This window comes from Chlorocebus sabaeus, chromosome 6 (genome assembly GCF_047675955.1).
Source record: "Chlorocebus sabaeus isolate Y175 chromosome 6, mChlSab1.0.hap1, whole genome shotgun sequence".
Lineage (NCBI taxonomy): Eukaryota > Metazoa > Chordata > Mammalia > Primates > Cercopithecidae > Chlorocebus > Chlorocebus sabaeus.
The window spans coordinates 2531797-2603885 of record NC_132909.1 but is presented as its reverse complement, the minus strand read 5'-3'; the positions used below and the strand labels follow the sequence as shown (position 1 = coordinate 2603885).

Below are 72089 nucleotides of genomic sequence, written 5' to 3'. Positions count from 1 at the left end.
TCTCCTACCTGGTCCCTGCCCCAACACTGAGGATACAATTCAACATGAGATTTGGGTGGGGACACAGAGCCAAACCATATCACTTGATATGATCCCACAGAATACTATTAATTTTCATTCAGTCTTTTATTTCTTAACAAATGGTGGTAAAGTACATATAATTTACCATCTTAACCATTTTTAAGTGTAAAATGCAACGGTATTTATTATATCCATATTGTTTTGCCACCATCACTGCCATTCATCTCCAGAAATCTTTTCATCTTACAAAATCGAAACTGTATACCCATCCTAGCCCATTTTTAAATTGACCTATTTGTTTTCTTGCGTGAGTGCCTTATGTATTCTGGATATTAACCCCTTATCAGATGTATGGTTTGCAAATATTTTCTCCTGCTGTGTTGATTGTCTCTTCACTTTATTGTTTCCTTTGTTGTGCAGCAGCTTTTCAATGTGGTGCAATTTATGTTTGCTTTTGTTGCCTGTGATTTAGGGGTTATATCAAAAAAAATGTTTGCCCAGACAAATTTCTTAGATCTTTCCCCATGTGTTTTGATCTGATAGCTTTACCATTTCAGGTCTTTAATTTAACTCTTTACTCCATTTAGAGTTGATTCTTGCAGGCAGTTTGATGTAAAGATACAATTTTATTCTTCTATATGTGGATGAGTTCGTTGAGTACAATTTATTGAAGGGGCTATACTTTCCCCATTTTGTATTATGGATCCTTTGTCAAAAATCAATTTACCACATGTTCATGGGTTTATATGGGAGCTTTCTATCCTGTTTCATTGGTAGACATGGCTGTTTTTATTCTAGTACCATGTTGTTTTGATTACAATAGTTTTTATATATATATATATATATATATATATATATATATATATTTTTTTTTTTTTTTTTTTTTTTTTTTTGAGACGGAGTCTTGACGGAGTCTTGCTCTGTCGCCCAGGCTGGAGTGCAGTGGCCGGATCTCAGCTCACTGCAAGCTCCGCCTCCCGGGTTCACGCCATTCTCCTGCCTCAGCCTCCCGAGTAGCTGGGACTACAGGCGCCTGCCACCTCGCCCGGCTAGTTTTTTGTATTTTTTAGTAGAGACGAGGTTTCATCGTGTTAGCCAGGATGGTCTCGATCTCCTGACCTCGTGATCTGCCCGTCTCAGCCTCCCAAAGTGCTGGGATTACAGGCTTGAGCCACTGCGCCCAGCCCAATAGTTTTATATTTTGAAACCAAGTAGTGTGATGTCTATAGCTGTGAGACTTTTTTTTGCATGTGATTGTTTTAACTATTTGGGGTCTTTTGTGGCTTCACACAAATTTTAGGACTTTTTTCTCGTTTTCTGTGAAAAATGACAATTGTGATTGGGATTGTGCTGAATCTGTGGATCCTTTTGAGTGTATAGACATTTTAACAATATTAATTCTAATCCATGAACATGAGATATCTTTTTATTTATTTGTGTTTTTGTCAGTTTCTTTCATTGGTATTTTATACTTTTTATTGTACAGGTCTTTCTCCTTCTTCATTGAATTTACTCTTATGTTCTATTTTCTTATTGTTATTTTAATTGGAATTATTATTATTATATTTTGAGAGAGAGTCTCTCACTGTTTTCCTGACTGGAGTGCAGTGGCATGATCTCAGCTCACTGCAAACTCCTGCCTCAGCCCCCCAAGTAGCTGAGATTACAGGCATCAGTCACCATGCCCAGCTAATTTTTGTATTTATGGTAGAGATACAGTTTCACCATTTTGACCAGGCTGGTCTCGAATTCCTGACCACAAGTGATCTGCCCACTTTAAGCCTCCCAATATGCTGGGATTTTTAATTTCTTCAGGACTCAGTCTTGGTTGTTTGTATGTCTCTGGATATTTTTCCATTTCCTCTAGATTACCCAATTTATTTGCATATAATTGTTCATATTCATGTCTTATGATTATTTGTATTTCTCTGATATCACTTGTAAACGGGTGCATCTTAAGGAGGTTATGCTAAGTGAAATAAGCCAGTACAAAGAGACAAAATGACATTTGATTTCACTGACATGAGGTGCCTGTGAGAGTCAAATGCATAGATAGAAAGTGGGATAGTGGTTGTAAGGATGGGGGAATTGGGAAATAGGGAGTTTTTGTTTAATGGGTGTATGTTTCAGTTTTGCAAGGTGAAAATGTTTCTGGAGATGAATGGTGGTGCTGGTTGCAAAGCAGTAAGGATGTAATTTATGCCATTGAATTGCGTACTCAAAAATGATTAAGATGGTCACTTATAGGTATTTTACCACAATTTAAAAAAAAACTGCAAAGACTGCAATTAAGAGTAGTCTGTGGGTATGTATTATCAAGTATAACTTACACGTAATTGGAGTCTAGGAAGGAATCAAGAAATCTAGGAAGGAATCTAGGAAGAATCTAGGAAGAAAGAAAAGGGGGCAGAAAAAGTAAAGAAACGGGGCTGAAAATGTCCCAATTAAAAAAAAATTAACCAACTGTTTTTGGAGCTAAAAAATGCTAAATGGAATAAATGCTAAGAAAATGATATGTGGACATTACTTGGCTAAACTATTAAAGGCCACAATTAAAGAATCTTGAAAGTAGCAAAAGAAAATTATACATCATGCATCAGGTCAGGTCTCTCAGGCTTAGCTCTACTGACATTTTCAGCTGGAAGTTATGGTTGTTGAGGACTGTCCTGTACAGCTGTTCGACATCTGTTAACATCCTTTAACCCACAGACTCTGAGGTGATGGTCTTTATTTCATTCCTAATACTTCAGGTAATTGTGTCTTTTCTTGCTCTTTTCTCTCTACCCATCATTCTCTTTATCTGTTTACCTCTCTGGCTTTCTCCCTGGCTGCTTCTCTACTTCCCTCTTTTCATTTCATTTTCCTTTAACCTCTCCTCACTCTCTTTCAGTATAACTAAAGATTTGAAAACAAAAATGTATACCTTTGATTTTATATATGGTCATTTTTCTATTATATTGATTGCCACTACAGTCCGTATTGTTTCTTTCCATTTACTATTCAGTTGAATTGCTCTTAAGTAACTTAAAGTGGAAGTTAAGATCACTAATTATGGCATTTTCTTCCTATTTGAGTTTTTATTAGTACAAATTTCTCATTAAGCTTCAACTGCATCTACAAATTTTGTGCTTTTATTTTCTTTTAGCTCAGGATGGTCGTAATTTCCATCATCATTCCATATTTGATCTCGATTTTATTTATAAGTGGTTACTTAATTTTCATGGATGTGGAGGATTTGTGAATTTCTTCCTGTTATTGATTTCTTATTTAGCTCTGCTGCCATTAGAAACAGGGTGTATGTTATTTCAATTTTAAAATTAATGAGTTTTCTCTATGACCACATACGTCTACTCTGACAGATACTCAATGTACATTTGAATGTGTGTGTATGGCTGTTGGGTTAAACTGAATACACAGACATATAAATTTTAAAATATTTAAACTTTTAAAATATACCTTTGATTTCATATCCTATATAGCCATTTCCTGTTTTATCGATTGCCGCTATAGTCTTCATTGTTTCTTTCCATCTACTTTGCAGCTGAATAGATCTTAAGTAACAAAGTGGAAATTAAGATCACTGATTATGGTATTTTCTTTCTAATTGATTAAAGCTTTTATTAGTATAAGTTTCTCACTCAGCTTCAACTGCACCTACAAATTTTGTGAATTTCACTTTAATTCAGCTCAGGATAGTTGTAATTGCCATTGAAATTTAATATTTGATCACAATTTTATTTAAAAGGGTTAATTTCCATGGATTTGGAGGATTTATGGATTTTTTTCCCATTACTGATTTCTAACAACTCTGTAGCCATTAGAGAAGGGGGTGTATATTATTTCAATTTTAATCTTAATGAGTTTTGTCTGTGATCCCACATATCTAACTCTGGCAAATACTCAGTGTGCACTTGAATGTGAGTGTTCAGTTGTTGGGTTAAACCGAATACATAGACATATATATATATAATTTTACTGTAGTCAAATAAGTCCTTATCATTTGAAAATCAGTTACTCTGTTGGTTCACATTCAAATTATTATTTAGTTCATAACTTCCATAACACATAGTGCATTGACCTTGCAGAAAATAGAGAACATTGGCAAATGAATCTGAAATTTCAAAACATTTATTGAACTGAAATATAAACATAAGCCCCAAAGAAAACAACATGACAAACTTTAAGTAAAATGTAATTTTCCCCTAATTAATATAACTGCTTTCTGTTCATGGTTTACAGAATGATGGATCTTTCCTTTCTATCCCTTTGTATCCCTATGTGTATCTAGCAGAAAGGTTCTTAGTTCTGGCTATGGGCGCACAGAAACTTCCTACATATGATTATGTTCCTACAGATGATTATGTGATTATATTATTTACTTTCCCCAGAATAAACTGGGGCACTGGCACTGTCTGGGGGGATCACAGGACAGATACTCAGGAAGCTCTGATCATCTTGAGTTTCAAGTTTATGAGAAAAAAATGGACGCAGTGGCTCGCTAACAGGAATTTTGTTGAATGTGTAGATATGGCACCCATCACTAATATTGTAAAAGGAAATGGACCTCATACCTACATCCAGGAAAATCCCCACTCTGCGCAACTGGGGACTCACCCAGAGAGGAGTCAAAGGCATAGTGCTGGCGGCAAAGACCTTTCCTTTTCTGCAACCCACAGTCCAGAAGCCGAGTTCTGAAGAAAGTATAATGTTCCCCTGTCGATTCACAGATTCCTTGCACACGCCCACATCCCATATTTTGCTGGTGCCCACGTCCAACTCCCAGTAATGGCGGCCGGAAGTGAAGCGAGGGACGCCCAGGACACACACTGCGGAGTCAAACCTCTCAGCTTGCGCCTTCCTGTTCTGTCTGGAATTCCCACATCGGACACTCCTCAGGTCTTCAGAAATGATGAGATAGTTGTTGGCTGTGTCCACATCCAAGGTCATATCCACTGTGGAAATAAGAACCAGCAGTTCAGCAAAGACACAGTACAGACTCCCTCTGCCCTTTTACTGCAAACACTTGAATACATTATTCACTTTTACTTTTATTCTACTTTCTTTCCCAAATCAAAATTTCCTGGGGTAACTTGTTTAGCCGCCTGATGAGGTTAAATTTTCTCTATAGATTGCATGAATATAGTAATTGTAACAAGTCCACCTTATTCATAGTAGAAATTCCTTTCGAATTAAGTTAGTGGATAATTTGATAAGCATTTTTTTCATTTAGCACATAAGATACATGAAGAAAGACAGTAGCTTGCTCTCCGAAGTATTGTACAAATTTGCACAGATTCCACAAAAACCTATACACAAAGGCGAGAACTGCTGTTTGTGCAGCATAGATTTAGATGCCAGATTTCTGCTAATGCCCATATTTTAAAAAAATGGTTGAAAGCTGTTTTTCCAGATCCTTTTATGGGCTGTAGCAGGTCATATAGATTCCTTACCTTGAAACTTCCTCATCCTTGGGTTCATTGTTAGAATAGATTTCAGCTTGGGCTCTAGTTCCTTGATGATGGAAACCAGTGCCCTCAGCTTGTACTTGGGTTTGATGTCATTCTTCTGAGAGACCACAGAGCAGAGGCAGCACAGTAAACCTTCCCCATCGGGCTCCTTCTGCAGTGAATTGAGGCATTGGAGGCAGCAGACATATCCGCATTTCAGTTGCACGGGTTCTTCAAGATCTTTTAGACAGAGAGGACATCTAATGATTTGTTTGAAGTGTTCAGCCATGGCAAATGTCTATAGAAAAAAAAAAAGGCATGGTGTTAGAATTTCTGTGAGCCAATAGTGAATAGCCAGTAGTACTTGGGACCTTTTTTTATCTTTACATGCATAGAGATATCTTTGCATGATATTTACAATCACTACTACTAGTGACGAAGACATAACATAAATACAAATATAAATGATTTGGGGTGCTGAACTTCTAATATTTGTAATACCCATTGGAATAAAGGGCATGATTCACTGAAAGACTTTGAGTTGACGTAGTGAAGGGGTCTACACCTGAGCTGTTTGATATGGTGGCCACCAGCCACATGTGATTAGTGAGGACCTGATTTTGTGGCTTATGTGAATGGAGTTGTGGTGTGAGTAAAATACTCTTATTTTTGAGACACAGTAAGAATAAGAGAATATAAACTATCTCCCTGAGAACATTGAAAATTGATTACATGTTGAAAGGATTATATTTATGAGACAAAATTTGTTAGGCTTGTTTCATTATACTTTATTTGACTATTAGAAAATAAATTTATAATTACCTGTGTGGGTTATCATTCTGTTGGACAGCTCTAGACCACATTTGAAAATTCTCTACTTTCCCAGCTGTCCAACCTGGACGTCACTTTAAGAAAACACTATAGTATGACATCACATCCAGAGCACAAGACACAAGCATTAATAAATAAGTTTTACTAGGTAAGAGTGAAAATATTCTGCATAGCAAAAAACAAAGCAATGAAAGCAGCAAAACGTCAAGGCCACCTGCAGAATGGGAGAAATTATCTGCTACATATGGATAAAAATAAATTAATATTTATTTTTCCTAAATATTAAATAAGTTCCTAAAACACATAAGGAACATATGTTCCTAAAATACATAAATAAGTTCCTAAAATACATAAGGAACTTATTTAAGGTAATAGCCAAAAAATGCCAATATTTAAATGGGCCAAAGACCTGAATTGACATTTCTCTGAAGAACAGATACAGATTGCTAACAGGTCCTTAGAGCATGCTGAACTTCAGTAATCATCAGATACAAGAAAACTAAAACTGAGACAGGAATTCTGGGCAGTCACAGGAGAAAAAGGTATCAGTTACTAATTTCACATAACAACAAGAAAGGAGCTGCTAAATTAGCTGTAAGGACAAGGAGGAGCTTTGGCTTTAACAAACAGAATGGAGCTAAGCGGGCTGAGACGGGCTGGGTCCAACATGGTGTTTGATTTGACCCAAGTCCTACCCCAGACCTAATTATCTGCTCATTACCACACTAAATCACTCACCCACCAGCTCCAGCATAGGTCTGAGCACACTGACATTTAGTATGAAAATGGGTGGCACCCCAATTCTAAGAAATCTCTGCCTTTTCCCCAGAAAGTCTCCTGATTATTCCATCCCTTACTTAGAAGACCTCATAAAAATAGAAAACCCAAACGCTGTTGGGCTCGACTCATTCTCAGGAGCACGCCCTCCTGCACTTCTCTCCTAACTGTGTACTTCTGATCTGGAATAGAAGCTTCTTGCCTTTCACTTCATCCTGACTAGTCCCTGAATTTGTTCTACTGACAGCATTAAGAATCTGGAAACGGGCTGGCATCTCTGTGGCATCCAGAGATCCTCCTGAGCCCTCCGGTAACAAAAGCATGATGAGATATGACCTCCCCTTGCTAGGATGGCTATGATCAAAAAGACAAAACATAAGTGTTGGTGAGGAAGTGGAGAAAGGGGAACCCTTGTACACTGTTGGTGGGAGAGAAAATTGGTACAACCACTACAGAAAATAGTAGGGAGGTTTCTGAAAACATTAAGAATAGAACTATGTTCCAGCAACCCTACATCTGTGTTTATACATGAAAGAAATGAGGTCAGCATGTCAAAGAGATATCTGCACTCTTAGGTTCTCTGCAGCGTTATTCACAATAGCCATGGAAATAACCCCAGAGTCTGTGGGAGAAAAAAGGATAAGGAAATAGTGATATATACAATGAATTATTCCACCATAAAAAAGAAGGAAATCCTGGTATTTGCAACATTGTGGATGAAGGCTGAGGGCATTATGGGAAGTGAAATAAGTGAGGCTGAGGGATGTATATACTGTATGATCTCCGTTACATGGAATTGGAATTGACTGATCTCATAGAATCAGAAAATAAGAGAAGAATGGTGGTTGCCAGGGATTGTGGGAAGGGGAGAATAGGAAAACAATACCAAACCCATAGGAACATTGAATAAGCCAGTGACTCCACCTCCATTCACCATTTCATAAAATCTGTCAAATTCTGATGAAATTCAAAGAAATGAAGATTATCATTTCTCTAGTCTTGGTATCGAAAATCTAAGTCTTATCTACTGCTGCCAGGGAAGGGGTCCTAGTGTCCCCAAAACATACCATGTGTATGTTACGTAGTTAGCATCACACCACACTTGTGGAATCAAGAGATGACTGCATTCCCTCAGACTCTCATATCTGCGCTTTGGAAAAATGAATTCTATAAGATTGAACTCACCTCTTCTTCCCAAGCTTCTCCCTCTGCTTCCAGTGGCTTCTGCAGACAGCTCAGATGCAGAGTGAGAGCTCACAGCTATGGGCTTTTATAGGAGAGGGTCTTTCCACCCACCTTAGTCACACCCTCCCCCTCCAGCGTAATCCAATCAGATTTTGATTTAATTCTGGCATCAGTGAAATTGTTACTATTGGTATAGAGTTTTTACCAGAAAGGAAGAAGATTGTATTTTAGAGAGTTTTTTTTTAACTAATAAGGAAAAATATTGCCATATAATCATTTTAGTTCAGATCTTGAATATTATGCCTATTGATGGTAAGACTTGGAATTAAGATTAATTGAAATTTTAAAAATTGGAGTGATATTTAAAAATCTTTTTAAATAAATGGTGCTACTTTCAGTTTTTCATTATACATGTAAAATCTTTTCACGTTTCTGCTGAAAGAGTGAGTAAACCTATTCAGAAGCTGTTACTAATAGCACATTCCAGAGATCACACTCATTTCTCAAAAGTTTTTCTCCATAATGTGAAGATTCTAATTAAGACAGTTAATGAAGAAAGCCCGAGACTGTTTCCCGTCAGCCAGTGAAAGCCCCGTTTTTCTTTTTTAGTTATAGCATCTAAAATAAAAGGTAAAAGATATTGTTATCTTACTGTTTTCCATACATCACAATATGTGTAAAACGAGATTCATTTCTTTTTAAAAAAGTATTCAAAAATGGATTCCTTAAGTATTAAATGTAGCATGGGTGATCAGAGTTGATGGATAAGAATGCAAAACTGGGAGACTGGAGATAGGGTGGAAAAGGATCTGTTTACATCAAGATAATTACATTAAATGGTCTTTAATGTAATCATCTCCGCAACAAGCATTCGATGGTGATTGGTGGACACTCTGCTCATTTCACATTCAAGGCCAAGGCAGCTCTCAATTGCTTTTGTCTCATGAAGGCAAATTGAGAAACAGAAAACTATAAGTTGTGATGAATATCTTATTTCAAATTCTTGCTCATGGCATTTCTTCGTTGATTGCGAGCTGCAATGATCTGCCACGTGTATGTCTAGATATACACACACATATCAGATTGTGGCAGGAGAACAGGGAACTGGGGTGGCGGGGGGGAGGGGTTCAGCAGGTGCAGCCAGCTTGTATAAGTAAAAGAAACAGCAGGTGCCGCCAGTTCTTACAAGCAGGAGGGCAGCAGGTGCCGCACACGGGCTACCTTCTCCGTCCCACGATAACACGCCATGTCAGCCTCTGACTGACTTCAGGCTGAGTCTCCACTTCAGCCCCTGATTGCTCGCGGACCAATCCTTCACAGCCAACTGGAGGCCTGTAAAGGGCACTGAGGGGTGTTGGCGGGTTCCTTTCGCTTGATAGAAACCCTGATGAGGGTGGTTCCTGAGCTGCTTGCTCAAACCCACAAACTTCACAATTTAGTGAATTGTCTTCAATAAATCTGTGCCCACCCCGTGGCATTTTGTTCGATTCCTTGTCCAATACGCCAGGAACCTGGACAACTCACATGTAGGGCCTTCTATTGGGTAGCGGTATCTATACATATACATGCATATAGGAGGTCATTATTTCTGATTGCATAATTCTAATAATCTTTCTTTTACAAATCCTTTCAAAATATACTCACAACTTGGGGGCTAGCAGTTCTCTGGCTTGTAATTTGATTGACTCTTGCTCACGCACCACTCTTCTCTAACATTTTTTCCTTTTATTTACTTTGAGCAAATCATGAGAAAAACGTATATTGTCTTTGGGAACACCAGATGGACTCAGTTGGGGAAAACAGCCAGCCCAGTGGTGGATCAATTTACCTCTGGAATATTCTGCCAAAATATCCTTCAGTCTGGAATTACATTTATGCTCATGTCTTGGGTGAGGAATTCTTCCATTAAGAATTAGAGACTAGTGGCCGGGCGTGGTGGCTCACTCCTGTAATCCCAGCACTTTGGGAGGCTGAGGCCGGTGGATCACCTGAGGTCGGGAGTTCAAGACCAGCCTGACCAACATGGAGAAACCGCGTCCCTACTAAAAATACAAAAAATTAGCCGTGTGTGGTGGCTCATGTCTGTAATCCCAGCTACTCGGGAGGCTGAGGTAGAAGAACTGCTTGAACCCGGGAGGCGGAGATTGCAGTGAGCCGAGATCGCGCCACTGCACTCCAGCCTGGGCAACAAGAGTGAAACTCTGTCTCCAAAAAAAAAAAAAAAAAAAAAAGGAATTAGAGAATAGTATATTGGAATTCCCAGCACATTCATGGGGTTGAGCCCTGGAGGTCAAGGTTGTAGTGAGCTACAGTCAGGCCAGTGCACTCCAGCCTGCGTAACAGAGCAAGACTCTGTCTCAAAAAACAAAACAAAACAAAACAAAAACCACAACAAAACGTTGCCCGATTTTTAAAATTTCATTCATTCCCAATTCCAAATGTTATCACCAACAGGCACAATATTTAAGATCCAATCTAGATGTTAATATGGCAAGATGTTATCCATAATAATTAAAACAACACAATCTCAGGATACAACCATCTCTTTTCTTTGTGGCAAAACCCCTATACCAACAGTAAAAATCTCACTTGTGCTGGAATTAACTCGAAATCTGACCTAATTAAAGAGGAGAGACAGGGTGTGAATAAGATGCTCGGGGAGACCCTCTCCAATAAATGCCTTTGGAGGTAGATCTCGCTCCAAGTATGAGCTGTCTGTGAAAGCCAGAAGAGAACCTACTGGAGAAGAGGTGTGGAATTTACTTTTACTTTTCAGATTTCTACAGAAGGGCAGAAATGAGAGAGTACGTTCTGGGAGTAATGTATTAATTCGACATGTGTTGTCTAAGATCAACTCTATGCACACTGTACGTACTTGTGGACATGGGGTCTCTGCCCCAGCAGCAGTAAGTAAAACTTAAAATGTCAATACACAGGATACAGAAATGACAATCTTTGTTTTCCTGAATAGAACAAGAATGCTGCTGACTTTATGGTGAATAGCGTTTCAGGCACTGGCTCACCCAACATCTCAGGTGCTGCTGTGGGTTTCCTTTTCCCATATGCTGTGGGTTTTGTTTTCCCATTTTTCCCCTTTTTCCACCATTGACAACCACCATTTGAATTCTACTCTATTTCCATGTGTTCAGTCTTTACAGATCCATCATTGTTGGGGACCAGTCTCAACATCACCCATAGGGTATCTGAAGTCCGGTGGCGATAAAGGAATGAGAAGAGACTGGCTAAGATTTCATAAAGGTGGGAGTCAGAGGGCCAGTTGCAACATGGAGGCTGCAAAAGGCCCCCAGCTGTGATCTCCACACTATTTATTGAGTGCAATCACTTAGATCTAAGAAGCAGATGTTCAGGGCGAAACAGTGAAAGGGAGGCGGTGGGTCATAGGCGTAATCCATAACAATGGAGGTTTAAATAAATCTCGTTTGTGCTCAAACAGCATATCTTTAACTTATCAGAGAGTAGCTAGTGGGAGCGGGCTTAACTAGGAGACTGCATGTCTGTCCACATTCCAATGCTTCAAAGGAGTGTCTTTCTCCTTGAACACAGTGTTTATAGATAAGAGAGCAGGTCTCGCTCTGAGCATGGGAACATAACGGCAATTAGGGAAATAATGGCTTTCCTCGTCAGAACCCTGTTGTGGCTTTCCACAACTTACTGTCCCATGTTTTTATGGCCAGTTTACACAGGTACCCCACAAGCCCTTTTCCCACCCCCATGTGAGCAAGATCAAACAGTATTTATCTTGCTCTGTCTGACTTATTTCATTTAGCATGATACCCTCAAGGTTCATCCATGTTGCAAATGACAGGATTTCCATGTTTATATGCCTCAATTTCTTTATTCCTCTGCCAACAGACATTCAGGTTGTTTCCATGTATTGGTTATTGTGAATACTGTTGCCATCAATATGAGAGTGCAGATGTCTCTTTGACAAAATGATTTCATTTCCTTGGTATTTATACCCAGAGGTGGGGTTCCTGGGTCCTATGGTGATTCTATTTTTAATTTTTTGAGACTTCTACTCTTTTCTGTACTGGTTGTACCAACTTATATTCCCAGCAACAGTCTCTGAGAATTGCCCTTTCTACACACCCTCACTAACTCTTCTTATTCTGTCTTTTTCATCATGGCCATCCTAACAGATGTGAAGTGATATCTCACGGTGGATTTAATTTGCATTTTCCTGGTGATCAGTGAAGTTAAGCACTATTCTGAGTACCTGTTGGCCATTTGTGTTGTTCAGAGCAATTTTGACTCAGGTTCTTTGCCCATTTTAAAGTTTAAATTTGCCCAATTTAAAGAATGTTAGTTGTTTTTGTTTTGTTTTCTTTTTGCTATTGAGTTATATGAGTTCCTCATGTATTTGGCTATTAACATAATATCAGATATAGGTTTGCAAATATTTTCTTTCATTCTCTAGGTGCTCTTTCCATGCTGTTGCTTGTCTCCTTAGCTGTGCAGAAGCATCTCAGTTTGAAACAGTCTAACTTGTTTTTGCTTTCAGTGTGGTATCATGCTACAGGTTTCGTGCCACATCTTGTTGGACAGTTGCGGGAGTGGAGAGTCTACAAACCCAGGCCAGAGATGTCCACCTGAAACACAACACGAACGACATATGTAATTACAAATGTCTTTTCTAGTAGCCACGTAAGAAAAATGAAACAGGTCTAGTTAATTTTACTCACACAATGTCACCATTTCAACACGCAATCAAGTTTTAAAGGTTCTCAAAAAGATAGGTCAAAATTGCTCTAACAACACAAATGGCCAACAGGTACTCAGAATAGTGCTTAACTTCACTGATCTTCACATAATTGCCAGGAACAGTTATTCCTCACCAGAAGTGGCCGGGGTGTTTTGCACTAGGGATACAATTTTTTCCTCATTGCAGAAGCCCCAGACTGTCCATGTAGACAATTGCACTGATACTACAGATGCCGTAATACTGCCATCTCAGGTCCGGGAACCCTGTCCCTGTAACTATCAACTTGGCTTTTCCTGACTGACACTTCTCTACACAGAGTTTGTTGCCATGACCAGCCAGGTGAGTTCTTCCTTATGGTTAGGGCAAAAAATCCAAACGATGGGTCTCACAAAGGAGAGCTCCTAGATTTGGTCAAGCAATCACGTTGGGCTGGACAGGGCTACCCTGCCTGGTTCTGAGCTACCCCACCCATGGCCTGGCTGGACTGGCAGGGGGCCATGTGCTGGCGAGTGGTCAGAATGGGGCCAGAATGTTCAGGTTCACGGCAAATCTCTGTGCCCTAAAAATGCTGACATTGAGAGAAAGAAAGATGGGTTCTTCTTACAAACTAAGCCAGACGTGGATGGTGAGAAGCACTGAGCTTCTCTTTGTTGTTAAAGCAGCATCTGCTTACGACATTGGATGGCGCCCTGGGATTGGAAACCACTGGTGCCAACCACGTAAGCCTTGGGTTCTATGACACACATGTCGGGACAGAGCATGGAGAACGTAGCCCTCCTAAGCGGGATGCTGAAAGACAGGTTCCTCCACACACAGAAGGCCCTTAAATTACTGAACTGAGAATGGGCCAGGAAAACCTTACCACCGTCCCAAGGGAAGGCAGCAGAGCTACTTTCTGGGCAAAGATCCAATGGGAAAAAATGTTAAAAGTAACTAACACCCGAAATCAATCCCATGAGTGTGCTGGGAATCCTAATATGCCATTCTCTAATTCTTAGCAGAAGAATTTCTCGCCCAAAGCATGGGGGCATAAATGCAGTTCCATGAAAAGGGGTATTTTGGGAGACTTTGCTCGAGGCAAATCATTCCACTGGGTTAGAGTTTTCCACAATTGAGGTTCCTGCTGTTCCCAAGGAGAACATAAATCCTGCTCATGATTGCCTCAAAATAAATACACGAAAGAAATGTTAGGGATTAATGTCCCTTGAACAAGAGTCCACAGAGTTGACAAATTGGAGAATAACCTCTCCCAAAACTGTAAGGGCATTTTAAAAGGATTTGTAAAAAGAAACTAAACTTATTAAAATAATGAGATATGAAATAAATATCTATGCATGTGTTGTGTGTGTGTGTGAACACAAACATACGGCAGGTTGCTATAGCTCCCAATCAATAAGGAAACGCAATGTGCAAGGATTTGTAATAAAATATGGGTCACAATGTAGAACTGTGTGTTTTTACATTTGCCTTCTGAGACCAAAGGAATTGAGAGCTGGGAATGTGCCTTGGCTTAGGGTTTAAAATAAGAGTTTCTAGCAAACACTAGGAAACGATTCCTGAGAAAATGATTAAATGAAAGACCAATTAATTTAAATATCTAAATGTAACCAAGTCCCCTTCCAGACTACCCCCAATATGCTAATTTTGCCTTCTCACTGGACAAAGCCTGAGATTCATCTAATATCAGGAACATTTTTGTACATTTTTCAAAAGAGAAATGAATCTGATTTTATATATGTGGCGATGTATGCAAAGTAGTAAGATTATAATTACTTTAATGTTGGATAATCTCAGTAACAGAAAAAACAGGACTTTTATTCACCGACTGATGGCCAGTCAACAGTTTTGGAGTTTTCATATCAGATTTCTAAAGGAGAATTTTCACACTATGGAGAAAATTGCTTTGTGAAGGAGTGTGGTCTAGTAAGTGTGATTTTCATAAACGTTTCTAAACAGGTTTAACTGACTTCCTTGATTGAAATATGAGGAGATTTTGCTTGATGATTAAAAACTGACACTAGTCCCATACATTTTAGAAGAATTAATAATGTCGCTCAATGTTTAAAAATTGCAGTTGCTTCTTACCACCAACAGACATAATATTCAAGATCTAACCTAAAAGGATTATATGGCAGTATTTTGTTTATATTCATTAGGAAAAAAATCTCAAGATACAATCATCTCCTTTCACTGTTGGGAAAATCTGATGCCAAAAGCATAAAAAGTTCTCACTTATGCCAGAATTAAATCAAAGCTAATTGGATTAAAAAGGAGGGACAAGGTGGGAATAAGGTGGGTGAATAAACTCTCTCCTATAAAAGCACCCTGTAGGGCATTCTGCCTCCACATTTCAGTTGTACCTGGAAGAATTTGGAAGCCAGAAGGGACCCTATAGGGGAAGAGGTGAGTTCAAACATTTATTTATATGACTCAGATTTCTGCAAAGGACAGAAAGAAGAGTAGTCTGGGAATGAAGTAATTTCCTAATTAAGTAAGTGTTGTCTGAGGCCAGCTGCATGCCATGAACATTGTATAAACCTGGGGACGCTGGGACCTCTATTCCTACCGCAGTAGGTAGGACTTTGATTTTCTCTACCTGGGCTCAAAGCAATGACAATCTTTCTTGAATGTCATCAGAATTTGGCAGACTTCATGAGATGGTGCATAGAGTTTCTGCCACTGACTCATTGAACCCCTCAGATTCTGCTATGGATTTTGTTTTATTTTCCAAACGTACCCTCCCTCTGGCATCTGGGAAGCACCATTTTGATTCTACTCTTTAATTTTATGACTTCAGTGTTTTTAGGTTCCTAGTAAGTTAGATCATTCAGTATTTATTGCTTTCTATCTGACTTATTCCACTTAGCAAAATGCCCTCAAGTTTCATCCATTTTTAAGGATGTATAATATTTCATTGTATATATAGCACAATTTCTTGATCTATTCTTCTTCCAACATTATCGAGTAAAAGGGATTCGCTGTCTAATGCTCTAGGAGTGAATAGGATGACATGGGAATTTTTGAGAAAAGAAAAGCATTACATTGAAATTCAAATCCCAGGGGGATGGGAGTCAAGCTCTAATCTGTCGTCTCATACTGGCTTCAAATCAGCAATTATTAGAAAACGTTCAGAGGGCCTGGCATGGTGGCTCATGCCTGAAATCCTAGCAATTTGGGAGGCTGAGGCAGGCGGATCGCTTGAGCTCAGGAGGAGGAGACCAGTCTGGGCAACACAGTGAGACTCCATCTCTCCAAAAACACAAAAATTATCTGCGTGTGGTGGTGCAGGCCTGTAGTTCCAGTTACTTGGGGAGGCTGAGGCAGGAGGATCATCTGAGCCCAGGAGGCTCCAGGCTGCAGTGTGTACAACATGCAGTGGAAATTCGGGCTGTGATGTCAGCAAGCTTGTTCTGCACAGACTCCAGCTGGCCATATTGATTCCAGTCAATTTCAGCCAGTTCTTTTGTTTCCTAAACAACGGGAGTTTCAGTGTTTCAGCAAAGTTGTTTCTTTTCTTTTTTTCTTGTGAGACAGGGTCTTGCTGTTGCCTGGTCTGGAGCACAGTGGTGCGATCTTGGCTCACCGCAGCCTCTATCTCCTGGGTTCAAGTGATCCTCCCACCTCAGCCTCCCGAGTAGCTGGGGCCACAGGTGTGCGCCACAATGCCCGGCTAATTTTTAAAATTATTCGTTGAACGGGTCTCATTATGTTGCACTGGTTGGTCTCGAACTGCTGGGCCCAAGCAATCCTCCTGTCTTAGCCTCAGAAAGTGCTGGAATTTGCAAGTGTGAGCCACTGCAACCAGCCAAGTTGTTTCCTTTCTTATCTGCCATCCTGTACACTCAAACATTTCTGTTACTGGTTTCTTTAACACTGTTTTTTGGTTTTTTTTTTTTTTTTTTTGAGACGGAGTCTGGCTCTGTCGCCCAGGCTGGAGTGCAGTGGCATGATCTCAGCTCACTGCAACCTCCGCCTCCCAGGTTCAAGCGATTCTCCTGCCTCAGCCTCCTGAGTAGCTGGGACTACAGGCGCCTGCCACCACACCTGGCCGTTCTTTAACTCTTTGGGGCACAATTTCACCAACAGAAACTTGGGTCGTTTCCATGTTTTGGGGATTGGAAATAATGCTGCAATAAACATGGGAATGCAGATATCTTCTTGACATAATTGACTTCATTTTCTTTGTGTGTATACCCGGCAGTGGGATGGCTTGATCATAGGGTAGTTCTATTTTTAATATTTTGAGGAATCTGTTTTTTATACTTGTAGTACTAATTTACATTCCCATCGATAATGTACCAGGATTCCCTTATCTTCACACCCTCAGCCACACTTGTCTTTCGGATCACAGTCAATTTAACAGATGTGTGGTAATATCTCATTGTGGTTTTAATTTGCATTTTCCTTATCATGTGTGAAGTTGAGCACCTTTTCTAGCACCTGTTGGTACATACAAACACATTCAAATGTGTTCTTTAGAGAAATCTCTATTTGGGTCCTTTGGGCATTTTATTTTTGTTTTGAGACAGAATTGTCACTCTGTCGCCCAGGCTGGAGTGCAGTGGCACGATCTTGCCTTTGCTCATTTTATAATCGGAATGTTAGTGTTAGGGTTTTTTTTTTTTTTTTTTTTTTTTCTATTATGAGTTCCTCGTATATTTTGGATATTAACCTAATATCAGTATATAATTTGCAAACATGTTTTCCATTGTGTAGGTTTTCCTGTCATCGTCTCCCTTGTTTCCTTCACTATGCAGAACATTTTTTGTTTGACATAGTCCAACTTATTTTTGCTTTTTGTGTAATATAATGCTGTAAGTTTCATGCCACATCCAGGTGGAACAAGTACTATGCCATGGGGGTTTTTGAGAAAAGAAAAGCTTTATGTTGAAATTCAACTCCCAGGGAAAGTATGAGGAGTCCAGCTCTAACCTGCTCCTCATACTGGCTTCAAATCACCATTTATTGGAAAAGGTTCAGAGGACCTGGCATGGTGGCAGGTGCCTGAAATCCAAGCACTTTGGGAGGCCGAGGCAGGTGGATTGCTTGAGATCAGTAGCAGGAGATCAACCTGGGCAACACAGTGAGACCCCATCTCTCCAAAATACAAAAATTGGCCAGGCTTATTATGGAGGTTGATGGTCTCCAGTGCTGTCCAATATAAACATAATGTGATCAACATACATAAGGATAAATTTATTGTCTAACAGCCACATAAATCAAGCAAAATGAGATAAGCCTAAGTAAGTTTAACAAACTATAAGCATTTCACATGTAATAAATACAGTTTTAAGATTCTCTAACAGGTAGTTTACATCTCCTTCAGGTCTTCAAAATTTAGTGTATATTTTATACTCACCACACATCTGAATTTAGATAAGGCCCACTTCAGATGCTCAGTAGCCACATGTGGCTGGTGGTTACCATATTGGATAGCTCAGCTGTAGACCCTTTTGCCACTCAACTCAAAGCCGAATACCAACCCATGGCCTTCATTCTAGTGAGTGTTTCCAATACTGGAAAGTCAGGGCCCTGATCATTTATATTTGTACTTATAGTGTATCTTCATTTCCTAATACTAGTGCTTTACAAAGAGTAGGCGATGATGTCTTCATGCAGGTAAAGATGAAAGTGTCCCAAGAAATTTACATGAGTCCCATTCCACTCATGTAAAATCTAATCCCATGCCTATTTATTCCCAGGCAGTGGCCATGGCTGAACACTTTAAAGCAGCAAGCAGTTGTCCTGTCTGCCTGGATTATCTTGAAAACCCCATGCACCTGAAATGTGGATACATCTGTTGCCTCCGATGCATGAACTCACTGCGGAAGGGGCCTGAGGGCAAGGGGGTGCTGTGCCCTTTCTGCCCTGTGGTCTCTCAGAAGAATGACATCAGGCCCGCTGCCCAGCTGGGGGCGCTGGTGTCCAAGATCAAGGAACTAGAGCCCAAGCTGAGAGCTGCTCTGCAGATGAATCCAAGGATGAGGAAGTTCCAAGGTAAGGAATCTGCACTACCTGCTCCAAGCCCATAAAGGGCCTTGGAAAAAGCAGCTTTTAAATGTCTTTCCTTTCAATACGGGCATCAGCTGAAGTCTGCAACCTAAAAGTTTGTGATCCCAAACATCAGCTGTTGTCAGCGCTCAGTATAGATTTTCGCAGGATCTGTGCCATTGATAATTATGAGAGCAAACTACCGTCTCCTCCTTCATCCATCCTATGCACTAAGAGGGAGAAAAAAAAAATAGAATAACTTAACAAGAATTTTTACTATGACAAAGGTGGGCTTGTTGCAATTATATTCATACAGTCTATATGTAAAATTTGACTTAATCGGGGGGCCAGGGAAATTCCTAAGGAAAAAATAGGATCTGAGAATGAACGTGGAACAAAAGAAGTGACAGTGAATAAAATCTTTGGGTCTGTGCAGTAGAAGGGCAGAGGGAGTCTTTAATGTACGTCTTTGCTGAACTACTGGGTCTTCTTTCCACAGTGGATATGACCTTGGATGTGGACACAGCCAACAACTATCTCATCATTTCTGAAGACCTGAGGAGTGTCCGATGTGGGAATTTCAGACAGAACAGGAAGGAGCAAGCTGAGAGGTTCGATTCCGCCCTGTGCGTCCTGGGCGTCCCTCGCTTCACTTCCGGCCGCCATTACTGGGAGGTGGACGTGGGCACCAGCAAAGTGTGGGATGTGGGCGTGTGCAAGGAATCTGTGAATCGACAGGGGAACGTCGTCCTCTCTTCAGAACTCGGCTTCTGGACTGTGGGTTTGAGAGAAGGACAGATCTACTTTGCCAGCACTAAGCCTCTGACGGGCCTCTGGGTGAGCCCCGGTCTACACCGAGTGGGGATTTACCTGGATATAACAATGAGGGTCATTTCCTTCTATAATGTTAGTGATGGGTCCCATATCTTCACATTCACTAAAATTTCTGCTACCGAGCCACTGCGTCCGTGTTTTGCTCATGCAGATACAAGTCGTGATGATCACGGATACTTGAGTGTGTGTGTAATTAATAATGGCATTGCCAGTTCCCCAATTTATCCTGGGCAAGGCAACTACACACTTGAACACAGAAAACATCCACAGTAAGTGGCCGTGTGCTTGTGACCAAAGGCAAGAACTTCTCTGCTTAGTCCACTTATGGTTCAAAGGTATGGAAGAAAAATGTGGGTCTTTCGATGAATTCTGAGCTCTACTTGTATTGCTGATGAAAAATTGCATATGAAATATAGTGTCTTTTTTTGTAACTTATGTTTCTTTTACAATAAACGTTTAAAATTTTCAGATAATTTGCAAATGTTTTTCTTTTGCTTTGCTGTAAGATCAAGTAAATGTGTTATGGAGGTTATAAACTATATAATAATATAAATGTGACCCCCCCAAATTAATTGACTTTCTAAATGACAAGGAAACACTGCCTGTTAAACTGGTAAAAGTATGTGCCTGTATGTGTTCAGTTTTACCCGACAACTGGAAAACACATTCATCTCCAGTACACATTGAACATTCGCTAGCATAGACAGATGTGGCCATAAGACAAATCACATTGACATGGAAAATTGAAATAATATACACACTGCTCTCAAATGCCAACAGAATTAAATTAGAAATCAGTAACAAGAAGAAATCTGTAAAATCTCCAGACATGAAAATTAAACATCCACTTCAAAATAAAATACAGATCAAAGGCGAACTTATAAAGGAAATTATAAAATACCTTGAGCTAAATGAAAGTAAATGCACAATATCACAAAATTTGTAGATGTAGCTGAGGCTTAGAGGGAAATTTATAGAAATAGACACTGATAAAATCAAGGAAAATACCCTCATCCGTGATCTAGCTTCCATTTTTAAATGAGCAAATGCAGTGGCAAATTAGGTAGAAACAATACAAAACAAAAACAAAAGACTACAGTAGCAATCAATGAAACAGAAAATGGATACATGTTATGTAAAATTTAAAAAATTTAAGACATTTTTTTCAGGATCAAAGTAGTAAATCTTCAGCTAGAGTGAAGGAGAGAGGAAGGGATGAATTAAAACAATGAGTAAGCAAGAGAAAAGGAAGACAGGGCAAAATCAAAGAGGTAGAGAAAGAAGAGACAGAAGCCCTTTGTGATGGCTCATGCCTGTAATCCCAGCACTTTGGGAGGCCGAGGAGGGAGGATTGCTTGAACTCAGGAGTTTGAGACCAGCCTGGGCAACATAGCAAAACCCCATCTCTACAAAAAAAAAAAAAAAAAAAAAAAAGGCTGGGTGTGTTGGTTTGTACCTGTGGTTTCAGCCACTTAAGAGGCTGAGGTGGGAAGATTGCTTGAGCCCCAGGAAGTTGAGGCTGCAGGGAGCCACGATCATGCCACTGCACTCCGGCCTGGGTTACAGAGTGAGACCCTATCTTCAAAAACAGAAAAGAAAATGTGACATATATACACAATGGAATAGTATTATCCATAGAAAAGAAGAAAGTCCTGTCATTTGCATCTACAGAAATGAACCTGGAATACACTATGCTTAGTGAAACATACAGCCACAGAAAGAGAGGTATCACACGATCTCATTCACATGGAGAATCTTAAAAAGTGATCTCACAGAACTAGAGAGCCAGACCGGGTGCAGTGGCTGACGCCTATAATCCCAGCGACTTGGGAGGCCGAGGCAGGTGGGTCACCTGAGGTCAGGAGTTCAAGACCAGCCGGCCAACATGGTGAAACCCCATCTACTAAAAATACAAGAACTAGCTAGGCATGGTGGTGCACACCTGTAATCCCAGCTGCTCAGGAGGCTGAGGCAAGATAATTGCTTGAATCCGAGAAGTGGAGGTTGCAGTGAGCTGAGATTGTACCATTGCACTTCAACCTGGGGGACAAAGTGAAATTCCATCTCAAAAAAAGGAAGAATAAAAAGAACTAGAGAGCAAAATGGTGTTACCAGGGGCTGGGGCTGGGGCAGTGAGGAGGGAGGGTTAGGGAATGGTTGGCCAAGATACAACAATTTCAGCTAGGCAGGAGAAATAAATACAACATGGCAACAATAGTTAATATATTGTAATAATTCTTGAAAAATGCTAAGGGAGGCAATTTTCAGTGTTTTCATAAAAAAGATGACAACTTTTCGAGGACATGCATATATTACCTAACTAGATTTACCCATTTGGCAATGCATCTACATTGCAAAACACCATGATGTAACACAATAATTACATACAATTATTCTGACAATTTAAATAAAACAAAATAAGAAAGTTTACATGTTAAAGATGCTCCATTTTACCTCAGTGAGATCTCAAAAGTTTTAATAAAAAATAGTTCTATTGAAACTCTCTTGTGAATTTTCCTTTCAGTTATTGTACTTCGTTGCCCCTAAATTGCTTACTGGTTCCTTCTTAAATTTTCTCTTTATTCATATTCTCTATTTGATGAGGAGTTATTCCTCTGGTTTTAGTTCTTCTGCCCTTGGTTTTCTTGAGTTCTTTGTGCATATTTAAGACAATTTAGTATTTGGAGAGGAAGCCCAACGTCTTGGCTTGTTCATAGTGTTATTTTTTCTTACGACTATTATACTTCCTTGTGTGCGCACCTCATTTTGTGTGAAAAAGTGGACGTTTTGTGTGGCAAACCCTGGAAATCAAATTCTCTCCCCTGAGCAGGCTTTTTTTGTTGCTGCTGGTTGTGAGTTGGAGTCTTGTTTCATTTTTTGTTTTGTTTGAACCTTTGTAAGCTACTGTGTAAAGGTTTTACTCTTTCTTCTGCATGGCCACTGAAGTCTCTGCCTTCTGGTCTACTAACAATTTGATGGAAATAAAAAAAATGCCCGAGCCCAAACCCAAAATTCTCTCAAGCTCTTTGCCATGGGATCCCTCTAGGGGGCTTAGCCAGGATTTTTTTTTGGAGACGGAGTCTAGCTCTGCTGCGCAGGCTGGAGTGTAGTGGCGCGATCTCGGCTCACTGCAAGCTCCATCTCCCGGGTTCACTAGCCGGGATTTTTACAACTCAGCCTTCATTTCCTGCTTGCCTGGAGCCTCGGGATCATCAGAGGTAAAACATAGGGTTTCTCAGGTTTTTATAACCTTGCATCCAGTAGTGGGACATGCGTGATGAACTCAATCCTCGGTATTCCTCAGTGCTATTCAAAGCCCTTATTATCTCAGGTGATTCTTCCCCCAGATTCTTCCTTAATAGGCTCTTCATTCTGCCATCTGTTTTCCCTGTTAGCCCTTACCTAGGCAACTTCAGCAAGTATGTTTGTCTTTAAGTGCTTTTAATGACACTGGCACCCCCAGGAAACCAGCTTTCGTCTGTGTAGATCTGAAAAAGGTGGCATAAAGGCAAGCCCTTGCACCAACCCTTCAAGGAACCAGTCAAATAGATGGAGGCACACAACCACAATTCTTTGAGAACAAAGATTCTCCATCCTGTGGCATCAGCATGCTGGCCTGGGAATGAGGGACGCCATGTTCTCAGCAGCCATCAAGCTTCAGAGGGGGCAAGAGTAGGTGGGTGAGTTAAAATGCTACAACTCAGCCGGGCGCAGTGGCTCATGCCTATAATCCCAGTACTTTCAGAGGCCGAGTTGGAAGGATCGCTCAAGACCAGCCTCGGCAATATGGTGAGACCCCTTCTCTACTAAAAGTACAAAAAATTAGGGGGGCATGGTTGTGTGCATCTGTGGTCTCAGCTACTGGAGAGGTTGAGGTGGGAGAATCACTTGAGCTCAGGAAGTCAAGCCTGTAGTGAGCTGCGATTAGTGCCACTGCACACCAGCCTGGGTGACAGAGTGAGACCCTGTCTCAAAAAAAAAAAAAAAAAAAAAAAAAAAAAATTGTGATGATCTTATTTTAAAATCATGTCAGAAAAAAATCAAAGAATATGCCCAGTTGAAACTACAGTAAGAGATCCTTTGATTCGCCTTCAAGGTTTCCTTCCACAGCTGATTATGACTTGATTCTGAAGTCAGAGTTTTGAAAAGGAACATAGAAAACTCTCGGCCCTTTTCTTATCAGGATCTTCACATCATGTCCAGAAGTTGCATTTATCACAAGTGGCTGAGGTTTTGCATTGGGGATAAAATATTCTCATCAGAGAAGCCCCAGACTCACTGAGGCAATGTCACGGAGAAATACTACAGATGACATGATCGTGGCGTCTCTGGGGAGAGATCGGGTCCAGAAGCCTGTCTCTATAACTAGGGACTCAGGTGCCCCAGCTTATGGTGACTGACACTTCCCTGTACAGAGCTTGTTGCCAAGACCACCCCAGTGAGTGCTTCTGTATAGTTAGAGCAAAAGGTAGAACATAAAGATCTCAAACAGGAGAAGAACTCAGAGTCGAGGATGAGCAATAGCATTGGGCAAAATAAGTTTGCCCCTGCCTGGCTCTGAGCCACACCTGGCTCTGAGCCACACCATGGACCATCCATGCCCCAGCTGGTCCAAGACAGTGGCACATCGAACCAGGTGCTTGCCTTGAGCTCCTGGCTCAATGTGGGACCAGAATGCTCAGGTTTACTGTATATCCCTGTGTCCTAGAAACACTGTCAAAGGAATAAATTAGGACAGTCTCCTTAGAAACTGAGCCAAGGATCACTTGAGGTCAGGAGTTCAAGACCAGCCTGGCCAACATGTTGAAACCTCATCTCTACTAAAAATACAAAAATTAACCTAGTGTGGTAGCAGGCGCCTGTCGTCCCAGCTATTTGGGAGGCTGAGGCAGGAGAATTGCTTGAACCCGGGAGGCGGAGGCTGCAGTGAGCTGAGATCGCACCACCGCACTCCAGCTGGGCCGCAGAGAGAGACTCCATCTCAAAAAAGATTTTCAGCACGTAAAGACCCTAAAACCTACCCTATCTGAGTAGGTATCCCCTCACCTATGGACGCCTATTAGGCACAGCCACCAGATGCTTAGCCATGGGGCATGGTAAATACAGTGTCAGGGTTGGAAACATTATCAGAGGATGCCCAGTTCGACTCCCTGTTCTGAAAGAAGGTGAAAAGGAGAGGCTTTTTCTGAGGACACACATATCTTACATTTCTCCACAGCTTAGAGAAGTCATCCTTCACCCCATGGAACACACACACGTTTGTGAGCAGAGCTGGCTGAGAGAGAGGGAGATACGGAAATGAATGCCATTTACGGTGTTAGGTAGATCCGGGATGAACATGGTGCAGCAGGAATACAAAGGCAGGAGAGAAGACGAGATGAGGATTTCATTTCAGAGGATTCCTAGAGATACCTTCTAACAACTCTCCCTAGACCAAAACAAAACCAGTAACAAAACCCAAAAACCAAACCAACAAAACCACCAAAAACCAGAACAAAAAACAAGCAACAAACAAATCATGAAAGGATCAGTTTCTTTCATGTTACTCCACAATGCCCACTGATAAAAGAACCATGCTTCACACTTTTTTCCAATGCATTTTATCGTTTATTACTTTATATAATCCTTTAAATACTCTCAAGAGAGTGTAGGAATTTTAAGAAATGGTTGACTGGATCAAGGTCACACACACATACACACACACACACACGCACACCCCGAATAGGAAAATTATAGCCTTAATTCTCTTTCATTCCAGTCATGGTAATACTTTATAACAAATACGATTTATGTAGAACATGATCAAAGGGGTTGCCTAGATGCTGTATTTGACATTCCCATGGGTGTAGACATTCTGGGAAATTTAAAAAACATGTAATCCAAATTAGAATTAGGTATTACTGAACCTGGCTGAGAAGCAGGTATCACACCAATTTCCCTGCCTTCCTTTACAGACCAAGTTTCAGACAGAAAGATCAAATTGGGTTTTCTTTCCTTTACAGTCATCACCATCCGCCGGGTTTCTGCGCTCACGTCATTTAATGGAAGCCTGAAGGAAAACAGAGGGCGAACTCTATTAATGCTACGTGTGGGTCTCGGCTTTGTTGCGTCAATGACTAATTCCCCACATGGCATCCTTTGGGCATTCTTGGGAGTGTCTCAAGCCATCTGAAGAAACAAAAATCTGCTCCAGACTAAAAACCCTGAGAGCGCGATTTCTCCGTTAAGTATTAGAACGTAAGATTTCCATTGGGAGAACCGTTTAAAGTCATATTAGCAGTAACCAACACTACTGTGTGCTCAGTGCTTTACATGCATCTCACATTACATCCTCACAATGGGTAATGCCATCCAAGACTTTATAGGTTCCAATACTGAGGGGTCAAAGTTTCCAACTGAAATATGTTTACAGGCTGGACCCAGTGACCCACATCTAATCCTAGCACTTTGGGAGGCTGAGGCAGGCAGACTGCTCGAACTCAGGAATTTGAGACCAACCTGGGCAACACGCCAAAGCCCCATCTCTACCAAAGATATAGAAACTTAGCCAGGTGTGGTGGTGCGTGCCTGTGGTCCCAGCTATTTGGGAGGCTGAGGTGGATCACTTACACTGGAGAGGTTAAGGCTGCAGTGAGCCATGATCACACCACTGCTCTCTAGCCTGAAAGAACAAGACCCCATCTCAAAAAAAAAGAAAAAAAAATTTACATAGCTAGAGAACAGAAGCGCACACCACCACCCATGCTCACGTTTCTTTCTCCAAATCAAAGAGGGGGATTCAGGCACTTATTTTGTGCCCTCTTTATATGTGAGTGTCCCAATTAGCATGTAGGTATAAATACCTTTATAACCTGAAATATGGTCATTTCTGCAGTTTACTTTTGAGCACCTATAATATTGAAACAAACATATCCCTGGTATCATGGAGCTCATGTTCTAGTGGAAGGAATTAGATAATAGAATAAATGCATTATACATTTGAAGGTGAAAAGAGCCCTGGGGGAAAAAATAAAGAGAATAAGCCATTTGGAAAATGTGTAAAGTTTATGGATTTTTCCATGCATCTGAAAGTTGGACTCAATATCCACGTTTATGAAAAAAATCATCATTTGGAGATGACACGGGAAAATAACTCACAGTAGGGCCTCCAGCGTATTGAGTCTGTGATCTCATTCAATCTTTAAGAGTTCTGAGGTAATTATCCCCATTTGCCATTTGAGAAAAATTGGATATGAGTGGGAAATGAGTTAGCCCGCCTGTATTTTATCAATGGGTCACCAGGACGCTTATACTCAGTCTCGAATGCTCAGTAACCTGAATATGGTTTTCCTTTAATAAGGCAGGTAGAAACGGAATGCTAGATATTGCCAGATGTTTCCACACATGTGAACAGTGTGAATGGAAACTGATAGGCAGCTTCTAAACGGCTTCTAACAATCCTCACCTTGTGTCAATCATACCCTTGTATCATCTTCCCCTCTAGCATAGGCAAGGCCTGTGATTTGCTTCCTTGGAGAAAGAGTCTCGCTGTGTCGCTCAGCCTGGAGTGCAGTGGCGTGATCTCGGTTCACTGCAAGCTCCGCTTCCCGGGTTCAAGTGATTCTCCTGCCTCAGCCTCCTGAGTAGCTGGGATTACAGGTATGCACCCACCATGCTGGGCTAACTTTTATATTTTTAGTAGAGATGGGTTTTCACTATGTTGGCCAGGCTGGACTCGAACTCCTGACCTCAAGTGATCTACCTGCCTCAGCCTCCCAAAGTGCTGGCATTACAGGCATGAGCCACAGCACCTGGCCATATTTGCTTCCATCCAATAGGCAAATACGGTGAGATGTCACTTTTTTGGCGGGCCCACATAGAATTGCTACTTCTGCCTTGCTAACAAACTCACTCTATTGCCTTGAAAAACTTGACAAAGAGTTGCTGTTCGCGAGTCGGAGAACGAGTCTGTTCGGTGTTTCATCGCCGATAATTGAGGGCCTCTTCCAGCCAACGGCTGTCAAAGGACTAAGACCCTTAGCCCAACAGCTCTACAGGAACTGAATTCTGCCAACAACTACATGATCTTAGAAGCAGGCTGATTTTTCCTTTTCCAGATAGACCTTCAGATTTGACCCTAGCCTTGGATGACATCTTGGCTGCAGCCTCATGAGAGATCCCAAGGACGACCAACTAAGCTGGGATTGGAGTCCTGACACTCACAGAGACTGAGATAATGTGTCATTCAACCCCCAAGTTGGTGGTAACATACTTGGCAACAATTAGCTAACACAGAAAGGAAGAGGACTTTTCTTCATGAGAGGAATCTAATGGATCTGGAAACATGAAGTAGCAGACTGAGAACTGCCTATTTTTCTTCTCTGGTAATTAGGGGCACATTCAAATGGAGGAAAGAAAACAGAAAATACTCAAACATAGAACCCTTTTTGTCTACGTCAAGTATAATGTCAGTTGTCATCTTTTACTCACCATTGAATATGACCTCTGCTTTGAGAACTAGGCATACATTTTCAATCTCCCAAAATGAAAGACTTTGTTTTTCTTTTCTGTGTTTGAAGTTGCCAAGAGGGTTTCTCATCACCTCATAAGTCCTAGACCATCTCAACACAGAATTTTCCCCATCACAGATGGGCGCAGCGACTCGTGCCTATAATCCCAGCACTTTGGGAGGCCAAGGTGGGCGGATCACAAGGTCAGGAGATTGAGACCATCCTGGCCAACATGGTGAAACCCCATCTCTACCAAAAATAGACAACATTAGCCGGGCGTGGTGGCGGGCACCTGTAGTCCCAGCTACTTGGGAGGCTGAGGCAGGAGAATCACTTGAACCTGGGAGGTGGACGTTGCAATGAGCCAAGATCAGCCTGGGCAACAGAGCAAGACTCAGTCTCTCAAAAAAAAAAAAAAAGAATTTTCCCCATCACCAAGGAAAATAAGCAACTTACCCAATTATCTGAAGTCCACATTCTGGGAGGATCAAACTCTCAAGAAGTTTTACAACTCCTTCATCACCCAATTGATTTTTAAGTATGTTGAGTCTTTCTAGTGTTTTGTTGGTGGTAAGAACAGAGGCAAGAGACTCACAGCAGGCACCGGTTAACATGCACTCTTCTAGCCTATAACAAAGATGCACAGGTAAGATGGGGCCAAATCCTTGAGGAAAAATGGCAGATGAGACGGGTGAGAACTAGACGTCTAACTAAATCCCTCCCCTTACAAGTTTTGGGCAAAAGAACTAACTGTGCCATAACAGCCCCATTTCAAACATCTGAGGTATCGTATTTCCCAATCCATTTCCTCTTGTGCTTTACTTCAGCTGTTCCTAGCTAAAAACAGGGATCTTTCTCCACCAGGCACCTACCCAATATTCACCAACATACAGTCGGGATGTCTCAAACCACCACATAGCAGCTGCATTCCTGCATCTTCTATGCTGTTGCTCCCAATCTCCAGGCTCCTCAGTGTTTCATTAGTAGCAATAACTATGGCAATATATTGACAGATATCGTTGGTAAAGAAACAGCCAGACAGACTGCAAAACAGAAACACGAGCTCGAGTCATGACCACCTGTCTCCAAAGGTTTATTTCACAGAGTGTTAAGCATTCTTGGACCCGTCTTGTGACATTCATGACTAAGGGACTGGTTACAGAAACAAGAGCAGTGTTAACATTTATGAGTCACTTATCACATACCAGGCATTATCCAAAACTCCTAATGCACATTAAACTCACGATGACCACAAGGCTCTTATCCTGGTTTTACAAGCAAGGAAACTGAGGCCAGGATGTTTTAAGCCTTTTGTCCCAGAAAGCCACACACATTCAGCCGACACCTTTGCGATACTGAGCTTGAATTCTGAAGAATTATGTTGGGCAACCTCCTCTGAAATTCACATTTCTACCTTTCAGTACTCATGTTAAAAATCCAACATTGAGAAGGGCGAAATACATTCTTTCTAGAAAGAGAATTTTACCAAATGGTCCTTCCTCTCAAAGCAAGCAAAGTACTCACAATTGTCCATGTTCTCCCATGTGACGTGCCATCTTGTTTTTCCATTCACATCTCCCCCACTGTCTACTCCTACAATCCTATTTCGTGGCCTCACCACACTGGCTGGCCTTCATGCCGATTCTTGAGCATAGTTGGCTGTTTCTATGTTAACAGCTCTGCACTGACAATTCATTCTGCTTGGAAGCCTCAATCTAGTGATCTGTATGATTCCATCCACAACCTTCTCCAAGTCTTTGCTCAAATGTCCCCTTGTCAGTGAAGTAACATTGACCTTGCTTAGAGATGGCCACACCCTACCCTCGCACTCCCGATTACGTACCCCTAGTATTGAATAAAAAGTTTCCATAGCACTTTTTACTGCCTGACACGGGAGTTGACAACCTTTTTCTATAAGGGGCCAGATAATAGTTTAGGCTTCACGGGCCATGGTGCCTCCGTCACAACTACTCAATTTTGCCATTGCAGCACAAATGCATTCATGAAACACACGTAGATGAATGGTTATGTTCTAGTACAATCTTCATAAAAACAGGCAAAGGGCCAGATCTGGCCCCTGGGTAATGTAATTTGCTGACCTCTGGCCTAACAATAGATAAGTTTCTTATGTTTTCTTTCCTATCTCCCCCAGTGCCAATACAAGATCCATTAATACATGGATATTTATTCTGTTCACTGATGCATCCCAGCCACCTAGAGTGCCTGACATTTAACATACACTCTACCTTTGTTATAGAATATATATTAAATACGGAATCATCAGATATTAAAGCAGATTCCAGAAAATTCTATTTTTCATTTAGTAGTCATAAAAGCTGGGTAGTACATGCCTGTAGTCCTAGCTACTCAGGAGGCTGAGACAGAAGGATCACTTGAGCCCAGCAGTCAGACTGGCCCGGGCAATATAGCAAAACCCTGTCTGTAAAATACATAGAACATTAATGATGTGCCAACCACATCCATCCTTTCAAACTCAGAGGAAAATAAAGGCTGATAAAGAATGTGGGGTTTCACATGCCCTATGGGAGCTCATAGAGAGGGTTCCTATCCAGGTTTGGGTAGGTAATAGACAAAATGGACAGTTATACTTAAGATAATTCTTGAAGGACGACAAAATAATATATTTGGAGTCTACGGCAAGGTTCAAACTATGGTCTGAGAGCCAAATCTAGAGAACTTTGTTTTTATAAATAAAGTTTTATTGGAACACAGCCACACCCATTTGTTGACATTTTTCATGGCCTCACTTGAGCTATGGGAGAGTTAAAAATAGTTACGACAGGGACATTATGGCCCACGAAGCCTAGAGTATTTACTGTCTAACCTGTTATAGAAAAAGGTTTCTAACCCCTATTCTACAGTATGAGTGAATTTGTCTCAACCTACTAAGTACAAACTAAGGGCCATGGGAAAAAAAGGGAGGGTGGGTTATATTATTTTCCTGAAGGCAGTTTTCCGTAAACTACCTTGCCAAAGGAAGCAAGATTCTAGAAAGAAAAGATATCCCTAGAATTTCCTATTTCACCTGCCCATTTGTACCAAATGACAATGGTAACAAGGATTCAACTTATAACTATGAGGCAGAAATAAACTTAAAATAAGATACCAGACTGCTGAGCATATTCTTTATACAGTCTCGTAAGCACTTCAGGAGCTCACAAGCCATAGTGTTGCTATTTTATAAACAGAAGATGCTTTTAAGATATTAGTTTCTTGTATTTGAGCCAAAAAAAAAAAAAAAAAAAAGACATTTGAGGTAGAACATTTTCGAAAGAGTTCAAATTAACTCCAACGAATTTTTTTTCAGGCAAGTGGGAGGCTCATTACTTCTGAGAAAATATGAGAAGTTTGATTATTCAGCATCATTGATGAGGCACACGCAGAAAGCTGTAGTGACTTGTTACATATTTTTTCCTGGAAGTTGCACCAGAAGCCATTGCATCATGCCTAAGTTAGATGTCTTTGGCCAGTACCAGGGGCTTGGATATGGCCACCTCCCCCAGCGCATCCCTTTTCCAATAAAGCTATTTCCCAACAAAAAGATGCCCCTATGATCGCCCACCCCAAAAGATTCACGGCCTCAGACACTGTAAGCCAGGCCAGGGCAGGATCTTTGGGTCCCTTCTCCTGTGGCATTTTCCCATACTATGTCCACCCGGGAGCAGGGGGAGGAGCCTGGTCCAGGCACCCTTCTCTATGTGATAAGGATCAGAGATTTTGTGAACTCTGCTCCTTCTGAGCTAAAAGGTTTCGCCAACGAATCTTAGCTTGCTTTCATGTCGCCTACCTTGGAGAGCCCGTGCTCCCGTACCCCTCTCACCCATGATGCCATCATTGGAATCTTATCCCTGTCACCAACCCCACCACCCAAGGCCTTACTGCAGCAGAAACACGGTCATCCAGAACAACTGTGGGAGACTTACTACAGCTCCTCTAACTGACAGGTTGGAAATATCAAGGGAAACGTCACATGCAACACTCCGTAGTTTTGTAAGTGATTCACACACAGGTCTAGTTGTTTCAGAGTTCGGCCGAGCAGAAGCACTCTTCCAAGGGAGCTGCAGCATTTTTCAGTGAGGCAGCAGAAGACCAACCTGCATGGGGACCACACACACACACACAGAAGAGTGAGTCAGTAACACAGTGTGAGCGCCAGACAGGGGAGCACTTTAGACCACCCACCCCACGCCCATGAGCGCCTCGATGCCCTCCTGCTACCATTGCCCAAAATCTCTACCAATGACTTTCTTATTTGGAAAAGGAGATTAACAGTACCCCCAAAGAGTGCAGAGGTCAACATATAGAATGGATAATGCAGAACAGGCCATGAGAAAAATCGAACTCCAACTTCCACTAATGGAATAACCTTAAAGAAGTTACTTCTAGAACTTGGAGTCTCCCATTGTTTGATAAAGTATATTTGGATCAATTGAATCCTAAGATTTTTCAGTTTTTTTTTTTTTTTTGAGACAGAGTCTCGCTCTGTCGCCCAGGCTGGAGTGCAGTGGTGCGATCTCAGCTCACTGCAAGCTCCTGCCTCCTGGGTTCACGCCCTTCTCCTGCCTCAGCCTCCCGAGTAGCTGGGACTACAGGCGCCGCCACCACGCCCGGCTAGTTTTTTTGTTTTTTGTTTTTTTTTTTTTTAGTAGAGACGGGGTTTCACTGTGTTAGCTAGGATGGTCTCGATCTCCTGACCTCGTGATCCACCCGTCTCGGCCTCCCAAAGTGCTGGGATTACAGGCTTGAGCCACTGCGCCCAGCCTGATTTTTCAGTTTAAAAACTCACAATGAAAGAGTTACTTTGTTATTTATAAGTGAATATAGGAACTGTTGAAGATTTTTTAAACCAGGAAAAAGTAAAGACAGATAACACACCAGAAGCCCTTTTGTAAGCCCATTTTATGGTATCCTGTTTTGTCTGTCCAGGTTTAGCTTGTTGCCAATATATGGAAGTTTATTCAATCCTAATCTGGATTTCCAGCTTCTATTTTTTTCCATTTTTTATTTTTAAATAATTTTTAAAATAGAGATGGGGGTCTCACTGTGTTGCCCAGGCTGGTCTTGAACTCCTGGGCTCAAGTGATCCACCTGCTTTGGCCTCCCAAAGTGCTGGAATTATAGGTGTGAGACACCGTACCCGGCCAATCCTCTATTTTTTTTTTAAACCATTTTCTGTTTGCCCTGGGAATACTGCACTGGCAGTGAGCTACACTTTTTTCTAAACAGGGGACGGGCTAAAAAGTTGTAAATAGGCCAGGCACGGTGGTTCATGCCTGTTATCCTGGCACCTAGGGAGGGGGAGATGGGAGGATCACCTGAAATCAGGAGTTCAAGACTAGCCTGGTCAACATGGTGAAACCCTGTCTCTGCTAAAAATACAAAAATCAGCCAGCGTGGTGGCACACGCCCATAGCCCCAACTGCTCGGGAGGCTGAGGCAGGAGAATTGTTTGAACCGGAGAGGCGGAGGTTGAAGTGAGCCAAGATCTCACCACTGCACTCTAGCCTGGGCAACTCTGTCTCCAAAAAAAAAAAAAAAAAAAAGAAAATAACCAATTTATTGGTTGGAAATACTGAATCTTGGCTCTGGTATGGGAACAGGGTAGACTAGACCAGAGGTTGGCAGCAGACCAAAGCTGGTCCCTTCCTGCTTTTGCATAGCTACAAGCTTGGAATGGTTTTTGTGCTTTAAAATGATCGGAAAATATATATGTAATTCTATTAATTTGGGTTTAACAAGTGAAATGAGCTATGTTTCCCTTTGTATACTAATACGTGCTTATTTTAAATTAATATGTACAAGTTAAGACTAAGAATGAGCTGGAGAAGTTTCCCTGTTGTCCTCATAGAAACCAGTACTACCAACTCATTTGCATACTATTTTCCAGCTGTCAGATTTGGTCACGACCATAAATTTGGCCTTTTACAGGCATTTTCCTCAGACTACTGATTTCTTTCATGTTTAGGCTTAGAAATTCCTTGCCTACTTAAAATATGTTACCAAAACAAACAGTTTTTGCTTAGTATATCGGGATTATTTTAAATACAGGTATGAACTATGAAAAACTCCACACCCAACAATCTAAGGTGATAAAAATGTTCTAAAAGTTATATCGTAGTATTGTACAACTCTAAACACACATTAAAAAAACATCAAATGTGTACTGTAAGTGGATGAATTTTCTGATATGTAAATTGTACCTGGAGCCAGTAATAAAAAAAAGACAAAATCTAGCAGGAAACAAAAAACTTGTAGATATGACATGAAAAAAAAATATCTACTTGGAGTCTGATTATTGAACCAGTGATCTGTCCTTTTCATGAGATCTTTTACAACAAAATTAGCTCATATTGACAATTACTTACTGCATTCATCTGGGGCCAGATAGATCCTAGAACAATTTGAGATTTTAAAAATATGACTGGGACTCTGTCTCAAAAAAAATTAAAAAAAGAAGATAAAAACATATATAATGTGATATTATATAATATGAACAGGAGTTTGTAGTGTTACCCTGCAATCAAACAAGTATTTTTACAGGAAATATACAAAGAATATTATATCAGTTTGTGTGTTTTGGAATCTAGCAAGTCCTAAAAAGGGGCTAAAGGGGGCCAAGAAAAAGGGGGGCCAAAAAAGGGCAGAACAAAAACAAAAGATGACCTCCTGCATTCTTGTCTTTTTGGAATTTGGAATTGTGAATGGGGAATTGTGTCCTTAAATACACTGAACTGCTTACTCTGTTTCGTTTTCTGACCGTGTTTTACAGATCTTCAATCTTTGTTTTTGTACCTTTATGCCTCACTTGTGCCACTTTTTTGCTGTCTTTCATTGTGTTTGCCGCGCCCCAACCTTATGGAAGACTGCCTTTTTTTTTTTTTTTTTTTTTTTTTTAGTAGAGACGGGGTTTCACCACGTTAGCCAGGATGGTCTTGATCTCCTGACCTCGTGATCCGCCCGTCTCGACCTCCCAAAGTGCTGGGATTACAGGCTTGAGACTGCCTTTCTAGCAACTTCCCCAGAGCAGAGACAGAACTTACCTATGAGTAACCCGCAGGAGGTATAGATACAGGGACAGCCTGTCTTCCACCTTCTTGAAAGGAGACTCAGGGAAAAATAAAAATTCTATTTCAAGGCAATCTAGCACCACACCTTTCCTTTGCTTTCATCCTTGTGTTCTCAGTTACATCTCATCCCACACGACACCCAGTTCACGTGTTCATTGTGAGAACAATATAGGTTCCCTGCTCTTAGTCAGTTGCTATGGCCTAGGTGCTGTGTTTGGAATGTGGTGACCTTTTTTTTTTTTTGAGACAGAGTTTCGCTCTGTCACCCAGGCTGGAGTGCAGTGACGCAATCTCGGTTCACTGCAACCTCTGCCTCCCGGGTTCAAGCAAGTCTCCTGCCTCAGCCTCTCAAGTAGCTTGGACCACAGGCGCCCGTCACCACGCCCAGCTAAATTTTTTTATTTTTAGTAGAGACAGGGTTTCACTGTGTTGGCCAGGCTGGTCTTGAACTTCTGACCTCGTGATCCACCCGCCTCGGCCTCCCAAACTGCTGGGATTACAGGTGTGAGCCACTATGCCCAGCCGTGACCACTATTTTTAACTCTCTCTCCAAAGATGTACGTTTGGTCCTGTTATGACCCCACCGCCCAGATTGAGAAATTCAAACCGAAAAAAAATCCAGAAACATTTCTGCCAACGTTTCGCAAATCCACTGTCAACCCAGAGTATGAACCCAGACCTACTGAACTCCAAAGACCGTGCTTTTGGCTGCTTTCCTGTCCCTTTCCCTGCCACCGTTCTTTGATCGTGTGTTTAGATAGTCAAGTCAATCTGAGCTGCTACGTGGTGAGCTTGTCTAAGCCAACTTACGCCAGTGATGTAAGAGTGCAGTTGGGATGAAGCAAGGCATTGCACAGTATGTTCACCCCGTCGTTCCTCAGCGGATTGTTGGTTAAAGTCAGTTTTCTCAGACTCCCGCCGCTGACAAGGAGCGAGGCGATTTCTCCGCATTTGCTGGCTCCCAAGTCACATTTCATCAAGCTGTAAGAGGAATCCAGAGATGAAAAGAGGCTCCCCCGTTTAAGCCATCCCCTCCTCTTTTAAATTAAAAAAAAAAAAATCAGACCCAACAAAGTGAGATGATAGCTACTTGGAAATAAATAGATCCCTCTGCTTCTAACCTTCGTCTCCCCACGCCACTTCTCAGAGTTCAAATTTGGGAGAGGTTCCAGATTCAAGAAGGGCTGTGAGTAGGCAGTTCCTTCCCCTTCTGCATTCGTCTCCACGTGGCTTCCAGGGTGATGGTTCAGAACGGTAGGTCAGGGATCAATCAGCTCCCCTGACCACGGGATGTGGGTACGATCACATTTAGAAATCTGATCGAGACCCTCAACTTACCATCACATTTACAAGGACTTCTGATGTTTTTTCTGCATAACCTTGGGTGCCCCACATGCTCTGGCTGTCAACTATCTGTCTACCTTTTTTTTTTTTTTTTTTTTTTTTTTTTTGAGATGCACAGATACAACCCAGGCTGGAATGCAATGGCATGATCTTGGCTCACTACAACCTCCGCCTCCCTGGTTTAAGCGATTCTCCTGCCTCAGCCTCCTGAGTAGCTGGGATTACAGGCACACATCACCACGCCCGGCTAATTTTTATATTTTTAGTAGAGACCTGGTTTCACCATGCTGGTCAGGCTGGTCTTGAACTCCCAGCATCAGGGGATCCACCCTCCTCGGCTTCCCAAAGTGCTGGGAGTACAGGCGTGAGCCACTGCGCCCGGCCTAACTATTTGTTGCTCATTCTGTACCATCCTCCCTGATCTCCTCACTGTCCCTCAAGTCCACAAGCACATTTTTGCTTCAGTGTCTAGTACCCTCATCTCTGCTTAGTGATTTTCCCCGTGGGACTCTCTTTCAAAAAAAAAAAAAAAAAAAATTTTTTTTTCCCCTTAAATTATCCAGGAGTGGTGGTGCGCATGACTGCAGTCCCAGCTACTTGGGAGACTGAGGTGGGAGGATCTGTCGAACTCGGGAGTTCGAGGCTGCAGTGAACTATGATCATACCAAGGTACTTCAGCCTGGACAACATAGCAAGACCCTCCTCTTAAAAAAAAGAGAAAAAATAAGTAAAATAAATGATCTTTCCCCAGATAGCTGCATGGTTTGCTGTCTTGCTTCCTTCGACTTGTCACTCAATGTTCTCTTCTTTAATGAGGACTTTGCTAACCATCATTCAACTAATATTGTCTACCATGTTTCAGGCATTGTACGAAGTTCCTGGGATACAGCAGAGAACTGGAAGAAATACGATGGAATTCCAGCATTGTAAAGACAGGGCTGAACGTATAATGTGCCTAGCAGATGATCAGTTCTTTATAGAAAGTAAATCAGAGTAGGTCAGAGAAAGAAAAGGATGTATTCTACTTCCTTGCGGGGCAACCACTGACAGAAGTCTGAACTCCTCTCTCACTGAGCCATCGTACCTGGCCTGTGTATTCTATTTTGAATGAAAATGGAAGCCATTGAGGGTTTGAAGATTCAAGGACAGAAGAGTCACAAGATCTGACTTAAATAAGGTAGAATTTTAGCAGAAACTTGAGAGAAGAGGGCAAGCTCTGAACCTCTAGGACAAGAGAATTTCTGTTAGAGGAAATGAGTGGAAAGAGTCTGAAGCAGGAGTAGGTTTGGTGTTTTAAACATCTACCACAAACAGTGCAGCCGCAGCATGGTACATAAACAGGAGATGGGGAGAGGGTTAGCCAGGGCCACCCAGCGTGAAATAGTCTACTCTGTATTATTTTTTGAGACAGTTTTGCTCTTGTCACCCAGGCTGGAGTACAATGGTATGATCTTGGCTCACCACAACCTCTGCCTCTTGGGTTCAAGCGATTCTCCTGCCTGAGCCTCCCGAGTAGGCGTGCACCACCACGCTTGGATAATTTTGTATTTTTAGTAGAGACGAGGTTTTGCCATGTTGGCCAGGCTGGTCTCAAATTCCTGACCTCAGGTGATCTGCCCGCCTCGGCCTCCCAAAGTGTTGGGATTACAGGCGTGAGCCATCGTGCTGACCTGTGTATTCTATTTTGAATGAAAGTGGAAGCCATTGAGGGTTTGAAGATTAAAGGACAGAGTCATAAGATCTGACTTAAATTGCCATTATCCTTGGCAAACTAAGGTAAGGACAGAAAACCAAATACCACATGTTCTCACTTATAGATGGGAGCTAAATGATGAGAGCACATGGACACATAGAGGGGAACAACACACACTGGGGCCGACTTGAGGGCTGAGATTCAGAGGAGGGAGAGGATCAGAAAAAATATCTATGAGGTACTAGGCTTAGTATGTAGGTGATGAAATAATCTGCACACCAAACCCCCATGCCACAAGTTTACCTGCATAACAAACCTAAACATGTATCCCTGAAGCGAAAAGTTAAATAAACTAAAAAGAGTTAGTCTACCCTTGTAGTAACGCTGCTATATCAAAAAATAAACTTATGTTTTGCTTCAAACACAGACACACACCCCCCCCCCCAAACAAAACAATACAAACTAGATGAAAGTTGCCCTTCTCCACTCTCTTTTCCATGTAGCAAGCAATGGTATGCACAGGTAGGAAGCTCTGAAGTACTGCAGGTAGGTGGGAGATGGGCTGGTCTACCATGCTTAGCAGTAAAGGAAGCAGGAAGGAGTCAGATGGATCTACTCTAACAATAAACCTAGAAAAGTTGTCTAAGCCAAGCCACAAGAAAATCTGTATTTGAAATGCCTGTTTAAATATCAAAGTAAGGGGCTGAGGTGGGCAGATCACGTGAGGTTGGAGTTTGAGACCAGCCTGGCCGACGTGGCAAAACCCTGTCTCTACTAAAAATACAAAAGTTAGCTGGGTGTGGCGGTGCACCCCTGTGGTCCCAGCTACTGGGGAGGGTGAGGCACAAAAATTGCTTGAACCCAGGAGGTGGAGGGTGAAGTGAGCCAAGATGGCCCCACTGCACTCCAGCCTGGGCGACAGCAAGACTTCGTCTCATAAATAAATATCAAAGTTGATATCTCTATAAGTACTTCACTGAGTCTGAATCCAGGAGAAATGTTTATAAATAAATACCTGAGAGTCTTCATCACATAGAGGCTACTTAATGACATGAATAAGAACGCGTAGAAGGGGTATAGAGAAGACATTTAGAACCACTTGGAACTACTCCGAAGATAAGAGTCCAGGAAGATGAAAAACAAGCAAAGACAACTGAGGAGGAACAATCAAGGTTTGGGAGAAACCAAAGGCCAAGAGGAAATGTGTTCCAAGATGAAAGGAGTTTGGGGCAGGGAGGCATTGAGGTAGGGGGGAAGCTACCTACAAAGTGGCAAGAGAGTTGGCATTTAGCTGGGAGAATGTGATATGGAGAAAGGATGCTGAGTGAGATGGAAGGCAATGACTCTCCAGAACCGTGGAATCTGAAATATGTCAGAAAGTGAGGGGCTGGGTGCAGTGGCTTCTAGCACTTCGGGAGGCTGAGGTGGGTGGATCACTTGAGCTCAGGAGTTCGAGACCAGCCTGGGCAACATGGTGAAACCCCATCTCTACCACAAACACAAAAATTAGCCGTATGTGGTGGCAAGCACCTGTAATTCCAGCTACTCGGGAGGCTGAGGCAGGAAAATCGCTTAAACCTGGGAGGTGGAGGTTTCAGTGAGCTGAGATCACACCACTGTACTCCAGCCAGGGCAAAAAGAGTGAAACTCCATCTCAAGACAAAAACAAAAACAAAAACAAAACAAAACAAAAAAACAAAAAGAAAGGGATGAGGGAGGTGAAAGGGTGAGAAGCTGCTGCTCAAATGGCTGACGGACCCAGTAGGATTAAAGGGTGGGAAGATTTGCTTATAAGACAAAGTAGCTTGAGAATACAGGAGGTGCTGTTAGAGCAAGAGGTACTTGAAATTGAGAGTACAAGCGAAATACACTTATTGGAGATGAGGTCTAGCAAGTGGCATTATCCAATATTGAGTTACTAGCAAATAGACCTACTGAGCACTCAAAGCGTGGCTAGCATGACTGAGGCACTGGATTGTTAGTTTTACTACATTTACATTGGTCTTTATTATTTATTTATTTATTGAGATGGAGTTTTGCTCTTGTTGCCGAGGCTGAAATGCAGTGGCACCATCTCAGCTCACTGCAATCCCTGCCTCCCGGGTTCAAGCGATTCTCTTGCCTCACCCTCTTGAGTAGCTGGGATTACAGGCACCTGCCACCATACCTGGCTAATTTTTGTATTTTTAGTAGAGGCGGAGTTTCACTGTGTTGGCCAGGCTGATCTCGAACTCTTGAATTCCTGACCTCAAGTGATCCACTCCCTCTGCCTCCCAAAGTGCTGAGATTACAGGCATGAGCTGCCAGGCTTGGCTAGTTTAAATTTAAAGGTTGATTCTAAATTATTGGAAGACTTAAGTATGTTTAGGACATGGGCATGTGAATTAGTTCTCTCCATTGTAAATTTTATGAAATCAATATGGAGGTCAAACAATTCTGATGAAAATGTGCCTGAGTGGTGATGTTCTCTGAAATACTGGGTTCTGCAGCCTTTATACAAAAAGGAATATACAATCACATCAATAGCTTTTTGTACTAATGACATATGGATATAATTTGATATGCTTGGTTAAAATACTGTTAAAATTAGTTTCAAGGCTGGGCACGGTGGCTCACACCTGTAATCTCAGCACTTTGGGAGGCTGAGGCCTGTGGATCACCTGAGGTCAAGAGTTCGAGACCAGCCTGACCAACATGGAGAAACTCTGTCTCTACTAAAAATACAAAATTAGCTGGGCATGGTGGCACATGCCTGTAATTGCAGCTACTTGGGAGGCTGAGGCAGGAGAATACTTGAACCTGGGAGCCGGAGGTTGCAGTGAGCTGAGATCCCAACATTGCACTCTAGCCTGGGCTGGGCAACAAGGGTGAAACTCCATCTCAAAAAAAAAAAATAATTAGTTTCACTTGCTTCCTTTTACTTTTTAATGTGGCTACTGGAAAATTTCAGTCTGTGGCTTGAATAATTTCCACTGGACAGTGTTTTAGGGTTTGACTAGTAGTTTGTACTTCAGAATGACCAAAGGGATTAGATCATTAGAGAAATATCAGTCAAGGGAGGGAGAAGCCATGTTATATGCAATATTAATGTAGAAATTCAACTCAAAAGACAGGAATAATGTTGGTGAGAGAAATAAATCACGTGCTAGAAAAAAAAATTGAGGCATGAATGACATCAAAAGGTGGGAGCAGGTAGTGTTATTGAAGGGGCACCTCTATCCACCAACACCCAGTCGTTCCCCTCACATGCACGGAGCTTTCAGCTGAGCAACAACTCACCTCAGATGACTTATCTGGCATGTGGACTTGTCCAGGATCTCACGCAGAAGTGAAAACATATTTAAGGAAATGGACGTACAGTTGAGGCTCAGGTGTATCAGGCTCCGGTTACGAGCCAAAGCCTTGAGTAAGTCTTCAAAACCAGAAGCAGTCGAGATATAGGACAACCTGTGGAAGACAAAGTAGCAGGAAAGCACCAGTGAAGGTTCAAACATCTGCTCCGCAATGTCTCCTGCCTGCCTCACTTCATTCTGTAACAAAGATTCTCAGTGGATTACATCCTCACATGTGGCTCCCGATCTTAAATTTTTAGTCAGGTCAGAAGACTATTGCTAATTCCAAGGTCAGCTTGTTGACTTTGAAGTAATCCCCTGGGTCTTTACAGTGTGTTCACCTCATGACCTTTCTTAAGTGGGACCCACAAGTGGGATACTAAGAATACATCCACATGCACAAAGATACTAAGATACATCCACATGTACAAGTTTAACCATGTTTTTCTATACTGAGAGCAAAAGCCAAAATATGCTGATGGCTGATATAGCCACAGGATCAACCACATGTAAATTATTCAGTTTCAGTAGTCCTAGCCAGAGCAATCAGGCAAGAGGAGGAAATAAATGGCATCCAAATAGGAAGAGAAGAAGTCAGACTATCCCTGTTTGCAGATTACATGATTCCATATCCAGAAAACCCCATAGTCTCGGCCCCAAATCTTCTTCAGCTGATAAACTGCAAAAGTTTCAGGATACAAAAAGAGAAAAATAAAACCAATGTACAAAAATCACTAGCATTCCTATACACCAAAGACAGCCAAGCTGAGAGCCAAATCAGAGGTGTAATTCTATCTACAATTGCCTCACAAAAAATACCTAGGAATACAGCTAACTAGAGAGGTGAAAGATCAAAAGGAGAATTACAAAACACTGCTCAAAGAGATCAGATGACACAAACAACAGAAAAAACATTCCATGCTCATGGAGAGAAGAATCAATATTGTTAAAATGGCCATACTACCCAAAGCAATTTACAGATTCAATGCGATTCCTATCAAATTACCAATGGTATTCTTCACAGAACTAGAAAAAACTATTTAAAGTTCACATAGAATCAAAAAAGAGCCCCAGTAGCCAAGGCAATCAATCCTAAGCAAAAAGAACAAAGCTGGAGGCATCACGCTACCTGATTTCCAACTATACTATAGGGTTATGATAACCAAAACAGCATGGTACTGGTACAAAAACAGACACATAGACCAATGGAACAGAATAGAGAGCCCAGAAATGAGGCCACACAACTACAACAGTCTGATCTTCAACAAAGTTGACAAAAGACAAGCAATGGAGAAAAGACTCCCTTTTCAACAAATGGTGCTGGGATAACTGGCTAGTCATACGCAGAAGACTGAAACTGAATGCCTTCTTTACACCACATACAAAAACCAACTCAAGATGGATTAAAGACAAAATGAAATGCAAAACTATTAAAACCTTGGAGGGGCTGGGCACAGTGACTCATGCCTGTAATCCCAGCACTTTGGGAGGCTCAGGTGGGTGGATCACAAGGTCAGGAGTTGAAGACCAGCCTGGCCAACAGAGTGAAAGGCTGTCTCTACTAAAAACACAAAAATTAGCTGGGCATGGTGGTAGATGCCTGTAGTCTTAACTACTCAGGAGGCTGAGGCAGGAGAATCGCTTGAACCTGGGAGGCGGAGGTTGCAGTGAGCCGAGATCATGGCACTGCACTGGAGAACACAGCAAGATTCTGTTACAAAAAAAACAAAAAAACAAAAACTAGGCAATACCATTCTGGACATAGGAATGGGCAAATATTTCGACACGAAGATGCCAAGAACAATTGCAACAAAAGCAAAAATTGATAAATGGAATGTAATTAAACAAAAGTGTTTATGCACAGCAAAAGAAACTATCAGAGTAAACAGAGAACCTACAGAATGGGAGAAAACCTTTGCAAACAATGCATCTGGCAAAGGTCTAATACCCACATCTATAAGGAACTTAAATTTACAAGAAAAAAATAACCTCCTTAAAAAGTGGGCAAAAGATGTAACAGTTTTCAGAAGGTGACATACATGCAGACAACAGGCATATGAAAAAGAACTCGATATCACTGATTAAAGAAATGCAAATCAAAATCACGAGATACCATCTTACACCAGCCAGAACGGCTACTATTTAAGAATCAAAAAATAACAGGCCGAGCGTGGAGGCTCATGCTTGTAATCCCAGCCCTTTGGGAGGCCAAGGTGGGCGGATCACTTGAGGTCAGGAGTTTAAAACCAGCTTGGCCAACATGGTGAAACCCCATCTCCACCAAAATTACAAAAAATTAGCCTGCTTGGTGGTGCATATCTGTAACCCCAGCTACTCAGGAGGCTGAGGCAGAAGAATCACTTAAACCTGTGAGGCGGAGGACCAGTGAGTTAAGATCATGCCACTGCACCCTAGCCTGGGTGACAGAGCAAGACTCCACCTCAAAAAAAAAAAAAAAAAAAAAAAATATATATATATATATATGTGTGTGTGTGTGTGTGTGTGTGTGTGTGTGTTTTATATAAATAAAACAGATGCTGGCAAGGATGTTCCCATTGTTGGTGGGAGTGTAAATTAATTCAACCATTGTAGAAAGCAGTGTGGTGGTTCCTCAAAGAGCTAAAAGCAGACCTACCATTTGACCCAGCAATCCCATTACTGGGTGTATATTCAAAGGAATAGAAATTATTCTACCAAAAAGATACATGCACATGAATGTTCAATGCAGCACTATTCACAGTAGCAAAGACATGCAATCAACCTAATGCCTATCAACAAGATTGGATAGATGTGATACATACATACCATGGAATACTATGCAGCCATAAAAAAGAACGAGGGCATGTTTTTGGTGTTTTTTTTTTTGTGGGGGCGGGGGGAGGGGAGGAATATGGATGGAGTTGGAGGCCCTTATCCTTAGCAAACTAACACAGGAACAGAAAACCAAATACTGCATGTTCTCACTTGTAAGAGGGAGCTAAATGATGAGAACTCATGGACCTGAAGAGGGGAACAACAGACACTGGGGTCTACTTGAAGGGAGGAGGGAGAGGATCAGAAAAAAAAAAAAAGGTACTAGGCTTAATACCTGGGCATACAGTCTTACAGTCTATATACAAAATATGTATGTCAAACCTGTGACCCAAACTTGCACATGTACCACTGAACCTGAAGTTAAAAATAATTCATGGCTGGGTGGGGTGGCTCACGCCTGTAATCCCAGCACTTTGGGAGGCTGAGACAGGCGGATCACAAGGTCAAGAAATCGAGACCATCCTGGCTAACATAGTGAAACCCTGTTTCTATTAAAAATACAAAAGTTAGCTAGGCATGGTACGCGCACCTGTCGTCCCAGCTACTTGGGAGACTGAGGCAGAAGAATTGTTTGAAGAGTCAGAGCAAGACTCTGACTCAAAAAAATAACAAATAACAATTCACAGTTTCATTGAGGAAAAAGAAGTTGTCCTAGAGTCCCACCACCACCACTGGTCCTCACTCCCCACCCCAGAAGACCGTTTTTCATCACTCCCTTGGAGTTGAAGCAGGACATCAGGGCAACAGCTTTGGTCATTGTCTGTAAGGGCCAGCTAGAGAAAAGAGTTAGGAATCTCCAACTCAACATGAAAGGAGACAGACAGGAAGGGAAATGTGGAAGCTGGCGAACCCTTGGAGGAATAACTGAGGATTGGGGATCCTATGGTAAATCCAGACGTAGAACACACGGGCAGCGCTTTTAATTTACTTCCCAGCCTATGTGGTTACTTGGTGGAAGACTGGATGTTTTCCATGTTGCTGTGTTTCCAGAGTCCTTTACCCGGTGTTTCTCTTGATCCCCATTTTACACAAACAACTTCTCTCCCATGTCTTTGCCCTGTGTTGCAACAAAACTGTTTAAGGTTTTTTCTTTTTTAAACACACACACACACACACACACACACAAAAAAAAAAAAAAAAAAAAAAAATGGAGTCTCACTCTGTTGCCCAGGCTGGAGTTCAGTGGTGCAATCTCAGCTCACTGGAAACTCCGCCTCCCGGGGTCAAGCCATTCTCCTGCCTCAGCCTCCCAAGTAGCTGGGATTACAGTTGCATGCCACCACACCTGGCTAATTTTTGTATTTTTAGTAGAGATGGGGGTTTCACCATGTTGACCAGGCTGGTCTAGAACTCCCGACCTCAAGTGATCCACCCACCTCAGCCTCTCAAAGTGCTGGGATTACAGGGGTAAGTCACTGTACCCGGTCTAAAATTCTTCAGTTCTCCTCTCCATTTTCAAGTGGCTTTCCGGCTCTCACCACCCTTCCAGAACTGTTGTTGGCCAACAATGACTTCCACTTTGCTAATGTCATTGGTCAATTCTCCGTCTTCAGTCTCCTTGAATAAGGACCGCCATCTGACACAGTTGACCTTTCCTTGTTAGTAAACGTGCCTCACTGGGATCCAAGGATACCACACACCCTTTACTTTTCCCTCTAGCCTAATGACTCCCTCCAAAGGCCTTCGCTAGTTTCTGCTTTTCTCCCCAACCACGTCATGTTGGAGAACTCTGGGCAACAGTCTTGGGATCGTTTTGCTTCCTGAACAACATTCCTATCCGTGGTGAACTCAGTCCTTGGCTTTAAATATACATTTGTGTTATACACATGTATATATGAATGACACCCACATTTTACCTTCAGTTCAGAAACATTCCACACTGCTCTTTGGACACCTAATAGACATCGCAACTTTAGCTCAAACAACTTTAGACTGACCTTCCTCAAATTCTTGCTCCCGCCATCGCTTCCCATCTCAGCGGCAATTCTCACGTGGCAGTTTCCAAAACAAAGATCTTGGGGCAATTCTTCTCTCTCCTAGTCTAGATTTAATCAAGGAATTATCCTTTGTCAACATATGCCCCGGAGTTGGCACCTCACCAACCTCTACTATTCATACCCTCGGAGGCACCATTGATGCGCACCTGGCAAACACCAAGAAAAGGAACCTCCTCTGAGCTTTCAGATTCTGTCCTATGGTCCCTGATTGGTCATTTTTAAACACAGTATCCAGAATGAGCTGCTTAAAATACAAGCTAAATTATGGCATCTCTGCTCAAAACCCCTCAAAACTCCTCACCTCACTCCAGAAAACCCAGCCCGGACACTGATGTACAACACTGTGGTCATGCCATACATACTTGTGAGCCATTTCCATCATACCCTTCCTGCCTCACAGTGGTCTAACCACATAGGTCTCTGAACACAAAGCCTTCGTTTCATGGATCCCCACCCCTCCCAGGGGATGACCAACAGTTTATGTGGTTCATTCTTTCACCTCATTCAAGTCCTTGCTCAAATATCTCACTTTCTCTGTGGAACTTATTACTACGGCTTGTACCCTCCCATACCCCTAAATACCCACTTATGCACCCTGACCTTGCCATTCTTTTCCCCATAACATCATTACCCTAAAATACTTTAAAACGCATGTACTTATTATGTCTGCCTATATTCTGTCTCATCAGATAGCAAGCAAGGAAATTTGTCTTTTTTCCCCATCGATATATCCTAGTGCTTAGACAAGCACCCCAAACAAAGCATACATTCTTCTTGAATGAAAATAAAGCTAACTCCTGGGCTTCCGGAATCCTAAGATCATATATGTTGATATGTACTGAATAATTTAGTGACATTTCCTATAGCGCTATTATAAACTCAGATACTCATTTTCCCAATGACTGTTTAGGCAAGTACAGCTGTTTTTCACCTGATTCTAATGCATTCCCTAGAAAAGAAACTGCTAGACTCCTAGCCTGACCCATTTTTGCTTTCTTCCTTAGGATAAATCCAGTTGTTACTATTTCTTCCTGATTACAAGGGACTACTTTCCCAGTCTACCTTTGCAGTTCTATGAAGCTGTGTGAGGACAAGGTAAATAGGTCAATGAGAGGCAAGCAGAAGTGATACAAGAAAGAGTTTTGAAAAGGCTCCATCAAGGAAGCTCCTGAAGCTTCGAGATAAACTTTTCCTTCTCCCTTCTGTTGCTTCCTGCCTTGAAGGCAGCCATGACGACTGGGACCTCAGACGCCATTGTGGCCCAAGGTCATCTTATAGACACACTAAAGATGGTTGAGAAGTACAGAAGGAGCCTAGGCCCTGATGAGCCTGACCTGAAAGTGTGTTTTTTATATTATCTTCTCCCAGAGAAAGAAAAAGATCACCGTTATTCCTGGGGGATCCTCTAAGGCAGAAGTTGATATAGTACTTACTTGAGTGTACGAAGTTTACAGCTAGAATGCTCCAGGGCTTTAGACAGAATCCTTTCCGAAATATCATTAAGGTCACTGTCAAAAAGATGCAGCTCCCAGAGGGTGTCCATTGTACAAAAAAGAGAGCAGATCTCTCTCCAGTAGACAAGGCTCTTCATTTGACTACACAGAAGAAAAATTGAGTTTTCCGATGGAATCGATTCAACTCCAGCAATTTGTAAAACACGTAAATTAAAGTATCTTTTGAGAGTGTCTGTTGTCTGACCCAGACTTAATACCAGGCAGCAAGAAATAAAGTAGGGTCAAGCATGAAAAAACAACATTCAGATTCACTAAAGTAGTTGGTGATTCCATATTCAGGTAAGATACATCTGAGTGCAGGGCCTTTAAATGCGAGAATATTTTAAAACTTCAATATTAAAAATCAATGTTGCGTGTTTTGTGCTATCATGAACATTCCTATAATGTAACAATACAAGGTTTATTTCTGTTTAATCTCTACAACAGATCTGAAGAAATTAGGTTAAACCACTGGTTTGCAATGAGGCAATTCTGCCCCTCAGCAGACATTTGGTGATATAGATTTTTGTTGCTGTCACAAGTGGGGAAAAAGGGACCCTACTGGCCACAGGGTCAGAGATACTGCTAAACCAGAGATACTGCTAAACCACTTACAATGCGCAAGATAGACCCCCACTACAAAAGAACAGCTGGCCCAAAAAGTCAACAGTGCTGAGGCTTAACTCAAAGTTTGAGTTTAAATAGAAGCAGAGAGATTTAAGTCACTGGTCTAATTAGAAGCTCGATTGGAAATTAGGTTCTTCATGGCCTCGAGTTTGTCATGTTCTGGTCAACAAGCTCTAGAATTATGGGCAGGTCTTACGAAGACAGAAAAGAGGATTTATTTTTTAAAGACTCACCTAGCAGTTGGCCTTACAAGTGGCTCTTTGTATTCAAAGATGCGCTGAACACTCAACTTAAATGTCCTCAGGTGACAGCAGTACTCAAGACAGTATAATGAGACCATCATATCCTTGTTTGATTGAAGGTAAACGGTAACCTCCTTGAGAGTGTTCGCAACCTTCTTCACAAATTCTTCTTCCTGATTCTCAAAGAGACAGTAGAACAAAGACCCATGGTGCGTCAACTTTTCCTGGTCTCGGCCCAAATGTTTCATGTATTCCACCGAGTACCTCCTGAAGCTGTCTACCATGGGTAGCTGGTAGCCAAAGGTTGTCTCAAGAATCTTTCTCCTGTTTTCATTTAGAAGACCAAAAATGAAAGTAAACACTTGATTAAAGTTACAGTATTGTTCTCTCTTCTCTTTATACCCTCTGCTGCCTGAGGGGATCAGACAGTTGGGTACTGCCATCAGAAATGCAACGGCTGCACAAAACTCCTGGACGTTCAAGTGTATGAACTTGTAACGGTCTTTATGAGTGCTGCTCGGCAAAAGAATATTCACGGCCTGCAACACAGAGACATCAGTCTCGGTAAACCCAACACATCTGAGGTCTTCACCACTGAAATTGAGGGTGCTCAGGAACAGTCCTGCTGCAGCCAGCAAACACAGCCGTTGTAGGAGACCTAGGTGATACTGATTGGCAGTGAGTCCAGCCTTTGACGTCAACGCATCAGCAAGAAAGTGGGCATGTAGATCAGTGGGTGTTTCGCAGCAGTGTTGGGGGTCATGCCCCTTGTCCATCTGCCGATTCAGGACAGTACATGTGATCCAGCATAGGATGGCGACCCGGCACAGACCCGTGAGTATTTCATTGTCATGTACAAGCATGAGGGCTGTCGACGCCCTCTGACGGTCGTTAAAGAAAGAGTGAAAATATAGCTCCCTCTTCTCATTCGAGAACTGCAAGGTCACGTAGCAATCTGTGGTTTTCAAGAACATTTTGATGTTTTCCTCCCTCGTGGGCCTTGAGGAGATGAGGAACCAGCAACCTGGAGCCATTTGTCTCTTCAGCAAACTGACCAGGAGAATTGGAATTGGAACTTTCTGGGTGCTGTTACTACACAAAGCATGTTCATTGACATTTAACTCGAACCTTAGGTTGTCCACGTCCTCCAGGATGAAAAGGAGTTTCTTGGGATCAGACAGGATGTCTGCAATGGGAGCCTGGCCGTCAGGCCAGTCCTTGGCGATCAGCTCAGCCAAGCTGCTGTCGGTCATCTGGTTTATTTCGTGAGAAGTGAGGTGAACGATGTACGAGATCATGTTCTGCCACATCTCGCCGTTGATCCACTTCATCACAGCCAGGTTGATAGTCATAGTTTTTCCACATGCTCTGTCTCCCATCAGGAACACATTGAGATCGCTGGCTGAATAACAGCTGGTAGAATCATAGGCTAATTGAAGTACGTAGAACACATCTGATGCAACGTTACAAAAAAATTTATAATGAAATTCTCCAAAAGTGTGATTTTCCCATCGCAGCGTGATTTTTCTTCTCATGAGAGCCTTGCATGCCTCCTGATTGCCTAATCCAGCAAGTACGGGGCAGAAAATAGAACAAAGATAAAAGTTCAAGATGTAAGAACAGTTTTAGCTTCTTTTCGTGTTTACAGGAAAAGTGTAGTAGAAATTTTTTACTTACTATAACACAAAGATATAGGTACAAAGATATTTGTTTTTGAGATGGAGTTTTGCTCTTATTGCCCAGGCTGGAGTGCAGTGGCACGATCTGGGCTCACTGCAGCCTCCACCTCCTGAGTTCAAGCGATTCTCCTGCCTCAGCCTCCCGAGTAGCTGGGATTACAGGCACACACCACCACGCCTGGCTAATTTTTTTGTATTTTTAGTAGAGACAGGGTTTCGTCATGTTAGCCAGGCTGGTCTCGAACTCCTGCCTCAGGTGATCCACCTGCCTCGGCCTCCCAATGTGCTGGGATTACAGGCATGAGCCACTGCGCCTGGCCCATGTTGCTTTAAAGGAAAAAGGTTGAATAAAACCTATTTAACCCATACAATGGGGTCGACAGATCTGTTTGAGCATTGCTCTTTATCCTGCAAGGGCTTCCCTCTCATATGTTGGCATCAAGAACATATTTCTTTCCTTTTTGGGGGTTCCCTAGCATTTTATGTAGCCTTCAATTATAATGTTTTGTTTCACACCCAGTTTTTCCTTTGAGACAATAACTCGAGCTCAGGGACTGTTTCCTGGTATGTATTCAGTTCAGGGTATCTACTTATTACATCTTGGCCTGTCAGTCATGAGTTACACGTTCATCTTTCCTTCTATTTTCTTGTTTATGCATATCATTACTTAAATCCAGATCATTTAATGAACTACTTAAGATAAATGAAATGATATATGGAATAAAGTTAAAATGTATGATAAAAGGGAGTCTTATTTCTTGAGAATACACAAGATTACAGTCCCACTGCAAAAACAAACAAAAATGTTAAGACATAAGTATAAAGCTATCGTAGAGGTATGATACAGAAATGATCCAAATAAGTGAATTCCTAGAAGCAGATGACTTCTTCCTTAGTGAGCAGATACCTGAAAATGTTTTTATCCCTGGGTAAGGGCAGGCAGAAGAGGGAGCCCGGCAGCCTGGAAGAACTTTGATGGGATAAATAAAAGCCAACGATTAACAGCTGCAGCAGGGCTGGCGTGGTGGACCTGAATGTACTAGAATGTGACACGCTAGCTCCCCGCCGTGGAGATGAGCCTGATGGATAAACGGGCCTGATCCCGTCCTCAAGACTACCAGGGCTGCCCAGTTCCGATTCATCACATCCCAACAGACTGGCTGAGACAGGACTTTCTCCTTACTGTTTTTATATATGATGTTCAGTATACAATAAAAAATTGAGATTCAAAGTAGAAAACCATGATGATGGTGGTGAGTATGGTTCGTGATTATAAACCATGATTTATAATCAAGAAAAAAATCTTTGGAAGATGTCTATTTAGGTGTTTTTTGTTTGTTTGTTTTTGGCCAATTTATTGATTGGGTTATCCGTTTTCTTGTTATTGAGTTCCTTATATATTTTGGATATTAGTTCCGTATCATACATAGTTTACAAATATATGTTCTCCTAGTCCAGGGGTCTCTTCACTCATTTCCTTTGCCATTCAGAAGCTTTCCAGTTACACACACACACAAACATACACGAGAATAAGTATGTGAGATAATAGATTTGTTAGCTTCATGTCAACGTTCCACAATGGAAGCATATCTAAACATCACATTGTCCCTTATAATTACGCATAACTATTTGTCAAAAGTAAAATAAAAACTGAATAGAAGCATACGTACATATAACCCAGCTTTTGGAATTAGGAGGTAATAATTTTATAAGTTTCATAATATATTACATATATATCCCCATATATTATGTATATAAAGTATAAGAATCAGATGGATGCTCTGTAACTTAAAATATACACTATGCAAAACAAAGAATTCACTGGAATAGTTGAATGGCAGATGGCACACACAGAAGAAACGATGAGGGGGCCCCAGCACAGATCAATAGAACTGACCTGACAACCACAGTGGAAAAACAATCACAACCAATCAGACCATCAGGGAACTGTGATACAATATCAAAGGGTGACTATAAAATACAGGTAATTACAGTCCCAAAAGGAGAGGGGATGAGAAGGTGTTCAACATCACGAATCAGAAATGCAAATAAAAATCACGATGAGATATTCCCTTCACACCTGTTAGCATGGATATTATCAAGAAGACAAAAGGTAAGTGTGGGTGAAGATGTGGAGAAAAGGGAAGCCTTGTGCACAGTGTGTGAGGCTGTCAGTCAGAGGAGTCATTACGAAAACTGATATAGAGGTTCCTCAAAAAATTAAAAATAGAACTACCCGATGACCCTGAAGCTCTTTCCTGAGAACGCTTTGTGGTCAGAGAAGCCTGTCAAGGACCTTTGTATTTTCTTTTTTTTTTTTCTTTTTTTTTGAGATGGAGTCTTGCTCTGTCACCCAGGCTGGAGTGCAGTGGCGCGATCTCGGCTCACTGCAAGCTCCGCCTCCCGGGTTCACGCCATTCTGCTGCCTCAGCCTCCCAGTAGCTGGGACTACAGGCTCCCGCCACCACGCCTGGCTAATTTTTCGTACTTTTTTTAGTAGAGATGGGGTTTCACTGTGTTAGCCAGGATGGTCTCGATCTCCTGACCTTGTGATCCGCCCGCCTCGGCCTCCCAAAGTGCTGGGATTACAGGCTTGAGCCACCGCGCCCGGCCGACCTTTGTATTTTCTACAAACTTAGTTCAAAACCTTAAGTTTATTCTTCAGTCCATTTCTCCCTCGTCACTTTTTATGATGAACAAAACCACCATCACCAGGCTGCGTCTTTATTCTCTCCCAAAATCTCCTTATCTTCAAGTTCATAAATGCGCATTTTCTACTGTTATTTCAGGGAACAACCTTGCTAAACTTTCCACCTGTTAAGGTTCCCACCTGATAAAGTCCACTGAAGGTCAAAGGCATGTTGAAAACTTATTAAAATGGTAGAGGATGGCCAGGCGCAGTGGCTCACACCTGTAATCCCAGCACTTTGGGAGGCCAAGGCAGGCAGATCACCTGAGGTCACGAGTTCGAGACCAGCCTGGCCGACATGGTGAAACACCGTCTATACTGAAAATAGAAAAATTAGCCCAGCATGGTGGCAGGCACCTGTAATCCCAGCTACTCAGGAGGCCGAGACAGAAGAATCACTTGAACCCAGGAGGCGGAGGTTGCAGTGAGCCGAGATTGTACCACTGTACTCCAGTCTAGGAGAAAAAAATTCTAAAAAAGCAGAGGAAAGAAACTATAGGTGAGGTAGTTTCTTGACCTGTAGTTTCCTCTACCCTTTAATTACATGACTTGTAGTTTCTTTCCCCATTGAAAACTTCGAGGCCCATCAGGCATCTACCAATTCCCTGTCCCACATCCAAGGCTCCATTTGAGTTTTTTTTTTTTTTCCCCACTGGGAGCAATCTATGTAAGTACTAAGACCTTTTGTATTTACTACTGCGATATGTGAAGCCATCCCAGAGGAGGTACTGGGTGAAGAAAGTGAAGAAGAGAAACCACATCTGACATTCTCTTAAATATCTGCAATTTGAAGAGAAGTAAACAGAGCAGGTGAACTTGTACCTCCTGAGGAGGTGACAGCACAACCGTCTTGAGAATAAGATCATTGAGAGAAGCAGGAAGGATTTCTATTTTCTCAGGGCACTGGGCAGAGCAGGAGGGGAAGGGCATTGCAATGTCCACGGAATTGAGAATCTCACTGAGTGGACTCAGCCCTGCTATTGACATTTAAAGGGTCTCCATGGAGTACACAGCCATGGTCCCTAGGAAGGATGTCTCTCAAACTCTGGTTCACTTCCCCTGCCATTGACACCCTCAGCAGATAGTGGTAAAAATGTAAAGGGTAACAAGAGATTACAACGTAGCCTAGGAGGCATGTTCAGGAGACTTTACGCCAGACCGGTATCAGTCTGTGGCCTGTTAGGAACTGGGCCCTGCAGCCGATGGTGAGTGGCGGGTGACTGAGCCCTCCTCTATTTACAGCCGCTCCCTATTGCTCACATTACCACCTGGGCTCTGCCTCCTGTTAGATCAGTGGGAGCATTAGATTCTCACAGGAGAGTGAACCCGATTGTGAACTGCACATAGGAGGGATCTAGGTTGCACCCCCCTTATGAGAATCTAATGCCTGATGATCTGTCACTGTCTCCCCTCACCCCCACATGGGACTATCTAGTTGCAGGAAAATGAGCTCATGGCTCCCAGTGATTCTACATCATGGTGAGATATAGAATTATTTCATTGTATATTACAATGTAATAGAAGTATACAATAAATGTAATACATTTGAATTATCCCCAAACCATCCACCCCACCCCTTCTGGTCCATGGAAAAATTGTCTTCCTTGAAACTGGTGCCAAAAAGGTGGGGGACTACTGCTTTACACTATACTAGGACAAGCTATACATTTTGGACACAGTTGTCCTTGATAAGCTTGAGCTAGATAAGAAAAGAGAAGTGAATGACAGGATAACCATGCAACACAAAAATAAAAAATTACTAATTCTGGAAGAAAACACTCAAGGAAGGAAAACAAGTTCACCACCATGTCGAGGTACTTAAAGTATAATTTTAAAAATATCTAAAATATAAAGTGAGGCATGGTTAGAAAAGATGGTGGACCAAAAGCTGGTAGTGTGTACTGCTGCCATGGAGAGAGAATAGAGTGTCAACACCAACTCTTCAATTGGATTATCTAGGACACATGAGATTCATCAAGGAAGCCACACAACCCATGGAGAACAGAAGAATGAGACACGATAGCCAGCAGCCCAGAACTGGAAGGCTCCTGACCACAGGGAGATGGTGGGTGAGCAAGAATCCCCATGGATCATTATTTTACAGTATATATCAAAACATCAAGTTGCACACTTCAAGTGTATGTACTTTTTATTTGCCAATTACATCTCAATAAAGCCAGAAGCGTGTAGGTATGGAAGGAAAAGGTCCAAGAAAATTGTATGGCCTCAAAATAGAGAATATAGACAGAAAGATCAAATTCAGGTTACAGAAAAAATCCTTATAATTATAGAGTATATAAATATGGGTGACAAGTGTTTTAAAAAAAGAGACCATCCTGGCTAATATGGTGAAACCCCATCTCTACTAAAAATACAAAAAAATTAGCTGGGCATGGTGGCAGGTGCCTGTAGTTCCAGCTACTCAGGAGGCTGAGGCAGGAGAATGGCGTGAACCCGGGAGGCGGAGCTTGCAGTGAGCTGAGATCGCGCCACTGCACTCCAGCCTGGGCGACAGAGTGAGACTCTGTCTCAAAAAAAAAAAAAAAAAAAAAAAAAAAAAAGTCACATTGTCAACCTGCTACTACTAATAACCTAGTTCATATTTAGGAGTCTAGTTAAATATTAGTTCTAGTTATATTTTGAAGGTGTGGTTTGAAATGATCTTTTAAAAAGATTTGTCGTAGGTATTTGAGGTTTATAACATGGCGTTATGGATATGTACAGATGGTAAAACAGTTACTGTAGTGGGAGAAGCAAATTAGCATTATCGCAGTTACTTTTGTGTGTGACAAGAACTGCTAAAGGATACTTATTTAACAGAAATCCCTAATACGATTTTATTAACTACTGTCCTCACGTCTTACATTAGATCTCTGGACTTGTTCATTGTACATAACTGCTACTTGTTGGAATGACCAGTTTAATGAATCCTTGTTTCTTGACTTATTAAAATACTGAGCCTGTAGTGCTTTACATTGGAAGGCATATAAAAAGCAGCTTTGCCAGGCTCCATACCTGTTAAACACAGCTGGGGTTCGAATGCCAGTGTAGGCAACTCACGTGTCTGTGCTCTTAACCAAGAGAGTGTCTAAGCAGCATCAGGCAGAGAGATTCTTGGGTTCTTTCCTTTTCCCACCACTGACCCTGCCCAGGAAGCAGTTAACAGAAAGTGTCGCTCGAGGCACTGGCCTGTCACCATCCACACTATGTTGGGCTTATGGCCTCACCCTCAGGAAAACGGAAGGTATCAACCTGAGCAAATTGCAGAGTTCAACAGCTGACTCTTCATCCGAGAAGATCCCCAACTTCAGTGAGTCCCCGGACTCATTGAAGGAAAAAACAGTAACGACGAAAAAAAAAAAAAAAAAGCCAGTTTATCTAAAAGGACTTACCATGTGAAGCTTTTTATAGATCATACCTCTGTTTCAGTATCACTTTTTTTTTTTTTTTTTTTTTTGAGACGGAGTCTCACTCTGTCGCCCAGGCTGGAGTGCAGTGGCGAGATCTTGGCTCACTGCAAACTCTGCCTCCTGGGATCAAGCAATTCTCCTGCCTCGGCCTCCCAAGTAACTGGAACTACAGGCACCCACCACCACGCCTGGCTAGTTTTTTGTATTTTTAGTAGAGATGGGGTTTCACCGTGTTAGCCAGGATGGTCTCTATCTCCTGACCTCGTGATCCGCCTGCCTCGGCCTCCCAAAGTGCTGGGATTACAGGCGTGAGCCACCGCGCCCGGCCTCAGTGTCACTGCTTTATCCATTATAGATTACTTCTTCCATTCCAATTGTCCTCCTATCTAGATATGCTGATATAACTCACTTGTAAAAACCTTGGACGGATACCCATGAAAACTGATAAATCCTTACTCCTTTAGCAGGAACCCCAGAATGGGGATGGCTTAAGATGTTTTTAACCATATCCAAAAATGCTTAGGTGAACATTTGATAAATCAAAATGGGCCTAAGTATAGGATAGAGTGTGACTTTTTTTTTTTTTGGATACAGGGTCTCGCGTTGTCATCCAGGCTAGAGTGCAATGGCGCAATCATGTCTCACCACAGTCTCTGCCTCCCGGGTTCAAGCAGTTGTCTCACTTCAGCCTCCCAACTAGCTGGGATTACAGGCACACGCCACACCCGGCTATTTTTAAATTTTATTTGTAGAGACAGGGTCTCGCCATGTTGGCAAGGCTGGTCTCAAACTCCCAGCCTCAAACAATCCACCTGCCTCGGCCTCCCAAAGTACAAGCGTGAATCACTGCACCTGGCCTGACTATTTTTACACATTTGTATCTGTCTGACTAGAAAGTTCCTGAAGGAGATAGCTATTCACGTTAGGTATAGCTCAAGGTTGTGGGATCCAGGTGACTTTAGTTTCTTTTTCTGTACTTTTTGAATACTGTATGCTATATAATAGATTTTTTCTGGTTGTAAATTTATACGGGAGAAGATGTGAAAAGCAGTTTTCAGCTTTCAAATAAGGTGGGTGAGTGAAGTATGCTAGCCAAGTTTCCCTACTGCTCACCGGATTCTGCCTCAGACTCTGCAGCCTCTCATTTTGGTTTAAATCTGGGACCAAAGCTGGACCTGGTCCACGAGATGGTTTTACTTAAATTTCAAGTCATGTTTAAATTTGAAATAGCTGCCAACCATTAAATGTTAAAAAGAGGCATACACTCCAGATCTCTGGTTTCTCATCACATCAGAAGGGCTGGTAGTCCTGGGGCCTCAGTACCATTTTCAAATATTGACAGCAGTTTAGTAGATGTTCAATCATTTGTTTTAGGCTATGACTGGAGACAACCTGAAATCTTTTTCTCCATATGACCAATTAAGGGACAGTAGTAAACCTGAACATATATTTTACCTAGAGCTGGGCAGCCACTTTGTACATTTTCAGTACCTGCCTGGCTGGTCCCTATGAGTCTTTCTAGATGGCTAGAGAATATACAATGGATAGGCCCAGGCAGAGTGGCTCATGGGGTCAGGAGTTCGAGACCAGTCTGGTCAACATGGTGAAACCCCATCTCTACTAGAAATACAAAAAGTTAGCGGGGTGTGGGGGTGGGTGCCTGTAATCCCAGCTACTCGGGAGGCTGAGGCAGGAGAATTGCTTGAACCCAGGAGGTAGAGGTTGCGGTGAACTGAGATCAGGCCACTGCATTCCAGCCTGGGCAACAGAGCGAGACTCATAAACAATTATATATATTTATATGTGTATATATTTATATATTATATAATTTATATACATATAAAAATATATAAATATAAACATAACTATAAACATATATGTATATATGTATATTTATATAAACATATTTATATATGTATATGTATTTATATAAACATATGTGTATATATTTATATATTTATATAAACATATATAAATATATATTAAGATATAAATATAAATAGATATATAAATAAAATGAATAGAAAAGACATGACAAAAAAGCCTGGTATTTAAGTCAGTTATGTCCAGGCCTGGTGGTGTGTACCTGTCATCCCAGCTACTCGAGAGGCTGAGGCAGGAAGATTCCTCGAGCCCAGGATTCAAGGCTACAGTGAGCTATGATTGCACCACTGCACTCCAGCATGGGCAACAGAGAGCCTGTTTTTTGTTTTTGTTTTTGTTTTTTTGAGACGGAATCTTGCTCTGTCGCCCAGGCTGGAGTGCAATGGTGTGATCTCAGCTCACTGCAACCTCCGCCTCCCAGGTTCCAGGTTCAAGCAATTCTCCTGCCTCAGCCTCCCGAGTAGCTGGGATTACAGGTGCGTGCCACCACGCCCTGTAATTTTTGTATTTTTAGTAGAGATAGGGGTTTCACCACGTTGGTCAGGCTGGTCTCGAACTCCTGACTTCAGGTAATCCACCTGCCTCAACCTCCCAAATACTACTCTGCATGATCCTTACACAGAGCCCCCTACATTTCTACAGCTGGATCTTATGGTTCTAGGACAGAGCTCCATGCTGGGAAATCTGCTCTAGCTAAGTACTTTGAGTCTAATCCTTTGGCTGGCTACTTTCATATAAGCTGGTTAGCATAATAGAAAATAAAGGTAGAATCAGAAAGCCACAAGATAGAACACGACCCTCATCCAATCCATCCCTGGTCCTCACATGACTTCCAGTTCTGAAGACAGGTTCTCTGGGGATGGAAAAGTCACATACCAAAACCACCAAGCTAAACAATTCCATCAGCAAGTAGACTAAGGACACGAATAGACGCTTCTCAAAAGAAGATACACAAATAGCCAATATCTGATAGTCCTTGAAAAATGAATATGAAAAAATTGCTCAACATCACTAATGATCAAGGAAATGCAAATCAAAACCACAATGCAATCCCACCTTACTCCTGCAAGAATGGCCATGATAAAAAAAAAAGATAGATGTTGGTGTGGACGTGGTAAAAGGGAACACTTTTACACTGCTGGTGGGAATGTCAACTGCTATGAAAACCAGTGTGGACATTCCTTAAAGAACTAAAAGGAAAACTAACCATTTGATCCAGTAATCCTACTACTGAGTATCTACCCAGAGGAAAAGAAGTCATTATACAAGAAAGACATGTGCACACACACTTATAGTGGCACAATTCGCGATTGCAAAAACATGGAACCAGCCCAAATGTCCATCAATCAGCAAGTGGATAAAGAAATTGTGAACACACACACACACACACACACACTACTCAGTGATAAAAAGAAATGAAATAATGGCATTTGCAGCAACCTGGATGGGATTGGAGACCATTATTCTAAGTGAAGTAACTCAGGAATGGAAAACCAAATATTGTATGTTCTTATAAGTGGGAGCTAAGTTAAGAGGATGCAAAGGCATAAGAATGATACATTGGACTGCAGGGACTCAGCGGGAAGTGTGAGAGGGAGGTGAGGGATAAAAGACTACACACTGGGGACAGTGTGCACCGATCGGGGGGTGGGGGCACCAAAATTTTAGAAATCACCACTAAAGAACTTACTCATGTAATCCAATACCACCTGTTTCCCAAAAACCTATTAAAAAAAAAAAAAGGCCCAACACCCAGCTTCCTGTGAAGTGCCCCGATTTCTACCCACCCTTCTCATGACCCCACTCACGGTTTCGCCTGCCAATGATCTTCATGCAATGATCTTCCTTACGCATCATTAGAAATATGCTGTATAGCATATTCCATATATGCTGCCCCTCATAAGAGATTGGCAACAAGTTAGCCAGTTCTTCTTTTGTCGCCCTTAAATTAATCAGTGGGACCTGTGGCAGTTTGAAATCCAGAATCTTGCGTGCCAGATACTTCTTAAAACTCTGAAATTCCTTGTCACTGAGATTCTCCAGATACCACAGCAGGTCAAAGTCAGTAGAATTCGATTCTGCCATCTTGCTTCTCCAGGGAAGACAGACTTCAGAGAGAAGGGATTTTGAGGCACCAGAAATAGGAGATCTAAAAAACAGATGTGGAATCAGACAATCAAACCACACAGTAATGCCAATTCATCCAAAGCTGATATCCTAGAAAATTCCTGTGGTGTGATAGAAGCTCCTTTCTGATAGATCATCAATGATAGGTCTGAACTCTTTCTGTCTGGGTCAATGGCCTTGTCAATCGATCTTGGTAAATTTCTAGGTTCTGTTAAGATGGAATATCAGTTGTGTTAAAAGGCAACATTCTTACGGTAAAAGTTATCCCTGATTAGCAAATAGCATATTGGTTGAGAATCGAGTATCATATAGGAATGTTGGAGGGGAAGTGTTTCTTTTGAAATTGTCACCCCTGTGTAGATTAGAAATCTATGCTTATGGTCTGTTACAAGATAGGCTGTTGTATATGAAACTCCTCTATGCTAGAATAATCTGTATAGCAATCGGCTGTATTTACAATGACTGTATTCCTTGGAGGTATGTCATTGATACAAATAAGGACTCCTAATGAAGAGGCAACTGTTATAATAAGCAAATAGGCTGTTTGTGGTCTTGTATGCTGCTGAAAAGAAAACTAAGTTACGATGTACTCTGTTCTGTCTCGTTACTATATAAATGAGCCAAAGACAGTCCCTAGGTTATTTTTTTCACTCTAGGCTGAAACCTGTTAGTGCATAAAGCCCACTGGCTTCAAACTGTTTTTATACATCCAATTGTTTCAAACACAGCCCAAATAAGCAGATGTTCAGTCATGTAGACCCTGCCTGCTTTGCATACCTCACAGAACTGCTCCCAGGGTCTGCCAGCAATAGGTGAGTCCCCAGGGTCAAGATGACTGTGAGGTGCTCCTGCCCTTTGGAGCTCTCGGACCCAGGAGATGCTCCTCCCCAGTGTACTGAGTGGTATCGCCTACACACACACCACACACACCACACACACACACACGACACACACGACACACACCACACACACACCACACACACCACACACACACCACACACACCACACACACCACACACACGACACATACACACATACACACATACACACCACACACACACACCACACACACACACATACACACCACACACACCACACACACCACACACACCACACACACCACACACACGACACATACACACATACACACCACACACACCACACACACAGACACACCACACACACCACACACACCACACACACCACACACACGACACATACACACATACACACACATACCACACACACAGACACACCACACACACAGACACACCACACACACCACACACACCACACACACCACACACACACACCACACACACCACACACACCACACACACCACACACACCACACACACACCACACACACACCACACACCACACACACACCACACACCACACACACCACACACACCACACACACACACATACACACCACACACACCACACACACCACACACACCACACACACACACACCACACACACCACACACACCACACACACGACACACACACACATACACACCACACACACCACACACACACACACCACACACAGACACACCACACACACCACACACACCACACACACCACACACACGACACATACACACATACACACATACACACCACACACACACACACACCACACACACAGACACACCACACACACCACACACCACACACACCACACACACCACACACACCACACACACCACACATACACACCACACACCACACACACACCACACACAGACACAACACACACACCACACACACCACACACACCACACACACCACACACACGACACATACACACACGACACATACACACATACACACCACACACACACCACACACCACACGTACACACCACACACACCACACACCACACACACACCACACACACCACACACCACACACACACCACACACACCACACACCACACACACCACACACACCACACACACGACACATACACACATACACACATACACACCACACACACACCACACACCACACGTACACACCACACACCCCACACACACCCCACACACACCCCACACCCACACACCCCACACACACACACCCCACACACACACCCCACACACACACACCCCACACACACACACCCCACACACACACCCCACACACACACCCCACACACACACACACCCCACACACACACACACCCCACACACACACACACCCCACACACACCCCCCACACACCCCCCACACACACCCCCCACACACACCCCCCCCACACCCCCCCCACACACCCCCCCCACACACACACCCCACACACACACACCCCACACACACACACCACACACCCCCCACACACGCGCACCCCCCACACACGCGCACCCCACACACACGCGCACCCCACACACATGCGCACCCCACACACACGCGCACCCCACACACACACCCCCCCACACCCCCCCCACACCCCCCACACACCCCCCATACACCGCATACACACCGCACACACACCGCGCACACACACACACACCAGACACACACAGACACACACAGACACTCACCACACACCACACACCGACACACACACCACACACAGACACACACAGGTCGCCTCTCCAATTCTACCCCACCTCTGCAGGGGTTCCCCATCTTCCTCTCCTTCTGAGTAGGGACCCACACACTGTAGTCCCTGGACAGGCTGGGGACATGCCCCACACACAACCTGTGAAAACGCCACCCAAAAAAGCGTGTGTGCAACTGCCACCTTTGGTTCTCTTTTCCCTTGACCAATTTCCAAACCCTGTGAGCCTCCAAACTACACCGGTAAGTTTCAGTGTCAGTCTAATCCGGATATCATTACACTCAGTCATGAGAAGTTGAGATTGCAGAGTTGTGACTGAAGAATCCATCCCAGAGCCTTGACCCAACACCGTCAAGGCACTCAGTTGATGACGAAGGCGGAGAAAGAAGATCTGATCAGATATGAGTGGATGTGGATTGGCCAACGTCTCCATGGGTTTACGGCAAATGCTTTGACGCAGAGAACAAGGGATAAATAGTCCCTTTGGGGGAGTAAATGCCTGTTGGAGAATGGCAGGTAACTTCGAGGCTAGACTGCTCGATCTCCAACCACGAAATAAACCTAACTATATACTCAACCGTCACTAGGTTGTTGGACATAAAGAAACCGCCGGCGAAGCTGATAAGATGTACCAAATACAAGACAGAGAGTCAGTGGCATTGCAGACACACTCAACAGTGATGCCTACCTGAAGGGCAGAAGTAGGCACAGTAAGCTTGCAGACCTCACATACCGGGTACCGTGTTCGAGGATAGAGCCACTGGGTTGGATTGGACTCCACCGTGGCCATGAAGTACCTGGTAAGATACTCATGATCCCCCAATAAAGGGGTAAAAACATGAGCCTACTAACACGTACCTATGGTACCTGAGTTTTGCAGCAGTGCTATGCAAATCCCCAGTGCCCAACAAGGTTGACACCATCATTCCGGAACATTTTCATTTCCCCTAAGGGAGGGCCTGTAACTAGTAAGCAGTCACTCCCTGTTTCCCTCTCCTCCCCTAAAGGAGCTTTTAAATGCATGGTCGAGCTGGCAGAAAAAAATAAGGAAGTCAATGAGTTTCAGAAGGTAGACATGCACCCAGGGAGTTGCTTTAATGTTCGGTCAGGTGAAGTCGAGCAAACTTTGGCAGCCCAGAGCTCAGTTTTAAGAAATCGTATACAATTTTAGGGCAACCCTGGGGCGCACTGAGGTGGGAGGACAGATGAAAGGCCACCACTCGGTGGCAGGGGAGAGACAAATGAGAAGGTTAACTAGAAAATCCCGCTGAACAGAGGGTGGTGTGGAATTCTTACTCTGCTCAGTATCGGGTCTGAGGAGGAAAGGTGAAACAATGGCACCCTTTGAGTTCCTAAACCTGAGCTGGACTTCGGAGAGTCATCATTCCATAGCTTTTCGTCTCATGTTTGTTTTTGTATTCTGGACCTAAATGCACAAACATGCTAAGAAATCTTTCCTAAAACTTCATTTTTCAGAAATGTATTAATCTCAACTCTGAAAAAAAAAAAAACGTTACATGAATAAAATGGAACATGAAGCCATAAAGACTGGTCCTAGGTCTGTATTTGCTGGACCCAGAAAGATATTTATAATACACTATTAAGAGGAAAAGCAATGAATGGGACAGTTACCCTGACATATGTACATACAGGCATCATGTCAGCTGAAGCCAGGATTTCAGGGTATACAGAAGAGTGTTAACATGACGGGTCTGAGACTGCTGTCTTTAGGATCCGCCTGCTGCATTGGCCATTGGCTAGAATCTGGAACTTGGATGTGGAGGGCGCCCTCCACCCCCATTCCCAGAGCTGATAAGAGTAGTTCACACGCCTGTATGGTTTATACAGACAACGTGGCTTATGCTAAAGCTTTGCTGTCCTTCTAGAAGCCTGGAAGCTTGCATTTTCCTTCCATCTAAGCAGTGAGCCAATTTTCTCAGCACCATTTAATGCATGTTTTGGAATATGCTAGGGAGAGGATGCCTATGTGACCAGTTCTCTCTCTCTCTCTCTCTCACACACACACACACACACCCGAGCACTGAGTTTGTAATGATCTTCCACAGCAGACAACATCTCGTGTGTTTTTCACCACTTGCTGCTGGGGGAATTCCACATGACCTGAGTGACTCTGCTGGGAGAGGACACTAGGGAGCCTGGTTTCCTCTGGATTTTGTCCCATGTGCCTCTTCGCTTTGCCAGTTCTGCTTTGTAGCCCTCATTGTAATAAGTCACAGTTGTGAGCAGGACTGTGCCAAGTCCCAAATCATCCCATCTAACCCAACTAGGGGATGGCATTCAACACCTGACATATAGGGTAACAGGAAATAACCTCACAACATTGAATGACGTCCTCCTAAACTCACATGACCATCTTTTACCTTGCAGCAGGCAGTCCCATTAACATTGTTAGTTATGGGAGATTTGCTTTCAGGTCTAATTACTCCCTTAAATTGAAGTGTCCATCAGGGCAGGACCACTGTTTCTCTTTCTCCCCAGTGTTCTCAGCCTCTGCATCCATAATTGACCCTTAGCATATTTGCTAAAGGTCAGTTCTTTTCATGCTCATATGGTTAACAAGATTGCCTTAGTTGGCCGGGCACAGTGGCTTACACCTGTAAACCCAGCACTTTGGGAGGCTGAGGCGGGCAGATCACCTGAGGTCAGGAGTTCGAGACCAGCCGAGCCATCATGATGAAACCCCATCTCTACTAAAATTACAAAAAATTAGCCAAGCATGGTGGTGGTGGGCACCTATAATCCCAGCTATTTGGGAGGCTGAGACAGGAGAACCACTTGAACCTGGGAGGCAGAGGTTGCTGTGAGCTGAGATCGTGCCACTGCACCCCAGCCTGAGAAACAGAGCAAGACTGTCTCAAAAAGAAATAAAAGATTGCCTTAATAGTCTCAGTGGAATTTCTCTTCTCTCTCACCCTGAAATGATATCTTTATGTCATGACTGAAGAGGTCAAAGAAAAATTTTGGAACTGAGGCTTAGAATTTTATCAGACTGCAAAATTAATAATTATGTCAATTAAAGTAGACCTGTATTTCTTATGGAGAATACTTATTGCAACAAATTTTAAATCCCATGAGAGCTGCTATGTGTGCACATGTGTAAGGCCACTGCAACCCCAATTAAGTATGTCATAATTATGGTATCACAAATCCACAGATATGAAATATGCATTAAATGGTGCTGAGAAAATGGGCTCACTGCCTAGATGGAAGGAAAATGCAAGCTTTCCATCACTATGCAAACAAAATTCAGTAAGTAAGATTGGGTTGTATTTTTTAAGGTATGATTGGGACTTAATATTTAATTAAGAAATATGTAATCATGCCCCTGTTTCTGATTTTAAACTTATAGAATAAAGAATGTTCCACAAGCTTTATGTGTCATGACTCTGGGGCTTAACGAAAACAGATGTGTGTCTGACCTTTGAAGAAAAACATGTAGACAGAATCAAGGGATGAAGATAACGTAGAAAAAGAGACAAGGCTTTAAAGTTACTGGTTTAAGAACTCGATTCACGATCATTGAGGAAATATCAATTAGATATAAAACTTGAAGAGACAAGAAGTTACAAATGACTAACACGTGTGTATACAATAGTGGCACCTTGGAGTTCAGTCAACAGCAACTTCCAGCAATCAATTTAAAAAGCATTGCACTGTGGTCAGATGAGGGTATGAAATGTTGGTGTAAAACAGTGTTTTGCCTTTTGGGAAAAGTAATAGGAGCTTTTAATACACATTGACTCAACATTGCTTTTTTTTTTTTTGAGGAACCTATGAAGCAGAGTCACTAGGCATAAAGCTCATGGAAAACTCTTTAAATTTTCCTATATAATAGTGTAAAATCAGAAACACCTGAAGCCTGATAAGGGCATGATTAAATATTTCTGGTGCACTATTATGTATTATCAACCCACTTAAAATCATTCTTTAGGGCGGGCACGGCGGCTCACGCCTGTAATCCCAGCACTTTGGGAGGCCAAGGCAGGAGGATCACAAGGTCAAGAGAACGAGACCATCCTGGCTAACACAGTGAAGCCCTGTCTCTACTAAAAATCCAAACAATTAGCTGGGCGGGGTGGCACGTGCCTGTCGTCCCAGCTACTCGGGAGGCATGAGGCAGGAGAATCGCTCGAATCCCAGAGGTGGAGGTTGCAGTGAGCCGAGATTGTGCCACTGCACTCCAGCCTGGGCGACAGAGCGAGACTCCATTGCAAAAAAAAAATAAATAAAAATAAATATCATAATTTAAAGAACACAAGGAAAAAGCTCATACAACAGTGTTTAGAGAAGTGTGAACTGTTTGAGTCTAAAGGTAACTCCACTTTCTTAAACATATTACAGGGAAATACAATCGACTCCTGAACTCAGAAGTCAGTGGTACCAGCCCCTAGGCAGCCAAAAATCCATGTATAACTTTTGACTTCCAACACTGATAGGCAACTATTGACCAGAAGCCTTATCAACGAAGTCAATTAACACAGAAGTAGACGAACATCTGTATTGTATGCGTTCACGACATATCTGACTTTAATTTTTTAAGTATTTCTAGGCTGTCTGGTTCATCCACAAGTTGTCATACGTCTCCCCCAAAATTCTCCAATATATTTATTTTTGAAACTTCATGTACAAATGGACCCATGCAGTTCAAACCTGTGTTGTTCACAGGTCTACTGTGAATCTGTTAAACACATTTGTGTGACACAAGTGTTTTCTTCTTTTAAATCTTGTGTTGGTGTTTTTCCCCCCTAAGCGAACACAAGTAGATTAGGGATTAATAAGTTAAGCCTCACCAAGTCCAACCCTTCCCCAAATTCTTCCCTCCTTTGACTTCTATTTCACCATTGCCTTTCTTTGAGCCCTGTCCTTGTAACTGAGACTTATTCTGAGAGACTTCTGAGTTCAGGAGTCAACTGTATTTCCTTCTAGTGATACGTTTGTCTAAGAAAGTGGAGATACCTTGAGATGCAAACAGTCCGTATTTCCCTAAACACTGTTGTATGAGCTTTGTGTTCTTTAAAGTATGATTTTTAAGTGGGTTGGTAATAATGCACCAGAAATATTTAATCATACCCCTTCTCAGTCTTCAGGTGTTTCTAATTTTATACCATGACCTAGGATAATTCAAGGAGAATTCCAAAGCTTTATGCCTAGTGATGGCTTCATAGCTTCCTAAAAAAAAAAAAAAAAAAAAAGCAATGTTGAATCAGTGTGTGTTAAAAGCTTTCATTACTTACTTTTCCCGAAGAGCAAAACACTGTTTACACCAACATTTCCTACACTCATCTGACCACACTGCAATGCTTTTTAAGTTCATTGCTGGAATTTGCTGTTGACTGAGCTATAAGGTGCCAACTGCACTATGAGGTAAGCTCCAACACCTGTACAAAAGCTGCCATAACAGCATTGCACGTCCCGAGTCGGCGTTGCATCAGAATAGCTGATCACCGCACAGCTGGACACTTCAAGCACCTTTAACCAGACCTTCTCAAGCACTGAGACACAAGGGAATCACCTGGGGAGTCCTCAAAAACCCCAGTGTCCGGAAATATAGACACTGATTAAATTAGAGACTTTGGAGGTTGGGCCCAGGAATCAGTGGATTGTTTCAGTCCCCACTGTAAATTCAGCACTCAAAGTTAAGAATCAATTTGTAAACTAAAAATAACATGTTAAGACCCCCCCGCCCCCACCCAACCAACTGAATGGACCTCCTCCCTCCTGGCCAAGGGGACCTGAGAGATACTTGAAAAACAGAATTATTGACCATGGCAGGAAGGGAGGTCAAACTTCCTCCCATCTCTTTCCTTTCATAGCCGGCACAACTCATGGGCATTAACATTAAAATAGAGCTCAGGGCCAGGTGCGGGCGCTCATACCTGTAATCCCAGCACTTTAACAGGTCAGGAGTTCGAGACCAGCCTGGCTAATATGGCAAAACTCCATCTCTACTAAAAATACAAAAATTAGCCAGATATGGTGGCGTGTGCCTGTCATCCCTGCTATTTGGGAGTTTGAGGTGGGAGAATCGCTTGAACCCGGGAGGCAGAGGTTGCAGTGAGCCGAGATTGCGCCACTGCACTCCAGCCTGGGAGACACAGCGAGACTCCATCTCAAAATAAAATAAAATAAAATAGAGTGCAGAAGATGGACAGAATAGATTCTTTGTGGCAATAAGATACCAGATTATAAACAAGACCTAAGGCAATGCCAGGCAAAGATTAAGTCTTTCTCATGTGAAAAAAATCTCATGAAATGGCTAAGAAGAGAAAGACAAGAAAAACACCTAGTGTAATGTGGCTTATGTTCCAGCCTGACTCTGGTATCACATCACATGACAGACAGCAGCCCATCCCCCTGCCCCAGCTGAAGCATTGCTTTCTACTGACTCCAAGTCTCTGGACAAAGCTTAACTCTTTCAACCAATTGCCAACGAAAGAATTCCTGAACCCCCCCCCCCACTTGTAAGCTCCCACTTCGAGACATCCCACCTTTTCGGGCCAAACCAATGTACAACCTCCATTTATTGATTTATGACGTTGCCTGTAACTTCTGCTTCCCCCAAACATACACAAATACTTGTGACCTGACTGCCTGGGGACTACCTCCTCAAGGCTTCCTGTGTGCGCGTTTTTCCCTGGGCCACGGTCACTCACGTTGGCTCAGAATCAACCTCTTTAAAGTATTTTACAGAGTTTGGTTTTTCTGTTAACAAATCAATACCTTAGAGTTGAGCATTCTTGAAAGCAGGGAAGCTACCTGAGTGCTTAAAGTATCCTTTCCTCCCGCCATTTGCAGCCACATGGGTGGAACTGGAGATCATGATGTTAAGTGAAGTAAGCCAGGCACAGAAAAAAAAATGTCGTGTGTTCCCACTCATGTGAAAGCTAAAAACGTTGATCTCAAGAAGGTAGAAAGTGGAGATAGTTACCAGAGGCTGGAAAGGATGTGAGGATGCAAAAGAAGTTGGTTAATAGGCACAAACATGCAGTCAGATAGCAGGAATAAGTTCTAATGTTTGTTAACAGAGAAGGCTGACTATGGTGAAGAATGTATTATTTATTTCAGAATTACTAGACAGAAATTGAAATGTTTCCAACACATGGAAATAATACTTGAGGTGATGGATATTCTAAATACCCTGACTTGATCATTACACATACTATGCCTGTAACATCACATGTACCCCATAAATATTATGTATCAATTTACATTTAAAAAAATTCTTGGCCAGGCCTGGTGGCTCACGCCTGTAATCCCAGCACTTTGCGAGGTTGAGGTGGGCAGATCATGAGGTCAGGAGATCAAGACCAACCTGGCTAACATAGTGAAACGCTATCTTTATTAAAAATACAAAAAATTAGCCAGGCGTGGTGGCAGGCGCCTGTAGTCCCAGCTACTCAGGAGGCTGAGGAGGAGAATGGTGTGAACCCAGGAGGTGGAGCTTGCAGTGAGCCGAGATTGTGCCACTGCACTCCAGCCTGGGCGACAGAGCGAGAATCTGTCTCAAAGTAAATAAAAAATAATAAATAAAATAAAAACATTCTTTTTGTCTCTAACACTTTATACATCACATGGAAGAATGGCATCTATAAGGCTACGATGATGAGTTAGCTACGTTTAACCACTCCACCCACAATGCACACACACTTCAGAACATCATGCTGCACACAATACATGCAATTTTATCTGTCACCTTAAATAAGTTTGCAAAAAAAAAAAAAGGCATGACACAAGTTCACCCATGTGAACTTGAAATAGGTAAAACAGTTTGGCCTGCCCTTAGTAACTTTAGTCATTGTATTCCCCCACCGTATTATTTCCAGCTTCTAACCAAAAAGAAAGCTAAAGAACCAATGTAACGTCATAAATAAAACCTTAAAATTCAAAGAAGCAAATCGGCCAGAAAGGTAACTCACCAACCCTGCCACCAGGTCTCCTTGGTTGGTCGAAAGCAAACAAGCCAGGAAATGGGAAGAAAAAGGCAGTGCCTGCCCTGTGATTAGCCAGCTGATTCCTCTCTTGATTGGCCAAGGTGGGTTCTTGATGACCTTCACGATGGAGGGGGAATACTCCTGCACCTGCGTGTTCCTGCCTCAGATGCTCCAGTTGTCTTCCTCCACCCAGGACTAAACAGGGTCTGCTGATTAGAAGACAGTGCAGGCCCCGTTTATGATGTTGGAGCTCATGGAGCATCTGACCAAGAACCTCCGAAACAATTGATTTAGGCAGTGGCAGGGGGAAAGAAGTTCTCCACCGATAGTCTCCATTTTGGATAACCATCTACACAATAAGCTCCATGAGGGGAATACGCTGTTTAGTCTACACCACCACCTGGCAAGGATCCTTTCAAATCTGAGGGAGGCCATAAATATTTGTGGAATGAATGCAACCAAAGGGATGTTTAACAGGTGATAGAATTTGCAGAGACACTTCCCAGATCCTCCACCCAGGGAGCCCGGCTTGGCGGCCTATTGGAATCACCTGGAGGCCTTTAATGATTGACTGAAAACTCACTGCCATGTGCAGGTATCTGCTTTGGTCAGGAGGGAGAATGCTCTGGGTATGACTGATCAATATAGCTCCTCATATTGAACAGATTAAAGAAAAACAGGGGCATCTTCATAGGTGCGAAAGGGGAAATATAAAAGAGTCTATATCTCTTCATGCTTTTAGAGGTATCTTTGTAAATTAGGAAATGAAAGAATTTCCTTCACCCAATAAAGCATTCCAAACAAGCAAAAGCCACCAAAAATCTCATAATGGATGGGAAAATGATGAAAGAA

The 72089-nt window shown here is 42.4% G+C and overlaps 3 protein-coding genes across 4 annotated transcripts; 1 reads left to right on the top strand and 2 right to left on the bottom strand.

Annotated features, from left to right (window-relative positions):
- Positions 1–4392: 4392 nt before the first annotated feature.
- Positions 4393–5839, bottom strand: LOC103235340 (ret finger protein-like 4A). Its single transcript, XM_007998205.3, has 2 exons — positions 5472–5839; positions 4393–4973 (listed from the first exon to the last, which is right to left on the bottom strand). The coding sequence occupies exons 1-2, from the start codon at positions 5755–5757 to the stop codon at positions 4393–4395; spliced, it is 867 nt and encodes a 288-aa protein (XP_007996396.3). The 5' UTR covers positions 5758–5839.
- Positions 5840–18647: 12808 nt separating this feature from the next.
- On the top strand, positions 18648–20082 carry LOC103235341 (ret finger protein-like 4A). Its single transcript, XM_007998206.3, has 2 exons — positions 18648–18981; positions 19475–20082. The coding sequence occupies exons 1-2, from the start codon at positions 18669–18671 to the stop codon at positions 20080–20082; spliced, it is 921 nt and encodes a 306-aa protein (XP_007996397.1). The 5' UTR covers positions 18648–18668.
- Positions 20083–25119: 5037 nt separating this feature from the next.
- On the bottom strand, positions 25120–71259 carry NLRP11 (NLR family pyrin domain containing 11). 2 transcript variants are annotated; one of them, XM_038006375.2, is made up of 10 exons: positions 71223–71259; positions 60399–60739; positions 48920–50489; positions 48000–48161; positions 41703–41870; positions 36197–36367; positions 32243–32413; positions 29171–29341; positions 28755–28925; positions 25120–25858 (listed from the first exon to the last, which is right to left on the bottom strand). In XM_038006375.2, exons 2-10 carry the CDS (start codon positions 60673–60675, stop codon positions 25612–25614), a joined length of 3108 nt encoding a protein of 1035 aa, XP_037862303.1. In that variant the 5' UTR covers positions 60676–60739; positions 71223–71259; the 3' UTR covers positions 25120–25611. The 2 variants fall into 2 exon arrangements, with proteins under 2 accessions (XP_037862303.1, XP_037862304.1); XM_038006376.2 differs by lacking the exons at positions 48000–48161; positions 71223–71259 and having other exon boundaries at positions 60399–60675.
- Positions 71260–72089: the final 830 nt, after the last annotated feature.

Bases quoted from the DNA above. Each gene is read 5' to 3' on its own strand.
- LOC103235340 (XM_007998205.3), bottom strand. From the start codon at position 5,757: ATGGCTGAACACTTCAAACAAATCATTAGATGTCCTCTCTGTCTAAAA. The intron at 4,974-5,471 runs GTAAGGAATCTA...TTATTTCCACAG, and splicing joins AAGGATGAGGAAGTTTCAAG to TGGATATGACCTTGGATGTG.
- LOC103235341 (XM_007998206.3), top strand. From the start codon at position 18,669: ATGCCTATTTATTCCCAGGCAGTGGCCATGGCTGAACACTTTAAAGCA. The intron at 18,982-19,474 runs GTAAGGAATCTG...TTCTTTCCACAG, and splicing joins AAGGATGAGGAAGTTCCAAG to TGGATATGACCTTGGATGTG.
- NLRP11 (XM_038006375.2), bottom strand. From the start codon at position 60,675: ATGGCAGAATCGAATTCTACTGACTTTGACCTGCTGTGGTATCTGGAG. The intron at 48,162-48,919 runs GTGAGTCTTTAA...TCTTCTGTGTAG, and splicing joins CTTGTAAGGCCAACTGCTAG to TCAAATGAAGAGCCTTGTCT. The intron at 36,368-41,702 runs GTGAGTTGTTGC...TTCCTCTTACAG, and splicing joins TGCCAGATAAGTCATCTGAG to CTTGATGAAATGTGACTTGG.